This window comes from Halichoerus grypus, chromosome 10 (genome assembly GCF_964656455.1).
Source record: "Halichoerus grypus chromosome 10, mHalGry1.hap1.1, whole genome shotgun sequence".
Taxonomy (NCBI): domain Eukaryota; kingdom Metazoa; phylum Chordata; class Mammalia; order Carnivora; family Phocidae; genus Halichoerus; species Halichoerus grypus.
Window position 1 is genome coordinate 880,236 of NC_135721.1, and position 69,915 is coordinate 950,150.

At 59.7% G+C, this 69,915-nt stretch overlaps 1 protein-coding gene across 1 annotated transcript; it reads left to right on the top strand.

The window, feature by feature from the left end:
- Positions 1–5,274: 5,274 nt before the first annotated feature.
- On the top strand, positions 5,275–45,895 carry TPO (thyroid peroxidase). Its single transcript, XM_036081591.2, has 14 exons — positions 5,275–5,792; positions 10,081–10,250; positions 12,709–12,841; positions 18,432–18,561; positions 20,234–20,440; positions 25,655–25,913; positions 27,016–27,186; positions 27,843–28,080; positions 28,654–28,862; positions 30,321–30,491; positions 34,911–35,042; positions 37,671–37,770; positions 42,389–42,521; positions 43,309–45,895. The coding sequence occupies exons 1-14, from the start codon at positions 5,569–5,571 to the stop codon at positions 43,345–43,347; spliced, it is 2,316 nt and encodes a 771-aa protein (XP_035937484.1). The 5' UTR covers positions 5,275–5,568; the 3' UTR covers positions 43,348–45,895.
- The last annotated feature ends 24,020 nt before the right edge of the window (positions 45,896–69,915 follow it).

Consider the following 69,915-nt stretch of genomic DNA (forward strand, 5'->3'; position numbering starts at 1 on the left):
GAGGGTTTATAGGGCGGCAGCTACAGCCCAGCGCTGCTGGACTCTCCGTCCGGGAGGCAAGTCAGAGTCTTCCAGGCTTCAGACCCAAGCTGGTGGGACGCCGTCGGCGGTGCTGAGACTTAGTGAAGAGCCAGATGACAGTGTCCAGCTAACAAGTTCCCGGAAAAGCAGCTCCGCGGACGTTGCCCTGATGGCCCGCATGTTCTTGGCCGGTTCCGCCGTTAGAATGAGAGCGCTCGTGGTCCTGGGCGTCACGCTGGTGGCGGCCTGCACACACAGCTTCTTCCCCTTCCTCCTGAGAGGCAAGGACCTCCTGTGGGGTGAGTGACAAATAAATATCATCTTTGACCTCATGAAGCCACAGTCCACAGCCACCGAAACAGAGAGCAGCGAGGCGGCTCCTGAGAGTCAGGGGAGACCCGATCCTTCCATGTTTCCTCCCGCATGTCTGAGAAGGGAGCAGGGATTCTGGAGGGTGGAAGGATCGAAACACAATCCTGTCTGAAGAACAACTCATGTCCTCTGACTATTAATGAGACTCTCCATTTTACCTGCTTGAATATTTGGGGAAAAAATGTCTTTGGGAGAAATTGCTTATTCCTTTGCTGTAAAGTCATTTTCTGTGAGTGATGTGTGTGCTGGAACCAGAGTGCTACAGTGTCAGTGGGGTTGAGAAAGGGTTGGGGTGGTTAAAAGGATCACAGCTCAAACTCTGCTTTTGTTTGGCTAAAAAAGAAAAAGAAAAGGCACCAAACACCTTGAAGGGCTTTGACTGGAGCAGAATGTCGGAGGTGCGTCTGGCTGCCAGCCCCGGGGACGCAGACGGCCCCCAGCAGGCTCCTGCCTGCCCGCAGCCTGGCGGGGCTTCTGCGGACCCGGGCGCCTCACTCCTTCCTCGGGAGTGGGAGGACCCTCGTGCTGACAGCCCCTGCCCCACCTTGACTTTGCACAGAGGACACACATGTGGAGTCCCACTTTCCCCAATCCCACTGAAGTCGGGGCTCCGTGACCACATGTCCTTCACAGACGCCTGTGCCCCTAAGAAAGCACCCAGCCCATCCCAGGTGGCAGGAAGCTGGAGGCAAGCGCGGGGCTCAGAGAACGCGGGTCTGCCCGCGCCCCTTCCCTCGCACACCTACCGCACGTAGGAAACCGGGAAATCATCCGTCACGGGGACCCCCTGACGTGCTGCACTGTGTAGGCGCGCTGCGTCTGGAGGACACCAGGACACAAATCAGACGCACGTTTCAGCCCGCCGCGGGGAAGGCGATCTCCTCTCGCCCACGTGAGCCAGTCGTCCCAAGGCCCCGCACGCCACGGTGTTCACAAGTGGCTTGTGAATTAATTGATTTGCCCTTTTATGTCATACTTATTAAGGCCCTAGAGCCACAAAACCACGATAACAAAAGTTGGGAGTCCTGTGGCTGATGGTGAGCAAGTTGTGCATCAGCCGACCTCCAGAGCAGCAGGCCTACCGGCAGCACACTGTTAGCTCTGACGTCTGATACCTGCAGCTTTCATACAGACGTTTATTATTGCCCGTCTCGGAGAGTTTGATTTTCTTTTTGCTGTAGCTTGGACGAAGTATATAAATCACATACAGTGCAACATCGATCAGAATGCTGCACATCGGGGGTATTTAATTGTTAATTGGAGTATTTTGAGGCTGGCTTATTAATCGTTTACTTTACAAATTACTTATTTAGAAAATATTTCTCTGATCGTGTTCGATTTTACATTCATTAATAGAAGAGACTTTTTCCCAGTTGACAACGAGCTAACGGCAGCTTTCACTGGTGAACCTTCTTTGAAAGATCATTGTTATTGCGCACATTTCACTGTCGCCAATTTAACTCCTGATACTGCTGTGCGTTTTCGTGGGTTTGCGTTCTTATCACAGGACTGGGGTCTTCGTGGAGCCGGCAGCCTGGAGGTGAAGCTGCCTGTGGGCTCGCTTCTGGGCACCTCTCCCCTGCGCGTCCAGTCTACTCACAGCCCCAGAGGGCCCCAGAGGCCCGAGGTACTGCTGTGTCCAAGCTCCCTGTCCTTCCGGGTCCTTCCGTGAAGCCCCACACCCAGGACTGGAGACTGGCTGATACATGGTCAAGGACACACGTAGGTCCTGGACATGCACACCTGAGGGTCAGGCTGTGGTCTGTAGCCATCTGGGGGACAGGAGCGAGGCCAGGGCACCCTTGCACGTACATGCCGCTCGAGTCTAGCTCAGGAAAAGCCCCAGAGTGGGATTCCAGGAGGGCTCAGCTCAGAAATGCATGCATGGCCCTGTGGGTCTAAGAAAGAAAGGGTGGGTCCCTTCTGCAGAGCCCGAGGATGTCCTCACGGAAGTCAGGTGTTGGTCAACACAGAGGGGGATGCGTGTCCTCTGTGCAAAGTCGAGATTGATGCACAAGCATCCTTACGGCAGACGTTCCCCCAGGTTACAGCTGCTACGGAAAATAAGGTGCACACGGACCGCGGGAAGCAGAGGCCCCTCCTGCAGATCGGGGAACTTAGGAACCAGCCTAATGAGGGGACGCACTTAACAAGGAAAGTTGGCAAACTTTATTCCAGTTGCTTGGGGTTCAGCAAACAGGGATTAGTTACGTCAGGATCCAAACGCAGATCTCTGAGCAAAACCAGCTCCTCAGAGTCAGTCAGCGGTGAGACTTGGGGGCCTGCACCGTTTACGGCTTCAGACGAGGAAGATTTCGGCGTTCTTGTCTTTAACTGTTTTTAACAAGCACTCTTTGGAAACAGTTGACTTGCTGCTTCTTGCTGAAGTATGACGTTCACTTGCGTAACAGCTTCCCAGACTCCAGGCCTCCGACATGTGAAAGGATTATGTCCCAAGGAGAACTTTCTTTGGGGGGGACCAGGACCGTCTTCAGAAGGCAGGTGTCTTCAGATGGGACAAGTCATGGAACTCTCTAGAAGTCAGTGTTCAGAGCTGGAAAGAAGGGGGCCGGCTCAGGTCGCGAGGTCCACGATGCTGACTGCCGCTGTGAGAGGCTGACCAGCCCTGGAGGAAGGAGCTGAGGTGGAGGAGGGGCTGCAGGGTCTGTGAAGGAAGGGCAAGCCCGCCGTCCCGGGCAGGACCGAACTGAGCCGTCACCGTCCACGCTGTGGGGATTTATAGGAACACACTGAGTCCTCTGGACACCAGAATGGATTTCTCCCCCTTTCTTGCTCACAGGTCCCTAAACACTAGCCCCCCTCCCCCCATGGCTGGTATAAAGATGCATTTGTTATGTTAATAAGGAGACTTTGGAAAGCCCTCAGGTCACCCAAGGATGGAGACTTGTGGCCAAGAGCACCAACCCTGTGATCAGGGGGTTGGAATTTTCCGGGCCCCCAGCCCCGCCTCTGGGCAAGGGGAGGGGCTGGAGGGTGAATCAGGGCCAGTGCCCAGGGACTTGTCTACTGTGTCTCCGAAATGAAGCCTCCATAAAAACTCAGAAGCACTGGGTTCGGAGAGCTGCTGGGTTGGGGACCCCGAACGTTCCCACATGCCACCGAGCTGGCCCCACATGTCCCAGGGAGAGATGCTTGTTTGCTGTGGGCCTGACCCTGCACATCTCTCCTTCGGGCTGTTGATTTGCATCCTGAGTAAACTGATCAATGGAAGTGTTTCCCTGGGCTCCGTGAGCCACTCTCGCAAATTAAGGGAGAGGAGGAGGAGGTCCTTGGAACCTCCCTGGTGTAGCCTTTGGCCGAAAGCACAGGTGCCGGCCTGAGGCTGGGGACCAGCGTCCTGTGGGCCTGAGCCCACATCCCGAACCCCGTGGCAGGGCTGGCCGTCTGGAGGAGGGAGAGCAGAGGGCCATTCGCGGCGGCCGAGAGCACTGGGGATGAGAGCAGAAGAGCGGCCTCCTGCAAACGCTTGGGTTTGTGGGGCCCTCTGCCAAGAGCTTCACAAATCACCTGTTTCACCCTCAAAATAACCCTCAGGGTGATCAGAAGTGAGACACTGGGCCTGGGGGCCAGTTTCAGACCAGGCTCCAAGGCGGCCTGGCTCCAGAGCCCCTGCATGTCACCACCGGGCACAGGGTCAATGAGCAGGGCGACTGTTACATCCGGGAAGTGAGGGGCCATGCTGGCTTTGGGGATGAAAACACGAGCCATGAGGGCTGTGCAGTGGGTTTGGAATCACAGATGCACGGTACCCCTGCTTTTGTGGGTTCTCCCCTGTCCCTGCAGGTCTGAGAGAGACTCCGCAAGCCCAGCTTGGTCCTTGGAGCCCCTGCCTGTTCTGGGGGTTTCTGCCTCCTTGGGCCCACCTGCTGGCCCCTTGTTCACATTCCACAGCGAGCCCCCCTGAGCTCGCAGGCCTGGGCCCTGGCAGTGGCCCCTGCCCCACGGTGTGCTCCCCAGACCCTTGCGGACGGAGGGTCACCCAGCACTTGGTGGCTAATCACTTCTCCCAGAATCCCAGGGACAATCCACATGGAATTGTGTCTTTCTTACAACACACTCGGAGTAGACTGGGGAGGACAGGAGGGGCAGTGGAGAGGGTGCATGCAGGTGCCTGTGCTGGGTGCTGCCCCGGTGGACCCCCGAGTCTGCTGGGGTCTCTGCCCTCGGCACCTGCTGTCTCAGGATCTGCAGATGCTCCTCACAGTTCAGAGGCTCTTACTTCTTCCTGCAACAAAATCATTAGTGAAGTTTTAGGACAAGGACACCTGCCAAGTGTACTCACTACTTTAACAGATTTTCTGGGATATGCTGTGCCCACTTCATCCTAAATATAGACATTTACCATTCTAAAAACAGTTTAGGTCCTATAAAGGTGTATATGCTCGAAAACATTCTGATAATCTATTTATTTTTACAAATAAATGCATTTCCTTTGATAAAGTACTGATTATGCAAAAGATATATTCGTAACAGAAGCTACTTGTGTGTGTCACTTGAAGAACTTGTCTACTTTACGTTATTCATGTGGAACCTCACATTTCAACCCAGAAATGGAATCTCACATTATTTTTTTAGTCTGGGTTGCTATAACAAGCTACCACCAACTGGGTGGCGTATAAACAGGAGACATGCATTCCTCACGCTCCAGAGGCTGTAGGTCCCAGATCGAGGAGCTGGCACATTTGGGGTCTGGTGAGGCTGCGGGGACATGCATCCGGCTGCATCCCCGCTGGCTGGGGCTCTCGGCCGTGTCTTACTGATCCCACCGCAGGGGCTCCACTTGTGACTGTCCTCACATTGTCACGCGGGGGGTGAGGCTTCAATATACGCATTTTGAGGGGCCATGAACGTTTAGAGCATAGGACTTGTTAAACTTTTCAAGCACGAAGTAAAAGAAAATGCTAGTCTTGTCACTGCAAAGTGCTGGCATGTTTAAGTAATTTATCTTTTGTCCGGTGCGCAACTTAAAATAGGGAAATATTATGAACTTCCTGCGCCTCTTTGTTAGGGAACAAAGTACTCAGGGTTCTCTGGACTAACCAGAGGTGGTCTGGCAAGCGGGAAGCAAGAGTGGCCGACGACGCTTGGAGGCGGTGCGAGCGTGAGGGTCCGTGTGCTCCTCGCACTCCAGGGGCAACTCTGCAGGGGGAGCTCATGCCCACTGTGAGGTGGGGACCTGGCCAGGAGCCATGGGCTCGTGGCTGCCTCATGCTGGACGCGGTGGAGGACACTGAATGTGGCAGAGGGTGGCTGTGCATGAACCTGCGTCATTGTGCCGTACGTTGTTCCACAGGACGGAACAGAGACTCTGCTGTCATCAGCATCGTGGAAGCGAGCAGGCGCATGGTGGACGGCGCCATCTACCACACCATGAAGAGGTAGGCTTTCCGCGGGGGGACGGGGGGCAGGCCACTGGGGGACGGGGCTGCCCCGTGTACTTTTCACCAGTGGTCCAAAATCTCCACTTGACCTCATGTGCGTTCATTCTCTTTCCTGGCTTCGTGGGCAAGATCCTGAAAGAACCGATGTTCAGTCTCAAATTCTGTCTAGCAAACCCCAGAGCAAAGCACGGTGATCTCACCGGGACTCAGTACTGCAGTCCCGGTGGCAGGCGGGGGTCCTGGCAGCACACGGGGGTCCTGGCAGCAGGCAGGGGTCCTGGCATCGGGCAGGGGTCCTGGCGGCAGGCGGGGGTCCTGGTGGCGGGCGGGGGTCCCGGGGGCACATGGGGGTCCTGGCGGCACGTGGGGGTCTTGGCATCAGGCAGGGGTCCCGGTAGCACGCGGGGGTCCCGGCGGCAGGGGACTCCTCGCCGGGGGGCAGTAGGGAGGAGCTGAGACCAGAGAGGGGGGCTGGGCTGAAGGACACCGTGTCACATGGGGCCCTCCGTGCAGGATTAAGTCTACCCATCATTCAGGTTTAAGTCATTAAGAAACGCCTTGATTTTATGTATATAATTGACATCAGTATTGAGCACATTGTGGTCTCACATGAGATATTTGTAAAGCAAACAAAACAAACAGTAAAGAGCAGGTTTTATCCTCCAAGCTTATTTCGTTGGCGGCTGGCTAATACTTCTATAAGCTCTCGCTAGGGACGGTGGTGTCCCCCACACGGTCATCGAAGCCGGAGCTGCTGCGTCTGTGCGCCCGAGACCGGGTCCGCAGAGCAGTGCACGCCCTTCCCCAGACGCCGGGTCGCCCCGCGGGCGTCACCCGACCCTGTGCTCATGGACCCACACTTCGTGTTCACAACCGACACATCCTTTACTCACTTGCCTGGGAGCCTTCCTACGGGCGTACAACGCTGGGCGTGGCGGGCTGTGCGTGGGGCCCTCCGGCCGCCGGGGGTTCGTTCTCTTCTGGGATCGAGGTGGGTGCGTCACACGCACCCTTGCTCTCAGCTCCTTCTCTCACAATCCTTTCTGACTTCCAACTGCAAGTCCTCCTACTCCAGTGTCTCTGATCTTCTAAAGCTCCCGCCCCTTCCCAGACTCGCCACTGGGCACACTGGCCATGGGGTGCGGAACCCACACCTCCATAGGGGAGGGTCCGCGTGCCCGCCTTCTGCCCTGGAGAGGGTGGTGTCGTGTTATATGGGCCGTAGGGCTGTTTTGCGGAGGAAGACACCACCTCTGCCTTCCAACGCTGCCCCCCTTTTTCAGTAGCATCCACGCCCAGTGTGGGGCTTGAACTCAGGACCCCGAGACCAAGAGCGGGTGCGCCGCCGACTGAGCCCGCCAGGCACCTCTCAGAGCTGCCCGTTTTCTGAGCATCCTGGTAAAGGTGGACGAAAACAAAGACAGTGCCCTTGGCCTCACAAAGTGTCGAGAAATAACCCAGAGCTAGGGAGACTGTCCCCCAACAATATCCGACCCCCGTGTATACCACCCTGGCATCTTGCAAACTTTTTCGAGGGGACCCTTTCACCCTCCAGTGACCGCTCCGGTGGATCTGACCGGCAGGGCTGGGACCACATCCGTTTATCCCACATCCCGTTCCCTGGGTTCAGCGGCTGCCCCCAGCACTCCGGGCTGCAGGGGGAGGCAGACAGGCCCTGCTTGCGGCGTCCTCCCAGCTGCACGAACCAGATCCTTTGGGGTCTACCTCAGGAGGCCAAGGGCTTCACCCTGGGTTCTGAACTGACCTCTGCCCTCGGCCAAGGGGAAGGAGTCCACCATCTCAGGGCCCCGATCCGGCTGTCTCGTCCACGGGTCTGCCAGCGAGCTGAGGCTGGCCTGAGTCTCCTGCCATTGAACTCTGAGGACAAAGAAATGGGGTAATTAGGGCAAAATAAGGAGGTGGGAGCGTGGCCACTGCAGACTCCCAAGGGGGTCTGGCTGCCCGTGCGGGCTCCGTCCTGAAGAGAAGAACTGGCCTAGGCCCTTCCCTGAAATGGCCTTTCTAAGTCCGCCTGTGCCCATGGGGACGTGGCCCCTCACGTGGCCGTGTTCACGAGGTCTGTGGCCGTGGGCTTTGTCTCAGTGCTTCATGCTGGGACATCAGCGCCCCGGTCTGTGGCCTGGGGACCGGGCTGCAGTGGGTCTGGGCCCCTAGAAGGTTCTGCTCACCGGCTCACTGGTTTGCTTGGAAACACGGCGAGAAGGTCACCGCCTGCCTTTCCAGGGACATTTGCCAAGCGGGTAGCCTTGGAAGATAGGGCGCCTCCCTGCACAAAGGGGAAAGTTTGCTCCCTGTCGATGTAACAGCGGGGGGCGCCTGGGGTGCAGGTCAGGTCTGCGGCCTGTGTGCTACAGGGGTCCCCCGGCCGAGGCTCCGAGGCCGCCGCACGTGGCCCAGGGCCTCCATGAGGAGAGGGGCACTGGCCTCCGAGGGCTGCTGGAGCACGTTGTCCCAAACCCAGCAGCTTAATCCAGCACGCGTGGACGGTCACACCATCCTGTGGGTCCCAGTCCATCATGGACCTCCATGGGCCAGAGTCCAGGAGTCTGTGGGACGCCAGTCCTTCTGAGACCCGGGAAACCTCCCTTTCCTCACCTTCCTGGCTCTAGAGGCTCCCATGTTCCCCAGCTGGGCCCTTCCTCTGTCTTTGGGGGGCGACGGAATCTCTGACCACTTCTCCTCCCCGCCCCCCGTCTTCCTCCTCCCCTCGTAAGGACCTGGTGGTTGTGTGGCCTTCTGGATAACCCAGGGGAAGAGCCCCATTTATCCTCAGCTGATTAGCAATCCCAATTCTATCCACAACATAATCCCCTTTGCTAAGCAGCCAGGCCTGTTCACGGGCTCTGAGGGGTCCAACTTGGACATCTTTGGGGGGCTGTCCTATCTCCCCCAGAGTCTCAGGGAGCCTCAGAAAGGCCAGAACTGGCACTGCGGTGGCTGGGGTCTCATGTCTGAGGCCAGGGTCCTATGAATGGGGCTGGCGTCCTGTGTCTGGGGCCGGGGTCTTGTGTCTGGGGCCAGGGTCCCGTGAATGGGGTTGGGGCCCCTTGTGTGGGGCCGGTGTCCCATGTCTGGGGCCGGGGTCCCGTGAATGGGGCTGGCGTCCTGTGTCTGGGGCCGGGGTCCTGTGTCTGGGGCCGGGGTCTTGTGTCTGGGGCCGGGTCCCGTGTCTGGGGCCAGGGTCCCGTGAATGGGGCCGGAGTCTCATGTCTGGGGCCAGGGTCCCATGAAGCTCTGCAGGCTGGTGTTCATGACGACATGGTGTTATAAACACACAGGCAGGCCTCACATACTGTGTTTTTATAGATCATGCGTGGTTATAGATCATGCACATTCATAGGGACGTCAGGTTTTCTCTAAAGTATCTGCCGTGGACGCTCGCAGTTCTTGTGTTTCAGTGTTGCCTCTGTCACTGGCCGTCCACCTGACGCCAGCTACCTGACTCTCAATGAGCGAGATTTGTAAAATGGGCCTAATTACGCCATTCACCACCCGAGGTTTTCAGAAGTAATAGCCTGAGGTATGAGTTGTGCTCGGCACAGCACCTGCCACCCTGGTTTGCTCGGGGAGCCTGCACGCTTGGGCTTATCACTAACACACGGAAAGCTTCGGCGGCCCGCTGGCTCACAGCCGGTGGGACCACGGGAAGCGGAGCTCGGCTGCTTCTGCAGCGTGAGGAGCCGCAGATCCCAGGGCAGCTGGAGGGGCTTCCCTCCAGCCGCTGGCTCTTCCTGGGGCCGCGGGGCTCCACTCTGCAGGTGCCGCCCAGGTAGAGGCCGGCTCGGGCCCCCTGCCCCCTGGGTCGCTGTGGGCAGGGGGCTGGACAGATCCCCCGGGGCTGGAGCTGTTGGAATGTGAGAGGCCAGGGACGCAGGGCGCTGGGGACAGGGCACGGTGCTTCCTGTCCCCCCACAAATGGTTCTGTTGCCCTGTTCCGCCCTGTGGGGGTTGATTCTCTGACTGGAGGGGACGGGCCGGCCTGCAAGCACTTGCTGGCCCCAGGAGCCCAACAGGGTTGCACGCACTCAGGGCCCCTCTCTCACTGGCTGGAACACAGCGAAGGCGTCTAACTGGATTTTGATGAGAAGGTTTATCTGCCCCAAGTCCTGTCCCTCTACGGCGGTCCTGGTGAACGGCCTCCGGATACGCCCACCCGAACCCGCACGGTGCTGGTCCCTGGCACGTGCTCTGCTGAAGTGAGTAGTGATTACTTTGAAAGCAGCCATAAACCAATAACCCGCTTTGTGTCTCCTCTTTGCCGCAGGGACCTCAGCAAAAGAGAGATCTCTCGTCCATCACAGCTTCTGTCTTTTTCCAAACTCCCTGAGCCAACCAGCCGAGCCATCGCCCGAGCGGCCGAGATCATGGAAGCTTCCGTGCAGGCCCTGAAGACAAGCGTCTCCGGGAAGCTCGGGCGATCTCGGCCTCCCACCGGTGAGCCCCCCGAGGTGCCCCCACCTGAGCAGCGGCCCCCGAGGGGCAGACTGCAGGGCTGGGTGGGGACTGCACGGGGCGCTTCTCACTCGGCTCCACGCTCGGACACGGCGGATCCTTAACCGCTGCTCGAACAGGCATGAGATTGTGTCTGGGCTCCCTGGGAGGTACCTGTCCCTGTGATGTGGGGCGGCGGCAGTGTGGCGTCCAAGCGGCGGTTTCCGGGGACCGGTCGGAAGGCTGGGAGCTGCTTGCAGGGCTGTTCCAGGAGGCGCGTTCTCCTGGGAGCTGCCCGGGGCAGAGCCCCTCCCCGCTGCGTGGCCGTGGCCTCCATGACTTCCTCCGAGGCTTTGAGAGCCAGTCCGCCCGACCCTGACCCTGACGTGGGGACAACACGGGCTACAGGCAGAGGAGCTGCCTCAGAGGAAGGCAGCCTGTGGGCCAAGGTCGGGCGCTGCCGGCCGGACCAGGCGGTCTGTGCATCCTGGGATGGGGCCTGGAAGATGGGCTTTGGGACAATCAGACGTATCCAGGCTTCTTCAGTGTGGAGTCACGGCCCGCTTGCTCTCTGAGTGCTCCCTCCGAAAAGGGCCGAGACACTTAATGCTGACTTAGCCTTTGTTTCTTTTACTTTATTTTTTATTTTTTTAAATCTGTTTATTCCAAGTTTTTATTTAAATTCTAGTTAGTTAACACATAGGGTAAAATGGGTTTCAGGAGTGGAATTTAGTGATTCCTCACTTACCTACAACACCCAGGGCTCATCCCGACAGGTGCCCTCCCATCCCCCAGCCAGCCCATCCCCCCACCTCCCTCCAATAGCCCTCCCTCTGTTCTCTAGTGTTAAGAGTCTCTTACGCTTTGTTTCCCTCTCTCTTCTTCCCTTCCCCGATGTTCATCTGTTTTGTTTCTTAAATTCCACACATGAGTGAGATCATATGGTGTTTGTCTTCCTGTGACTGACTTATTTCACTCAGCATAATACCCTCTAGCTCCATCCACGTCGTTGGGAAAGGCAAGATCTCATTATTTTTGATGGCTGAGTAATATTCCACCGTGTATAGATATGTCGCTTCCTAGTTAGCCTTTCGAATAAGACAGGCTTAGCCAAGTCAGGACTCACCAGAATTCTCAGATACCACACTTAGCAGGTTCAGTTGACTTCATAGCAACCAACGGTTCATCAGACATGGTTTTGTTTCAAACTGTGGGGCTGAGCAAGGGCTCTAAGGCCGGCCGTGCGTGCGCGGACCCCCAGCCCTGGGTACCTGCTCCAGGGTCAGTGCCCTTGCTCAGCTCTGGGGAGGCAGGTGCCTGGGGAGACGAGGCTGGGGGTTTGGTCCAGCCCAACATGCAGAACCGAAGAACCGGCTGATTTATGCAGTTTCCTGAGGTTTCCGTTGTCAACAACGTGGGCAGGAGTGGACAACGTGCAGTGTGAGAAAAGCAATCCTGGCAGTACACGTGGCCCTGTGACCTCGTCAGCGCGAAGCGTCTACAGCCGCGTGCGGGCACCCAGTTTCCGGGCTCCTTCCTGGCCCTGCTTCTGTTCATTGCGTAGCTGTGACAGTATATGGCTCCGTGCAGGGGACCCGGTTTCCTCCCACGGGTGCCTGAGCGCATCCTGTCAGGAGGGAGCTGTGCTCAGCCTCATGAGGAGTGCGTGCTCATCCGTGGGCAGAACGGGAAGCCCGGCCCCAGGGTCATTCTGCTGTTCGCACAGAGCCACCGGCAGACACGGCTCCCTGCATCACCGAGAGCCCAGTCTGGTTTCTCTCCGACTTAGAACGGAATATGCGTTCTTTCCAGAGCTCCTCTAGCGAGTCTGAACCTCACCGGTATCTGGCTGTTGTCTCTATGGCATTCTCTGGAGGATTTGTACAAACCATCTTGGAGAGTGACCAATGATTCCGTCTAGGAACACACAAGAAAGCAGGCCTTGCTCTGATTTGCTGAATAAACAGCAACAGCATTGGGGAAATAAATAGAGATAAGCCTGCTTTCTGGGGCCTAACCTGGAAAGAGTGGCAAGGAGGGAACCAGAAGCCAGTGCTCGGAGAGAAGGCAGGCTGCCCGCACAGCTGACCGGGCGGGCTTGGGGGAGGGTAAGGACCGAGCTTTGCTGGACGCACGGCCTCGCTGCCAGGGTGCGGAGACGCGTCGGGGATGCGGCCCCACAGGTGGGGTCAGGGTTACTCCACTGACTTGCTTTTCTGAAAGGTCACAAAGCAGACATAGGTTTTAAAAGCCCAAATCCTCGCAGTGAGGGAGCGCGCGGGGATTACAGAGAGTGACTGGTTTGAAGGAGAAGGAGCCCTCGCCCCAGAGGAGACGCGGCTGGTGTGGGGGTCCCCCGTGCGGAGGCTGGGGCCCCGTCTGAGACCTCCTTACCGCGTGTACGGCCGCAGGTAGGCTCGTCATTGCAAACGGTGGTCAATGTGCTGTTGTTTCTACCCAGACGTCCTGCCGGAAGATGTGCTGAACACAATTGCGAACGTGTCTGGATGCCTGCCCTACATGCTACCCCCCAAATGTCCAAACACCTGCCTGGCCAGCAAGTACAGGCTCATCACGGGCGCTTGCAACAACAGGTAGGCATTTCCGTCGGACTGGCTCTGTCTTCTGGTGGCAGCTGGGCCCCAGCAGGGTTAGAGGCCATCCCGAGGGGGGCTGCAGACCACTCGGGTCTTCTCCCGCCTCTGAGTGCCCAGGACCACCCCACCTGCCCCACCCCATCTGCGGGTGCCCCCCACATGACCGCATCCACCAGTGTCCCCTGGACGCTGCCCCACCCTGTCTGCAGGTGTCCCTTAGACACCTGTCCACTCCATCCGCGGGTGTCCCGACGCTGCCCCACCCTTTCCACAAAGTGTCCCCTAGAGTTGGGTTCTGGGAAGGCCCAGGAACCCTGGGCTCGACTGAGATCAGAACCCTGAGAAGGATGAGGAGGCCCAGACGTCCTTTGGGTGGAGGACGGCCACGGGGCCCAGGACACAAGTCTGCACCAGACCAGAGCCACCCAGGTACTGGAGGGCAGCACGACGATGGCCCTGTCCCCGGGGAGGGAGCTGGGAAAAAGATGGCTGTCCTCCCTCCCTCCCTTCCTATATTTATTCTAACACTCTGAGCGCCCTGAGCCAGGCCCTGTGACACCTGCTGGGGAATACAACAGACCTGTCCTCACAGAGCTGAGGAATGGGACCACGGGCCCCAGTGGGTCCAGCATAAACAGGACTAGCTCCCATTTTTATTACAGAGAGCTTCGCAGTTGGAAGGCTAGGTCCTATGATGACTGTACTCCTGGACTAACCAGAAACGCAGAAGGAATCTCAGAATGAAACAAAACGGTGGCGCCCACGTGGCTGGTCATGGGGCTCACGGGGACTACTGCCAACAGACGGGCACGTGGTCCAGTCCACGGTTCAGGACAGAGGGTGGTGCTTGAGTGGACCAAATCATCCAGGACACGTGGGATTTCCCAGATGATCAAGGTGCCCTCCTGCACTCTGCTAAAGCCACTCCACACCAGCGAGGGCGTCCCCTCTCCGGCCCCCTCCCCGGGAGGGCCTGGTTCCTCAGCTCAGCCTCCCAGGTCCCTTCACAGGGGCAGGACGTCAGGCCCAGCCCTGGGGAAGCCCCCCCCAACCGGGTGGGCCTGTCTCCTCCGTCAGCCGCCCGCTCCCTGACGGCACGGGGTCTGCCTGGGGCGCAGGCTGCGGAGGGTGGGAGTCCTCCGTGCGCACGGACGCCCCACTCGGGGCTGCTCCCACGTGCGTGTCCGTGCTGCACATGCCACGTGCACGCGTGCTCTTGCAGCCCGGGTCCAGCCCGCTGCGCAGGTTCTGTGCCCCGGGCATGTCTAACCCCGGTTTGTTCAGATAGAGGGACAGGACGGATATTTCTTTCTGGCACGTATTTTTCACCTGAGAAAGTGCATTTTCCTTCTGGATAGTTCTGGTTATTAAGCTGAGTTTCTAGAGCATCCAGGTTAGAGTGTGATCTTTTATTTCCGTTTTGAAGGCACGTTTGTGACCAGCAGGAAGCTAGGACTGCTATTCGTTTAAGGCTCACCAGTGGTCAGACTTCTTTACAAGGTTTCCAAGAATTCAGTCTCCGATATATTGGTCTTTACCACCATGTTATGCTGCCTATTTTTTACTAAAATTTCACCAATATTTCTTTTTGATTTGGGGGGGGGGTTGTTTCCTTGTTACTTCCTTTTTTCTAGACTAACATGGACGCGCCGTGGGCTGTTCTCCGCTTTCTTTTTCTTCCTTAACGGCGTCACTTCTTACCCGGTTGCTGCTGCCGGGCGGTGAACCACGGGGTCTGGCTCTGCGTATTGACTGTTGTTGGCCGTCATTCTATCTTTAAGCCAAATGTGACTTGGAATTTAACTGTATAACTTCTGAATTTCCAAATGGTGGATTGAAAAGACGCCTCCATTTCTGCTAGTTTTCCTGCAGTGTGGGGTGATGGGTGGGCGTCCCAGGTGTGGGATGTGGCTTCTCATGTTCGTTTTCCCTTTACTGAGAATATGCCAAGTGCTGGGATCACCCCGCACCATCAGTTAACGGAAGTGGGAAAGAAGGATTTCTACAATCTACAATCTTCCTCGTTTGTTGGATGTGATTGGCGCTGCAAGGGCGTTGCGTGCATGGAAGCAAGTGCAGTGCATGTTTGCGGGGGCCCTACTCTGATCTCGGGAGCGTTGCCCGGTGGCTGCTCAGGTCCCCACATCGGCCCGGGTTTTCCGGGCCTGAGTGTGTGGGCACGCGTGCGGCTCTCATCCGTTACGGTGAACTCAGATCTCTGCTGGGGCTGCTGGATGTGACAGTGACCACTTGATGGCTCTCACCGGCATTCTGGGCCCTGTTTCTGCCTCGTGAACAGGAAGGATGCTTACCTGGCAGAGCGGTTTCTGGTTTTTGAGAGAGAGAATGTCTAAAGGTCCTTGCATGCAGTCTGCAATCCTGATACTGTAAGTGTTGCCATGATTTTCCCCACGAATGACCAGACGGTATCTCACCTCTTGGATCCTGGCCCGAGGCATTAGCCACGGAGGACCATAAATGTAATTCCATGTGCCTTTTCCTGCGAGCAAGGCTCCCACCATCAGGCAGCTGTGATGTATTCATCTGTGGCGATGGCTGAATCTCAAAATTACAGCAGAATTTTCCCGGCTCAGGCTTAACGTCAAATTAACGATGACTGCTCACAAGCCTGGCCCTCACCGCCTCTAACCCGCCCACCAGACGGATGGAGATTGCAGATGACGTTTCTATCCACACGGTGACAGAGACACCGACTGTCACTGGACTCACCTGCTTCATGCCCAGGCCTGCCAAACGGACATCCTGCGTGGACACAGAGACGGACTGGGAACAGCCTTCCGGGCTGCAGGACGGGACCCATCTCTGTTACGTGGTGATTCTGTGTGGAGCCTCATCCTGGGAGAATTTCTGACCTCAGAACCCATGAGCGCCTAGAGGAAGTGATATATTCTGAAGGCAAAATCTGATTCATGCATTTGAGTTATAGGCCGAACCCTGACCTACCTGGGTTTAGTGTTTAATTTGGTGTGTAGAAAATTCTCTGCATTAATTTGTTGAAACAATTGTCAAAACCCAAACTAAATGTGGGATCGGTCTTCCAAACATGCGTGAACAGGCATTATGTCCACCGGCACCTGCAGACTCACCCACCGGCTCCCTTTTCCATCAGGACACCTGCCACAGGGTCATATCCACACTCACTGCTTCTTCTCTTTTGTGGTTTGACGTAGCTCGTGAAACCATCTGGCAGAGGTGACGGCTTGTGGATCTTACTGGAGTGGACGTCCTTCACATGGTGGTCTCTCGTAGGGAGGCCTGTGTTTAACCTGCTTCAAACTGTAGCCACCAGACAACAGAGCTCAAGCGACACTAAGGTCGTTTACAATACGGATGCTTGAACTGAAACAAAACAGCACCCCTGACCGGTGCATGCGGCCCCTGAGGCCCCAGGACGCTCGTAGAAAAGTAGATGTTGCTGGTGTGGGTTTCATGCCTGACATACGTGGCCCATAACATGGGTACAAATGATGCCAGACTAGAGAAGTTTCCAGAGTTCTTGGAGCATATCGAGTCCATGCCCATGATGGAAAAGCACCGCATCGATCAACCACGCACTCGCGAGTCTGCACCACCTACAATCAGGGAGCTCCAGCCCAAGGCCCGCGCACCATGGGCTGAGTTTTCTTACGCTTCAGGCTGACGGACAGCGCATCGGGCACGGTAGGAGCCACTCTAGGTCCTGGGGCCACGTGGGGACTGTCTGGGTTTGCGTGTCCCGTCCCCTGCCCTGCTGCCCACGTGTGCACCACTCGCAGATGAGGGTGTGGAAAGGTTTCGTTGCCACAGAGGTCAAAGCTCCATCGCGGTTCCCCAAGCATGAGACACTTGGTGACACTGCATCTCCTCAAGCAGACACCACACAGTTCCGGTGCTCCCACGTCTGTGGCCGGGAGGACACCCACCGGCGCCTCCCAGCATCCACTGTGGACTTCCATCCACGCTCTGGTCAGGCTGGTAGTTGGACCTGCCTCTCTCTTTAGAACCCGGGGTGTCACGGCATCCAGGGTGCCGGAGCTCGGAGAGGGGCGCTAGCACTTCCAAACATCACAGCACAGACAGCTGTGACCTTGTAACCTCTCCTCCGGAAATGCTCCCACCTGCTCACTCCATCAGCTTATGACCCTTTCCCTCCCGCGGCCCAGAACCCAACACTAATAAGCAAGTGATTTGGAGCTAAAGGTCGACCCCATGGCGGCAGAGATTCTTCTGACACAGGAGCGACGCCGGATGCGTCGTGGGGAGGCCGTGAGAAGGTCTCCGGATGGCACCGAACACCGCCCCCGGCACAGGCCGCGCTCTGTCCTGGGCTCCCGCTGGGCAGGCTGAGGCTCTGGCTGGGAAGGTCAAGTGCACACCCTTGCCGAGTGTCCATAAGACAGGCGAGGGCCACAGGCTCTCATGACAGCCTACAAGCTACTGAAATATAAAGTCAATCAGCAAAAAAATCATGGCCTAAGCAGTTAAAAGAATATTTCATTATTTTTAATGGAGTGAAATTATACCTCCCCCCAAGCAGTGGAATTTCAATAAAGAGAAACCAACTGTAACGAATCTGACACTAGAGCGCACACCAATCTCCCCACGCTGACTTACTGCCGCTAATTAAATGCATTGCTGTCCCATGTCATTCTACAAATTGAGCCACGATGGTGCGCTGGAGATCAGTGAAGGATGGATAGATTATAGGATTCTCCCCCACGCACCGCCCCTGCAGACGCACGGAAGTCCCCATCCCGCCTCCTGCAAGCAAGGCCCTCAGGAGGGCTCCTCGAGGGGCAGTGGCAACATGAGTGACGCAGCAGTGAAGTCCTTTTCCCTACGCCCGGGGCCGTGTGGCGCCATTAGGAGAAGCGTGGTCTGTTCAGTCTGTCACGGGGGCCAAAACTGCGTCTCGCCTCCAGATGTGCGGACTCTTGGTTGTCCAGACTAGCGGCCTCCCTGGGTAGCTCACGGTTCCTTTCACCGTCAAGCAGAGCTTCTAAATCAGTCACGTTTATGGAAGAATGATCCACGTATGTAACCTCCTTAATCGTGATCATAACGTGTCAAAACAAAGCAACGGATTTTTAAATATTGATATTTCTCAACACTCCAAAAACTTTACAAAATCATTCAGCTTGTCATGAATCTCTTAGACTTCACATCTTAGATGTTCCAAGTGTCTACACATCGGATGCATGAGACACTTGTTAAGAAGTCTAGATCCCGATCTTCTCCAACCCTAACCCTTTGGCCGCGTGGCCTCCCGAGCCCAGACACTTGTCGACCGCACGCCTCCAAACTGGCCTCGCGCACACTTCTTTGCAAAGACCCTGCAACGGCCATCAAGCGCCCCCGCTGGGTGCTCCCACGTGATTTGTTTGACAAATGCCAAGGGGACCTGAACACTGTAATGATTTTATGTCCAAATTATCCTTTAAAACACACACACACACAAATTTTTCTCTAACAGAAAATTCCCATTTCATTTGGCTCTTTGAACTGATATTTCCATTCTCACTCAGCTATCATCTTTTTCCAAATGTAGGCTATCTCGGGGTTGCAAGTCTCACGTTTGTCTCCACAGAGACCACCCCAGGTGGGGAGCCTCCAACACAGCCCTGGCGCGATGGCTGCCGCCTGCCTACGAAGACGGGGTCAGTGAGCCCAGAGGCTGGAACCCCCACTTGCGGTACAACGGCTTCCCACTGCCCCCGGTAGGTGCCTCCACACACTGTGCCAACCGCGCTGGAACCCGGTCCCCGTGGCGCTGCCAGACACCGCCGTCTTGGAGGACGCCAGCCTGCTGCCGAGACCGGGCTCAGGGCAGAGTGCCCAGCGGCGTGCTCACAGAGCCTGGTCCTCTCCACCCTCCCAGATCCTGTGCTCGCCAGCTTGGGAGCTGAGGCGCGGAGAGATGCAAGTCACCAGCCAGTGACTGGGACGATGCAGATTTAGATTAAGGCTCGTCCAACTCTCTGCTCTTCACAATCATTTCGGTATTTTGGGTTTTTTTTAAGATTTATTTATTTGGTTGCAGAGGAAGAGCAGAGGGAGAGAATCCCAAGCAGACTCCCTGCTGGTCCCGGAGCCCGATGTGGGGTTTGATATCATGACCCTGAGATCACGACCTGAGCCGAAACTAAGAGTCAGTTGCTTAATCGACTGAGCCACCCAGGTGCCCCTCATTTTGGCATTTTGAAATAAATTCCTTTACCCATAGGCAGAAGATGATGTGTGTTCAAAGATACTTACCAGTTAAGTAATTCACTCATTTATGCAAAATGATGGTTGCCGCTTTACTCCCAGAGGCAAATTATTTGCTAAGCAAACTCATATCCAATCCACTGATGAATTTGGTTAAAAAGTGGATATTTTGCCCTCAATTTGACTACTTACTTCCATCAATAAACCAGTCTGCCTGGTCTTGTACTACGTGAGACAATGGAATTCTCCAGAAATATGACCGTGATGCTCTGTTCAGCATGAGCAGTCAGGATCTGATCACACCAGCTTGGGGCCGGTACCCCGTCCACAGGTTCTCTACGGATCAGCGTCCTGAGCTGTTCTTCCAGACCGTGGCTGAGCAGGACAGGTGCTCCTCGCAGCTGGGAGCAGCGTGGGAGCTGGTGGCTGGGCCCGGTGGGGCGGCACGGGCCCCTCCAGCTGCGCTCGTCCCCCGTACATTTCTGCAGGTCACTCTCAGCCTCCACTCGATTGTCCCTAAATGAGTTAGGAATACCTTTTCCATCCTGCTAGATGCCTGTTCAAGCCCCGGGGCTCTCTGAACTCTCGGAGTTAAGGGACCAGGATTCTGTAAACCGTATTTGCCAGAATTACACGGCTACTTAGAGCAATCGAAGCTCAGAAGTCTTTCACGCAGGCTGTTAGGTTTCTGCTCCTGCTGAAACTACTCAATGTTCCCACCCTCCAGTTCTGGAGGTGAGGAGTGTGACGTGGGTCTCACGGGGCTACGACCAGGTGTGGGCGGGGCTGCAGCAGAGCCTCTTCCCGGCCCCCCAAAGCCACATCCCCTCTGACCACAGGCAGGAGAGGCTCTCAGATTCTAAGAACCTGCGATTGCATTGGATCCACTTGGAACCCCAGAACTTGGAACCCCAGAACTTAGAACCCCTGAAGAGCCCCTGTCTCAGGGTCCTTACAGTAATCACACCTGCAAACATGTCCAGGCCTGGAACAGCCCTCCTGGCCCCCGGGGCCCACCCTCTGAGTCATGGCCATTATCACACGGATGGCTCCCAGTCCCGAGTGAGTGCCCTGGCCTGTGGGCTCCCCGCCCCCTGAGCAAGTGTCCCCGACCTTCAGGATCCCTCAGTGTCTTTCTCTGCAGATGTCCATCCTGCATGACAGGCTGGTCTCTCTCATCAGGTCCGGGAGGTGACAAGACAAGTCATTCAAGTTCCCAACGAGGCCGTCACAGAGGATGACCAATATTCTGATCTCCTGATGGTGTGGGGGCAATATATTGATCACGACATTGCGTTCACGCCTCAGAGCACCAGCAAAGCTGCATTTGGGGGAGGAGCTGATTGCCAGCTGACCTGTGAAAACCAAAACCCATGTTTCCCCATACAGGTAGAATTTTAAACTTTTATTATTTATTATGAAAATAACAGATGTCATTTAAAAAATCAAACAGAACTATAAATGAAAGGTCAAAGCCCCCATTTGTCCTGTACTGGGAGCGGGGAGGTAACAGCTGTTGGGAAGACCCTGTGCATTGTCCCTGCATATGTGTGCATAGCATGTGCATGCGTGTGCGTGCTCGGCACCTGGTGTGGGTCACTTAGCTGTAGTTAGTACACTTCTCCCCATATCATTAAGTGGACAGAAATTTGATTAAGACTTCTTAAAGTCTTAAAGTATGCATTATAACTTATTAACCCACTTGCTTGTTCATGAGCATTTAAGTTCCGAGCTTTGCTGTTTTCACGCAGTCACAAATAACGAAGTAGGGCACATCTGTGGACGTGAGCCGTGTGCCCGTGCAGCCCTAAGGGGCAAGCTGCCGGGCACCACACGGCAGCGCCAGAGGGCGGTGCACAGGACGATCGCCACGGATATTGCCAAATTGGTCTCCATAAATACCGTTCTCCTTCCCCTCTTACCAGTGAGGAAAGACACCACACAGGTGGGGGTGTTCATCGCTTCTCTGTAGAAAACATCTTGGAGGCTGGCGGGGGCACTTCCTACCCAAGAGCAGACAGTCGGGGTCGCCTCCTCACCGGCACCTGCCCCCTGCACCTTCGCCAAGCAGCCACTCTGTCCAGGCTGTTCCAGGCTGTGCTGTGTGGCTGGAAGGGGGACCCGACCTGGAAGGGCTTTCTGGTGGGCGGGCCAGATAAGAAAACCAGCAGTTAGGACGCTTTGGGCATCTGCAGAGGAGGCCCCAGCAGGCCGGGCATCTAAACAAAATACACCAAAGGGAAAAATTGGGAGAAGGGGTACAAGAGCACAGCATAGGGGCTGCATTGATCACAGCTACCTTAACTCCAGTCCCCTCTCGGCACGCTGACCCTGGCGTGGGCGGGGGGCCCCCCTCTCGGCACGCTGACCCCGGCGGGGGCGGGGGCGGGGGTCCCTCTCTCGGCACGCTGACCCCAGTGGGGGCGGGGGACCCCTCTCGGCACACTGACCCCGGCGGGGGTGGGGGCGGGGGGTCCCCCTCTCGGCACGCTGACCCTGGTGGGGGCGGGGGACCCCTCTCGGCACGCTGACCCCAGCAGGAGCCCGTGGCAGGCTGGAACTGAGGGCAACAGGCAGGAGTGGACCCGCAGAGAGCGCTGCCCGGCGGCCCAGGGCCGCGGCCAGCCTGAGCTTCCGGTGTCCGCAGAGGCTGGGTGACCCCATGTGCCCTCTCCCGCAGCTGCCCAGCAACGCCTCGGGGACTGCAGGTGGCGCCTGTTTGCCGTTTTACCGCTCCTCTGCCGCCTGTGGCTCCGGGATCCAAGGCACCTTCTTTGGCAACCTGACCTCGGCCAACCCGCGACAGCAGATGAACGGGCTGACCTCGTTCCTGGACGCGTCCACGGTGTACGGCAGCTCCCCGGCCTCGGAGAAGCAGCTGCGCAACTGGACCAGCACCGAGGGGCTGCTCCGGGTCAACACGCGCTACTGGGACACGGGCCGCGCCTACCTGCCCTTCACGCGGCCGCCCACGCCCACGGCCTGTGCGCCTGAGCCCGGCCCTCGTGGGACGGCCGGAGCGCCCTGCTTCCTGGCGGGGGACGGCCGTGCCAGCGAGGTCCCCGGTCTGACAGCCATGCACACGCTGTGGCTGCGCGAGCACAACCGCCTGGCGTCCGCGCTCAAGGCTCTCAACGCGCACTGGAGCGCCGACACCACCTACCAGGAGGCGCGCAAAGTGGTGGGCGCCCTGCACCAGGTGCGCAAGGTCCTGCGGCGCCCCGCGTGCTCGTGGGGGCGCAGGGGGCGTGTGGGTGCGGGGCTCAGAGTAGAAAGTGGGATCCTGGCCCGTAAGCCGAGGGCCCGAGGCTTCCGTTACACATGCAGCTCGGTCTGGACAAGGTCACCTGTGAATTATGAGAACACGCATAGTTAGTGACATAAAAGTGGGAGCCATATAGGATCTGTGAGCGGGGTTTAGGCAGATCTGGAGGACAGCGTACAGTGCGACCTGGAAACCTGTCACTGTTTCAAATAGCTTGTCGGACATGATCTGACCTTGAACAAAGTGGTGTCCAAGTCAGGCTCAGGGGAGTGGTTCCCGGGCTCCCGCTGGGGTGTCTTGCCCCCGCCTCTGCCGCGGGGAGTCCTCCCGGCTGTGTCCCCGACAGCGGCGTGCTTGGTTGTGTGTGCCCGTGCCCCTTCCCGAACACGAGCTCCGTGGGCACGCGCTGTCCGCCGCTGGACCGGGCTGTGCACAAAGTGGGCGCTCGGGAGTGCGTGCGGGAAGCCCAGCTCCCAGCGTCATGCCCCGACATGTCCACATTTCTCGGCTTCACCGTTCACTTTCAGATTCCCTAGTGTGTTTTTCTCAGTCAATAGCTTCTCTTCGGTGTTTTTGGCAAATACCTCGGAAACCCTAAAATAACAAGAGGTTGCGTTTGCGTTGATAAAACCCTTCCCGAGATGAGGCCTGCGTCCCGCGGGTTCTCGCAAGGCTGTCCCTCTTTGCTGCTTCCGTGGTCTGGATCTCTCCCCTCCTGAAAAGCAATATGTCGTTAAGAAGAATGTCTGCAAATCAGAAGAGAGAGAGCACGCCCAGCCCCATGGCTGCCGCCCAGATCTGAGCAGCTAGGCCCAGGGACGCGTGGCCGGCCTTGGCCCCCGCCCCCGCCCCCGAAGCAGCGGCGCCCCGACTGCGTCCTGCACCTGCACAGCCTCTCGCCAGCCCCGCCCTGTCCGCCAGAGCCCCGCCCTGTCCGCCAGAGCCCCGCCCTGTCCGCCAGAGCCCCGCCCTGTCCGCCAGAGCTCCGCCCTGTCCGCCAGCCCCGCCCTGTCCGCCAGAGCTCCGCCCTGTCCGCCAGCCCCGCCCTGTCCGCCAGAGCCCCGCCCTGTCCGCCAGAGCCCCGCGCTGCTCCCCACTGAGGCCTTTGCCCCGACTTCTTCTGCAGCTCGTTCCAGGGTCCCCTCTGCCCCAGGACAGACAGCCCTGTGCAGGCGTGTCCCCGGGCTCTCCCTCCCCGCTCGTGCCTCTGCACGTCGGGACAATGCGCCCTGTGCCCACTGGGACCCAAGTCTAACTTCAGAGAAAGGGAAGCAGACGTCATTAGAATCTTTTCCACTGCAATTTAAAGCTGTCTAGTGTCCCTGGCGGGGAAGAGGAAGGCCGTTTCCCTTGTGCTGTGGGGACAAGAAGCAGAAGTGGGGCAGCAAGAGCCACACCGACCTCCTGTGTGGAGCAGCCCGAGGACAAGCTGTGGCACCAACCTGGGCCGAGGGCCACGCTGTGCACGGCTAAGTCGTCACTACTCTGCGTGCTGGTCAGTGACCCGGGTGCTCCTCACTCGTCGCTGAACCGGCTCAGGGATGACCCATCTGGCGAGGAGCCCTGGACCAGCCTCCATTCGGCATTCCAGGCCCCAGAGGTGAAAGCACGCACTGCGGCACCTTCGGCCAGTGGGCGGCTGCCTGCCAGCACCTGCCACTCCCGCCGCACTCCTGCAAGGTACAGATCGTGCAGTCAGAAACCACATCTTGTTTGGAAGGGACCTATCATACGGACGCAGATGGTGGCTGTTTCTGCCAACAGTCGGAGAACGTGAACAGCTTGTCTGCTGAACTGGTGAGCTACAACCGAAGACCTTCGTGTTCTGGGACGGTCTTTCCCATTGGCTTATACCTCATTGGATGCCATTTATTGACCAAAATCTTTTTAAATACTGAAAGAATTTGACACTGATTTTTACAGCAAAGAGAATTACTGTGAACTCTACAAGCAGAGCCCTTATACCTGATCCTCTGGGGAGCACGCACCAAACAGAAACCACCGGACTATGGCCGCCTTGTGACCGCTGACGGGGCTCCTCACAGCACGGGCGCTGGAATCAGAGACCGGGGCTGATGCTCTGCGGAGGGGAGGGTGCTCCCCCGCAGTGAATCCACAGTCGTAGACCTGTGCTGCCCACGGCCATGCCCGCTTGGGCCTCAGACCTGAGCTTCCCCGCCGCCACAGCCCCACCACCGTCCCACGAAGGTGCCTGCAGCCGGCTCGCAGAACTCCTGAGTACCAGAACAAACAAATAAACACCCTTCTGAGAACTCACTTTGAGGCCTTAGTGCAGGGCAGGACGAGCGGAGAGAGACCCGGTCCAGTCAGCAGACGGCGTGGTCCCGGGATCACAAAAGGCACCTGCCGAGGCTCGAGGGCCAGGTCTGTCCTGTCCCTTTAGATAACGCGGTGCATCTTCCAGGCGGAGACCAAAATAGAACGAGGCCTCATTTACAAAACACACGCATGGTTTTGGCTCCTGTGGAGACCCCTGCCAGCGCCTTTTCTTCGTGTTTCCATTACAAAGAACTTACAAGCTGACAGACACAACTCAGGGGGAAAAGAAGGAATAACACAGGGGTCCCAGCATAACTTTTAATCTGCCAGAGCCATTCAGATCACAAGTAAACTTCAGGCGGTGTGTCATTTCCTTACAGCTCCTGGGGAGGGGGTCCTCCAACACGCACTGACCCACTCTGGGCAACAAATGTATCTGCCATGTGGAGACCACACAACAGACCCAACACAGAAAGCCATGCATGTTTCCTACTCTCACAAAAACTCCATGAAAAAGGCTTTTCCAGAAAAGGAAGCCAGGTCAGAGAGGCCACCCAGCACCCCACCCCCCAGACTCGCATAGCTAAGAAGTAGGAGGTGGGATTTGAGCTCACGGGTCTGAATCCTGAGCCTCTGCTTCTCAGGTTCCTTGAGACACCTAGATCTCTGACTTCTCTTCTGAGCTCAGCGTTGATGGAGTGCCCACGGTGAAGGGGGCGAAGAGGTTGGGGGAGGAGTGCAGTGTGGCAGCCAGTCTCTGCGTGGTGCACCCCCAAGCTTTACGTGGCCTGCCCTGCCCTGAGGGGTGTTTGGGGGTGTCACTGACATGCCCCCCAGCTCCGTAAGTGTAAGAGCTGTGAGGATGCTCTTTGGATCCATTCACCTGTTCACCTGTTCCCTTACCTGGACGGCATGTTCCTCCCGGGACAACTCTGCCTCCCAGGGCATGCTCAGGAGGAAGTCCTTCCCTGATGCTGGGTGTGGCCCAAGTCTGGCACCGTGGGCCCTGCTGCCGGTAGCCCCTGCTCAGAAGCTCTCCTGTCTTCCTCTCTCCGTAGATCATTACCATGCGGGACTATGTTCCCAAAGTCCTGGGCCCCGAGGCCTTCCAGCAGCACGTGGGCCCCTATGAGGGCTATGACCCGGCTGTGGACCCCACCGTGTCCAATGTGTTTTCCACGGCCGCCTTCCGCTTCGGCCATGCCACGGTGCACCCGCTGGTGAGGCGGCTGGACGCCCGCTTCCAGGAGCACCCCGGCCTTCCCCCTCTGCGGCTGCAGGACGCCTTCTTCAGCCCCTGGAGGCTCCTCAAGGAAGGTGCGCTTCCCCTCCTGCTGGAGGTTGGCCTCCCTCACGCCGGCTCCCCGAAAGTGCCCACCACCCCACAGCAAGGGCCTGCTTTCACCTTGCATCATGCAGGGCTACATAATATCAGTGTTTATAGGGGAAATAGATGCATTCAAAGCCTTTTAAAGGCTAACCTGCTCATCCAGACATCTCCCCTAGGGTTTCTGACGTTCTTCAGAGCTCTCAGGGCAACCACCCCAGGTGCAAGTACCTCTGACCTATTATTTCAGAGCTACTGAAGTAGAGACCCATGTGCACCTGTTCAGTGTAAATAACAGCGTCTTCCCCATTAAACATGCAGCCTGCTCCTGCCTCGTCCCCCCCCACAGAGCACAGGAGCATGAACGTCTGCACAACAGGGCCTGGGAAGGGTTGTTTGTACCCCTTGTCCTCCCAACGCCCTCCTTCTAGAAGCTTCTGGCCTGTTGCAAAGGGTGTCTGGCACCCAGTGGACGCAGCAGGGGGAGGGGAGGGGAAGCAGTCACCACACGCGATCTTTGCTCCCACGTGAATGTGTGCGGAGCGTGAGGGAGAGAGGCCAGGGTCAGCCAGGTCACCAGGACCCCGTACATCGATGGCACCCAGGCTACCCCCCACAGGCCAGAGCGCGTGCACTTTCTGGGTTGTGCTTTGGAGCTCCAGGAGGCTAGGCAGGCGTGATAAAGGACCCATGCGATCGGGGTGGGAGGGAGCCCAGAGGTGGGCTTTTCCATAAGGGGTCCTGTGGAGAGGGCTGGCACTTGGAGGTGAGGGGAGCAGGTGCCCCGATTGACCCACCTCTGTTCAGCCACCTTCTGCCACGGGAAACAACACGAAAACTTCAGGACTGCTGGGCTCCTTCTCTGGGTCCCCTTCAGACGTGAGGCCTGCCCCTGCACCTGCTGGTCAGTCCCTGGGGATCCACATGGCAGAACCCAAGCAGTACTTGGAAATTCTCAGGATCGCTTAAAGTGAACTCGTGACCTTGAATTCGTGACCTTGTTAAGAACAAGCAGAGTTTGCTATGTGAGGTATTATTACTGTTTCTCCAGGACTCAGGAGATGACCTCGCCTCTTCCATGATGTTTTCCAGGTGGTTTGGACCCCCTGGTGAGGGGCCTTCTCGCGAGACCAGCCAAGCTGCAGGTGCAGGACCAGCTGATGAACGAGGAGCTGACGGAGAGGCTGTTCGTGCTGGGGAGCTCGGGCAGGCTGGACCTGGCGTCCATCAACCTGCAGCGCGGCCGGGACCACGGCCTGCCAGGTTTGCCCGCCCCCAGCTCCTCCCTGGGCTCCCCTCCTGCCTGAGCCGTGGCGGCAGCCACCTCAGAGCTGTTCTATTGGAAGCAGTGTCTCCAGTCTCCGGCCAACTTGCAGCGCTCTGGTTCCTCCACCGGGAGCCCATTCAGTGTTGCTTTGAGGACAGAGGCCCACAGGGTGCCCAGGGCCTCCCAGTGGGGCGGAAGCAGTCCCCAAACAGGGAGAGGGAGGTGGTCTGGCCTGGCGCTTTTTGGGAAGTCAGAGGGCCGCTGTCCTGCCCGCCCCTCCCTCTCACCTCCCCTGGGGCCAGCACACATCCTCAGCTGCCTCCAGGGTGGTCACTCACCAGCGGTCCCATCCCCTGGCCACTCTGTGGATGGGGACCCTCTTCTCGGGCCGGCCCCCAGCTCCCCACTCCCACTTGCTGTGCCCACTCCAACCCTATCGCCCTCACCTGTCCCAACCCTCCCCACCCCTCCCTGAGGCTGGCCCTGACACCCTGCCCACCGTGGCCTTTCCTCCTGGGGCCCCTGTAGTTCAGCTCTCTGGTCAACCCTGCTTGCTGCAACTGCAGATCCGGGTGGAGCCCAGCTCTGGTGAGGCAGGTGGGGCGGGCACGTGGATGGAGGGCAAGAACACCCGCAACCCCCGTCCCTGCAGGCTACAACGCGTGGAGGGAGTTCTGCGGCCTGCCCAGACTGGAGACGCGGGCCGACCTGCGCACCGCCATGGCCAACGCAAGCATCGCCGGCCGGATAATGGACCTGTACGGGCACCCCGACAACATCGACGTCTGGCTGGGCGGCCTGGCCGAGCCCTTCCTCCCCCAGGCCCGCACGGGTCCGCTGTTCGCGTGCCTCGTTGGGAAACAGATGAAGGCCCTGAGGGACGGGGACCGGTGGGTACTGCCGCCGGGCTCTTCTGTGGCCCCCATTCTGCACAGGTCCCAGCACAGCTGTGTCGTGGGCACTCACGCAGCCCGGCCGTCTCTGTGGGGCCGTGAACCCGGGTCATCACAGAAACGCAGCATAGGCAGCATGAGCACGCTGAGCACTAGAACCGAGAGCTGCTGTTGATGCGTCCGAAGGACCCGGTCTCACGTGTGAGCGGACATCATGTGGAGAGCACAGGTGTTCTGACACCCAGAAACCCACCTTTGGGTGTCCTCTCACACGGCTGCCGATTTGGGCAGGTGGGCGCTGACCAAGGCGTGAGACGCAGGCCCAGGACGGCATCCGAGCACGGGGTGGGTTTGCTGCCCCTCTGTCGGCTCGGCCTGGGCCCCCGCCCCTTGAAGGTCCCTGAGGGAGTCAGCCAAGCCAGCCCCTAATCCCGGGCCCAGTTTGTCAAGAGTGAGGAGTCTGGGAACACGCGACGCAGATGACCGCACAGGACACCCGTCTGCCCTGATGGGAGGCACCCTCAGTCGCGGGCCCCCCTGCAGCATGCTCGGCTCTCTCCTCCTCTGCAGGTTCTGGTGGGAGAGCAGCGGGGTGTTCACCGAGGCCCAACGGCGCGAGCTGGCGAGGCATTCCCTGTCCCGGGTCATCTGTGACAACACGGGCCTCCCCAGCGTGCCCACTGACGCCTTCCAAATCGGGAGATTCCCACGGGACTTTGAGTCATGCGAGAACATTCCGGGTCTGAACCTGGACATGTGGAGGGAGGCCCTTCCTCAAGGTGACGTGAAGCCCATTTTAAATTATGTTGTGGCATGTGGATTGTTTTCAAGAATGTCGTGTGCCAAAGGGGGAGGTGAGCACCCCGAGTCTGAGCTGTGCACGTGACCCCCGAGTGGGAGTGGGCAGGTGGGTGGATGAGCGCATGGGGCTTGGGGCACAAGGCGTCCACTGGGCCTCTGTGGCATGTCCACAGAGATGCACCCCGTGTCAAGAAGCCGTGTGCCCCACTAAGCTGTGGTAGAGGCGGCTCCAGCTGGGAGGTGGGAATTCGGCAAGGCAAGAAAGTGGGGGAGATGAGGGAAGTGAGGGAGGTGGGGAGGTGAGAGGAGAGGAAGTGAGGGGTTGAGGGGGTGAGGGAGGTGAAGAGATGAGGAGGTGAGGGGATGAGGATGTGAGGGTGTGAGGAGGTAAGGGGATGAGGGGGTGGGGAGGTGAGGAGGTGGGAGAGATGGGGGAGCTGAAGAGGTAAGGGGTTGAGGGGTTGGGAAAGGTGAAGGGGTGAGGAGGTTAGAGGGTGAGGAGATGGGGTAGGTGAGGGAGATGAAGGGAGGATGGGGGAAGTGAGGGAGGTGAGATGAGGTGAGAAGGTGAGGGAGGTGAGGAGATGGGGGAGCTGAAGAGGTGAGGGGTTGAGGAGTTGGGAGAGATGAGGGGGCAAGGAGGTGAGGGGTTGAGAGGTTGGGAGAGGGGAGGGGGTGAGGGAGGTGAAGGGGTGAGGAGGTGAGAGGGTGAGGGAGTGGGGGAGGTGAGGGCGTGATGGAGGTGGGGAGGTGAGGGAGTGAGGAGATGGAGGTGAAGTGAGGGAGGTGAGGAGGTGAGGTGAGAAGGTTAGGGAGGTGAGGGGATAGGGGAGGTGAGAGGGTAAGCGAGTGGTCAGGTGAGGGAGATGAGGGCATGGGGAGGTGAGGGGTTGAGGAGGTGGTGAGGTTAGGGGGGAGGGGGAGGTGAGAGGATGAGGGGGTGGTGAGGTGAGGGAGAGGAGGGGATGGGGGAGGTGAGGGAGATGAGGGGATGGGGGAGGTGAGAGGGTGAGGGAGTGGTGAGGTGAGGGAGGTGAGGGGATGGGGGAGGTGAGAGGGTGAGGGAGTGGTGAGGTGAGGGAGGTGAGGGGATGGGGAGGTGAGAGGGTGAGGGAGGTGAGGAGATGGGGGAGCTGAGGCGCCTGAGGGGGCCCCCAGGCAGGAGTGCAGGAGAGGCGCCCAGAGAGGGCCCCAGGCAGCAGGAAGGCGCGTGGCGCCGTGGTGACCGCCAGCCCTGGGCGTGGTGAGCAGGAGCGGCGTGTTGGGTGGGGACACGGCCTGGAGGGGTTGGCTCAGAGCAGCGACCTGAGGCGCGTGGGGCTCGTTCCTAATCGCCGCTGCCCCCCGTCGTGCGCGGCCTGGACGGAACCGTGGGACGTGGGGCCCACGCGGGCGGGCCGGGCAGTGAGCGGCGTCTGTCTTCTGTCCCGGCGCAGGTGACGCGTGCAGCCTCCCGGACGGCGTGGACAACGGGGGCTTCGCGCTCTGCGGCGAGTCTGGGCGGCGCGTGCTCGTGTTCTCCTGCCGCCACGGGTTCCAGCTGCAAGGCCAGGAGCAGGTGGCCTGCTCCCCCCGCGGCGCGGACCCCCAGCCCCCCGTCTGCAGAGGTCAGTGCTCCAAGCACAGGCTTCACCGACTTTACCCCCAAATCTGCAGTTTTCAAACAGGAAGTAAGGATAAGTGTCGTTCACAGAAAGGCACGCCTGGCTGGCATCATCTTCCCCGGCATCGCGTTGGCACCGAATATGGCGTTCCCGCCTGGGCTGGCACGTGCCCCAGCGGGCCCCTTTCTAGATAACGAAACATCGAGACCGTCACGGTGACGCAGGCAGGGAAGGGGGCACGTTAGTGACTTACAGGAGGAGCTTCTAGAGCCAGTTCCTCAGATGAAACCAAAGAGAAACGCTTCCACTCCAAACAGCCCACAACAGACTTGTCACCCGGCCGCGTCCTCACCCTGTGTGCGCTGGGCCCCGTGCGCCTGGGTGCGGACTTGCAGCCAGAACGCGAGTGCAGGTGGGAGCCTCCGGGGTCTGCCCCCGGTGCCCCGAGCCACCTCGCGCTCGGCTGCTTGGAACAGTGTCGGGGGCAGGGTGCAGAGCTCAGGTGACGGGCCTGGGTCCCCAAGTCGCTCCTGCAGAGAAGCGGGCAGCAGGGACGTCCCCGGGGGCCCTCTGTGCATCGGACCCCGAGGCCGGGGATTCCTGGTGACTCCTTCAGAAACGACCCACACCTGAATTCGCGACCCTGTCGGCGGGCACGAGGTGGTGGCCGGGGAAGCGATGCTGGCAGCTGGAAGCACGCACAGCGGACTCGCGGGCCCACGGACCGCAGCCACGGCCAGCTGTGACAGGAGCCTGGTGTCGGGCGTGGAGCTGCGTGGAGCTGCGTGCAGCTCGGCACAGGGAAGAGAGAGGAGAACTCGTGTAAGATGATGAAAACTCTGGGGACGGGTGGTCGTGATAGTTGCACATGAATGCCTCCAAAGTGCACAGTTAAAAATGGTTCAGATGGTCAATGTTTTCCTCAGTAACAAAAATCCCCGATTCAGTTTTGGATGTCAGGACTGCCCTGTCCTGGGAGGGCAGCAGTGCTCCGGCTTCTGGCTCTAAATCCTATAGGAAGACTGAGCGAGACCATGGGCACCCGGACCCATGACGCCGCAGTCCCATGCACCTGCCAGGCTCACGGCAGGGTCTCACGGAGAGCCAGGTCGCCGGCTGCAGAACCAGGTCCAGGGAGTGCCCCTGAGGGACAGCCCATGGCACAGAAACAGCCAGGTCAGAGCCTGCCGGGGCCGGGGACTTTGGTGCCAAACTCATGACCGCACTGGGAACCTTTGCACCCAGATTTGCACAAGCAGGCCGTGAGCGGCTGGGCTGGCGGATACCCCGTGCCTCACCAGGGCGTGATCGAGGGCAGGGAGACCTCCCAGAGAGCTCCGTCAGGGATTCGCCTTCCAGAAAGTTCGCCTTACGGGAACGCACTGCTGTGTGCCTCACACCCTTTCACCTAAATGCCTGGACATGTGATGTGTTGATTCTGGCTGTTTTCGGTATTCGTGACCCCCAATCTCTATTCTTGACGTCCCTTCCCAGCCCACCCATCATGCCTTTCTTCTTCCGTAATCCCTCAACCAACAATTCCTCTCCCCCTGAAGTGGGCAGTGCACGCCCAGCTGTGCCCGGCTCGTACTGACCGCTAGCCGTGAGCCTCGGCTCGGTTCTGAGCCTGACGGGTGCTCCTGGGGGTGACGGGGTGAACCTGGAGGGCTGCTGGGGGCACGGCCCAGGTGTTGTGGCAGCAGAGGCAGCCGCTCCAGGGCTCCCAGCATCCCTGAGTCGGGACCTGCACGGTTACCGAGACCCCGGCTGGGCAGGGCGGGTCTGGGAAGGCTGGTAACCTGCTCTAACTGGACCCTGCTCCCCACTGGCCCTGACCTGGTCCGCGCCCCACGCGCCTGGGCTGGCCACCTCAGTGGCTCCTCGGTCTGCCTCCCAAACCCACAGCCTCTGTGACTCCGCGTCTGCAAATGTGAACTGGGGATGGTCATCGGTTCCCCTCACGGCTTCTCAGTTCCTGAGTCAAATGCACAGCGGAAGCACGGGGCACGGAGCCAGCATCATGAACACCGTGCGTCAGGAGCGGCTGGCTTGGATTTCGGTGCATCCACACCGTGAACCCATGCTGAAAACATCAGCAGTATGTCCACTGACGTGCGGTGCTGTCCATGAAACATCACTGAGTAAAAACGCACAGTGATGGGCGTAACAGGAACCTGCTGAGACTTTTTAAAAAACAATGGAGGCTGTTTATTTGTAAAATATTTGTAAATGTCTCCCTGAAGACGACGGCTCGTTCATCTTGGTTTCAAACTCGGCACAGTGAGACGGAATGAGGAAGGAGAGGGTATTGACTCTTTACTTACACAATGCTGTGTTTTGTCCTAATGCATAATAATTAAGATAGAATATCTTTAAACAAAGTCCAGAAACCAATGAGGAGCAGTGGATGGTATAAATGTACTATTAACATACACAAACGTTTCCCACCTGATCTGTGCCCACGCCAGGAGTTTCTAGATCGAGAATCACAAGGGGGAACAGACTCGTGAACAGTGCAGTTTCATGTGGCGAAACTAAGAGCCTCCGCGGGTCCTCGGTGCACACGGCCATGGCTGCGGGCAGGAAAGCCGGGCTCACGGCAGGATGAACGCGCAGATCCGATGAGATGCACACTCTTCTCTTCACTCAAACCCTACTCATCTGCTTACCCACCCACAAGAAAGGGATGGAGAGAGAAATCTGCCCAATTAACTGTAATGAGTCTCTTTTGAGGGCTTTGAAGTCGGAAATTCAAAGTGGACAAAAAGTGGGGTGTCTGTGGCCCTTTGCCCCTCGTAGCCAAGAGGGTGTGTGATAGATGAACAAAGCCATGCTCCTGTGTCCACCAACAGTGAGGCCCCGGCCAGCACCCTGTGCTCAGGGGACGGGAAACAATGCTGGGCGGGTAGGTGAGCCTGGCCTCACGCGCATCGACCCGGGAATCTGGGGACTCAGCGGGCCTGAGACCCGTGTGGGTCTGTCCCACCTGCCCTGCAGCTTCCCCGGGCAGGGAGACCAGAAAGTATGGGGTCACTGACTTGGGCGAAGCGTGTCCCCAAAAAGCACGCTGCAGTCCTGACGCCGGCTCCTTGAAGGTACATAATTATGCCCATTTACATGTGGGAGAAGTCTGTCTTGGGGCACAGCCCTCACCCTCGGCCTCCGCGTCAGGAGCAACCCCGCCCTGCAGCCCCACGTGCACTTGCCCCGTGGACAACACCCACGGCTTACGTTTGTCCTCAGCTCTGGTCAGGCTCCAAGTTCCCCACCTGCGTCCTGGGAGGCGAGCGTCACTCTGTGGCCAGACGCCGGCCTAGGCAGGGGTCCAGCCTCCACCAGGCAAGTCCCCGTGCGCCCTGTCCCCATGTCACCCAGGAGTGTTGGTGGCACAGGGTCCGGGATGAAGGCAAAGGGGCAGAGCCTGGCTCGGCTAGCGGTAAAGGCCGAGCTGGTGTTCACGTCATTCCCCAAACACAGGACGGCCTGACAGGGTGTGATGGTCTTATTTATTCAGCACGTGCTCAGGGATCTGTAACATACGTTGTCTGTTGACACTAAGACCACCTGTGTTTCCTGGAATTGGCCAGAAAAGAAACGTTACTTGAAGAAAAATGGACACAGCAGGTCAGGTGGAAACAGGCCTTGGGAATCCGGCAAGGGTTCCAGGTTTCCGGCAGAAGAAGACGTGAGGGCGGAACCCCTTCCTCAGTGACGGTGGCCCGCCCAAACACACCAGCTCGCCGGGCCTGGGAGTGCAGGCTCCGACTCAGGGCTGGGAAGCCAGTGCTCCCCCCGTGGTCAGGGCCAAGGGTCGTGGGGTCTCGCAAGCTCTCTGAGGGTGAGCCGTCTGGTGGGAAAACAGTCCGAGCGGACGCACAGACCCAGCCCTGCCCTGGCCACCCCCAGCCCCCACGCTCCCGTCCCCCACCAGGCCAGGTGCCACTCGGTGTGGAAGGTGCCAGATCCTCCACCCCCATCTGACCCCACGTCTGATGAGGCACAGCTGCCCAGCGTGCCGTGAGCTCCCAGTGACCGCACGGCACACCCCGGCCATGCTGGCTCACCTCATGCTCAGGCACGAGCACTTGGCACAAAGTTTGAATGGAAGCGAGCCATCAGCCCGGGAGGGACCGATCAGCATCAGTGTGGGCGGGGTCTCCTGCACAGCGTCATGGTCACGCCGTGCGGCGTGGTCACAAAGTGGCCGACTGTCGGGCTGACCTCAGAGGACACCCCCTGGCAAGGAGAAAGCGGGTGCTCAGGGAGAGGCCTGGCACAAGGGGGCACGGCTGACAGGGTACTGGGGGTTCTCGGATTCTCTTGCCCACGGTTCGGAGAGAGTGCAGGTGCCTCCGGGGTGAGGGCCGGAGCGGGGGACGGGGAGGACGGGGACATTGCCTGACCTCCGTGTGGTCTGTGCAGATATCAACGAGTGTGAAGATGTGACACACCCTCCCTGCCATCCGTCGGCCCGGTGCAGGAACACCAAGGGCAGCTTCAGGTGTGAGTGCACGGATCCCTACGTGCTGGGGGAGGACGGAAGGACATGTGTAGGTGAGTGCACTCCTCCGCGTCCTGAGCGGGCGGTATGCCCTACGGATGGCGGCAGGGTCGTCCTCCCGGCTGCACTGCGCCCGTGAACATGTGTGTCCCACCGTCATGCGTGGGTGAGAGTGACGGGGCCATGTGTGTCCCGCCGCCGTCGTGCATGGACGAGAGTGACGGGGCCACGTGTGTCCCGCCACCGTCATGCGTGGGTGAGAGTGACAGGGCCACGTGTGTCCCGCCGCCGTCACGCGTGGACGCAAGTGACGGGGCCGCACCATCAGGTGATTGTTGGTGGCCTACCGCGTGTGCCCCTGGCCGTGGGCTGCACCCCGTGTCCTCCTCACATGCTTTCCCTCTGCCCCTCTCCACGGTGCCTCCTCCTGGGGAAGCCTCTAGCTTTACTCACAGTTCTCTGTTTGAACATTATTCTCCATGTATCTGCAGCTAGACCACTTTTGGTCACAAAAAACTAGAAAGCAGCAGCTCTTGCATTCAGGGTTTTCAGGAAAATATCTAAAATGGCCGTCCGAAGGCCGCCCAGCGAGGCAGTCTGGTGCCCATGCCGCACACACGCACAGGAAGGGGGTCAGGGCAGTTCCAGGCCTGGGAGAGCGGATCCGGAGCCTGCAGGCTGAGCCGAGGGCCCGGGTCAGCAGTCCCGAGTCTCCCCGGGAAGACTCTGTGCTTCTGTAACGTCTGCTCCAGCAAGTGAAGGGCGCCCCCTCCACGCCCTCCGCAGGGATGTTTGCTCCAGACCCCGTCCCCGCCTCTCTGAATGACGCTGGCCCCAGAAAAGTGGGATTTCGTGCCGAGTGTGCCCTGAGGGTGCACGTGTTGAGAAATAGTGACTCTTATTTGGGTCCTTGCACGTGGTCACCCCGTCCTGGGTGGGTCGGGGCGCAGTCGTCTGCTGGAGCCGTTGTCAGCTCGCGTCCCCATCGCCCTGCTCCCCGCTCCCCGCGTCGACGACCACTGGCGTCCACGACGTACCACAGGCTGAGTTTATGAGCCTCCAGGTAATTCCGGGAAAGCTGCACCACTGTGCAAGCTCGTGTAGGTGTGTTTTTGCACAGCTGTTCTCGGTCAAACACGCGTGTGGGCTTCCCCCATCGGGTGAGGATAAAGGAGACCCCACGGCAGCCAGGAAGGCCCTGGGAACCGTGTCCGGAGACGAATCAGGGCTCAGCTGGCTCCGGTTTGGTTTGGTTTTGAGTCTTGGGACCACAGCTGTGCGTTCTCTTGCTCGGCTGCTGTAACAGCCCGGCTGGACCACACGGCAGGTGTGCTGTCCCAGTCCTGGGGCTGCAGTCTGAGGTCCAGGCGTGGGCAGGGCTGTTCGTCGCGAGGCCTCTCTCCCGTGTCCTCACCGGGTCGTCCTTTCTCACAGGACACCAGTCACTGGGATGGGGGCCCAGCCTCATGACCTCGTTTGACCCCAGTTACCTCTTTAGACCCACCTCCATACAGCCATGCAGGTGGGCATCTGGCAGGTGGGGCGGAGCCAGGGGAGAGTCGTTCCAGGCACCAGACGGGCGCAGGCTGAGCCGGCTGGGGTGCTGTGTAATCCGCCGAGGGGTCCCCGCTCCCACTCTGTCTGCCCTCCGAGGCCAGGGGCAGCTCTCTGAGCAGTGCACACCTGCCGCCTGGGAGCTAGCTCGATGCCGTGACAGGCCACAGAGGGCGGTGGGCTTGTCTGTGGAGCCCGCTCGTTATCGTCTTGGAAAAATCAGTGCCCGCACTCTGGACGATGCCTGGGCGGGCCGTGCTCACCGCGGGGCCTCCCCTGTGCCGGCAGACAGTATTTTACATTTATTTGAAAGTGGATGTCCCGACCTCCTGTATTTCGACTTGGCCAGCAGGGAGCTGGCAGCTTTGGAGCGGGTGCGTGTGCGGGTACGGGACTTGCACCCACACAGAACAGCCGGCGATGCATGGGGATCCCAAAGCCCCCCTTGCCCGGCAGGCACGTCCTCGGCAGGTGGTGGGACCCGGAACAGGATAGGGCTGGAGAAGCCTCCTATTCTACCCCCACTTTCTGGGTGTGGCTCAGACGCTTCCCCAGTCCCCTCCCTGAGACCCGGCATGTCCAGGCCACTCCCGGCAGCCTCCTTCCCCGTCCATGGCCGCTTCTGGTCTGTAGCTGCCAACCCTGCTCATTTCTTCCAGTCGAGCCTATAGCTGGGACACCCGCTGTGTTTGGCCCCCCACGGCTTCCCCACAGGGCTCTGACCACCGCCCGGACAGTGCCCCAAAGTTTACCCTCTACCCACTTCTGCAAAAAGCAGGGCTGCCAAGGGCGCGAGCTCAATTGCGCCTCCAACCACCTGCTCGTTTGGCCCCTCTCTGAGCCCAGTGGAGGCAGGCCAGGTCCCCAGCCCCTCTGCATGGGGCTCGCTCATCTCTCCTGGCCAGCCCTCGAGGGAGGGCCTGTGGCCTGAGAAAGGGCAGGCACCCCTGTGCCCTCCACCAGCTCTCCCCACACCTCACGTTCAGGAGAGCCCATCTGTTGAAATGGCAGCTTTGGGCAGTCGCAAGTGGAGGTGAGCCCCTCAGGACCAGGGTGGGCTGGGCTCACGGGGCACACTGGCTGCAGCCCTCGGCAGGTGGGCTCGCTAACCCGCTCCTTCTCCCCAGACTCCGGGAGGCTCCCGAAGGCTTCCCTGGTCTCCATCGTGTTGGGCGCCCTGTTGGTCGGCGGCCTGGCAGGCCTCACCTGGACGGCGGTTTGCCGGTGGTAAGTCCTCCCACTGAAGCTGGCATGAGGCCGTTTCCTCCCCCGTGGGCAAGGCTGGTCTGTTTGAGGCCAGTGTAGATGCTCAGCGCCCCGAACCCCTCCAGCCCCAGAGCTATTTTGTACAAAGCCTTAGACTTCTGGTTCTTTATTATGCTTTAAGTAATGAAGGTGGAACAGTGACCCGCACACCTCGGGGTGTCAGGTGCCTGTGGAGGGAGATTCTGGGATGGGGATGCTTGGCAACGTCACCTGGTTGCATGAGATGCTCTCGTTAGGAGCAGAGAGTCTCACACAGATTTGTCGGAGAATAAAGGTCATCCCTGGATAAAAACCAATTCTTCAGCTGTACCCCCCCCCACGGGGCAGACTCCTGGAAATTGGGAACTTGAAAGTTGGACTTTTATGTTAAAAATGGCCGCGCGGTGGGGCCTTCAGAGGGGGATCTGAGTGTCTCTGTGGGAAACGGGTCTGCACCCCTGCTGCCCCTTCCTGACCAGCGGCTCTGAGGAATCAAGCTCAGAGTCTAGCTGAACTTTCTCGTGGGCATAAACTAGAAGAAGCCATGGCTGGTCCCGTCTGGCCGGGCCCCACCCCCACCCCGCCGCGGAGCGTCTGCCGTGAGACGTCTGGGCTGCCCCGCGGAGCGTCTGCCGCGGTGCCCTTGCCCACTGCCGCGCCTGCTCCCCGGCCGCCTCCCGTGGTCCCGTCCCCCCGCCCCTCTGCCACAGTGGCGCTGCTGCGAGCCAACCCCAGAGCCCGAGTGGTCGGGGGTCACCACCAGGAGGTCACCGTCACGTTCCACTGCCAGCCGCAGCCTGGCTCTGATCCGAGCACCTGGGGGGTAACGCCCCAGGACCCATGATGGCTCTGCTCTGCCTGCCAGCACCCATCTCCTTTAAACCCCAAGACCCCCTCTGCCTCCACGTCTTTACCTGACACGTGACTTTACCATCTGTCTGGTAAATGTATTTAAATGACACACTTTCTAGCAGGTTCGTAACTTCTGGCAGGGCTAATGGATGCCACTGTTCAGATGACACAGTGAGGAATTCCTTCAGCTTACCAGCTAATGCAAACCCCCAGCAGCTGTGGGTCTCACTGGCTAGGTGAATCTAGCCATTATGTCGTTAAACTCTGCTATCGATCATGTGAGGTCTTTGTTACTGGCTGAAATGCACTCCCCAAATTCAATGTTGAAGACCTGATCTCTGGTACCTTGGCATGTGACCATATTTGGAAGCAGTGTCATTGGGGATGTAATGAGTTGAGATGGGGTCGTGTTGGAGTAGGTGTCCCCAATCTAACAGGTCTGCTGTCCTCATAGGAAGGGGGAATAGGGTCAGGGACGCACACAGAGTGAAGGCCGGTGAAGATCAGGGCAGAGATTGGGGAATGCGTCTGCAGGGTCACCAGCAAACCCCCAGAAGCTGAGCTCCTCATGGCCTCAGAAGGAGCCAGCTGTCCCGCCATTATGACCCCACACGTCCACACTGCAGAAGGGGGAGAGAACAGATTTCCATGGCCAAGCCCATGGGGCCGTGGCCCGGTGTTACTGAAGCCCCAGGAACCCAATACAGCAGTGCTGGGGTGTCTGTTTGCAGAATGTGTTGCTCGCGCACGCTGGTAACAGCTGGAGTAGCTTCTGAGACCCAAGTTCTGCCCAGGTCTGGGGTCCTGGCCGTGGGCACCGCACCCCCCCACCTCCTCCCAGTTTGCTTTGGCACCAAGTGTGATCACACCATCAGGACCGTCACCATCAGGACCGTCACCGTCAGGACCGTCACCATGAGGACCGTCACCATCAGGGCCGTCACTGTCAGGGCTGTCACCGTCAGGACCGTCACCATCAGGGCCGTCACCATGAGGACCGTCACCATGAGGACCGTCACCGTGAGGACCATCACCGTCAGGGCCATCACCGTCAGGACTGTCACCATGAGGACCATCACCATCAGGGCCATCACTGTCAGGGCTGTCACTGTCAGGACCGTCACCATGAGGACCGTCACCGTGAGGACCGTGACCATCAGGACTGTCACCATCAGGGCCATCACCATGAGGACCGTCACCATGAAGACTCACCATGAGGACCATCAACGTCAGGGCCATCACCATCAGGACCGTCACCGTGAGTACCGTCACCATCAGGACCATCACTGTGAGGACCGTCACCGTGAAGACCGTCACTGTGAGGACCGTCACCATCAGGGCCGTCACCTTCAGGGCCGTCACCGTGAGAACTGTCACTGCCAGGACCATCACCATCAGGGCCATCACTGTCAGGGCCGTCACCATGAAGACCACCACCATGAGGACCATCACCGTCAGGGCCGTTACCGTGAGGACCGTCACCATCGGGACCGTCACTGTGAAGACTGTCACCGTGAGGACCATCACCGTCAGGGCTGTCACCGTGAGTACCGTCACCGTCAGGGCCGTCACTGTCAGGCCGTCACCGTGAAGACCGTCACCGTTTGGGCTGTCCCCATCAGAGCCATCAGGGCCGAAACTGTCAGGCTGTCATTCTGATGAACACTGACCGGTCATCACCTACATCCTCTTCAAGGCACCACTGCTGACCTGTTGGAGAGATTATGTCAACTAACGTTTAAACAGCGTCTCTGGTTTTAGGTGGGGCTGGTGGCAGGAAATAGTCCTAAGGATCACCTGGTCTTAGAAGCTTAGACATTGGCAGTAATTAAAACCCATAGCCGGTCACCAAATGAACAAAGCGGTAGAAACGAGACAGGCCGTGGGCACACACCCCCGGACGGGCTGGTGGCTGCGATCCCGTGGACTGAATGTCCACACCGTGAAGAACTGATGGTACCACGACTTAGTATTCACGTGGTTGTAAATGTCTCCATTAGACATCGGTCCCCTTATCGTTATGCAAAAGTGCGTCCAGACGCCACACAAGGAAAACAGATTTAAGATTGACAGCCATCCGTCAAATGATACATTTCCAGGAAATTTGGGAGGAAAGTGTCCACCGCACTGGATTCTTGACTCTGGAGCCTTAATACACGCCACCAAGCACCGCTTTGTTTGCTGGTCAGGACGTGGCGAGCAGACCGTTGGGCCGCAGAGACGCTCAGAGCCGCATGAACAGGCAGGTATTGACTCGCAAAGGGCTGGGGGCCCGCGGCCTCTGTGGGGACCAGACAGACAGCACCTAAGCCCCCGGAGAGCGCAGCCCTGCCGCCACGCCCAGAAGTGCCCTCTCCACGAGCCCTGACCCTGGGATCTGCTCCCCTCCCCACAACAAAAGGCCTTTCCTCTTGTCTTTGAAACTGCTTTGGTTGAGAGCTTGAAACTTCCTGGTGTTTGGTCCTCCTGGGGAGAGAGGGAAGCTTGGAAAGGGGGGTTTGTCCTCTGGGATTGGGAGGGCACAGGGTGCCGTCGGAGGGGGCTTTGCCCCTTGTGGGCCGACCCGAGGAACTGCCCTCTGCGGTGGCTCTCACGGGACAGCCCATTAGTGGGTGCTCACCCGGGTCACCCTCCCTGCTGTGTCCACACCGGCGACTCCGCGTCCACGGCCCACAAACGCCCTGGCACCTGGGCACCTGCTTCCCACCCAGCCCTTTGCCGCGGGGCCGCGTGGCTTCATCCAAAGCACCTCCAGCCTGTTGTGCTTCTGGGAGGATAGTGGCCACGTGCCCGGCGCCGCTGTCCTGGATCAGTGGCGGACGTGCCCACTCCCACTCCCATGGGCCACTGACCCCCAGAAGAGCTCGGTGTCACCCGCTCATGGCCACGGGCAGGGGCGGAGGTGGGGGTGAGGCGGGAGGTTGAACCGCGCCCGAGACGTCTCTGCTCTGGTCTCCCCGTGCTTCCTTCTGCAGCTCTGGCTGGTCCTTTCTGCCGCTCCGCCGGCTGCAGTTACCTGGCTTACCCGAGGTCTGTCTTCTTCTCCACATAGACACATACTGCTGGATCGTCCCCACTGCGTGCGGTGTTCTCTGTGCCCGTGGGTCCCAGTGCATCCTGTCCACGTCCATTCCTCCCGTGACATTCCCTAATTTCCCTGTGACTCCCCTGGGCCTGCTGGTCGTCCGGGAGGGTGCTATTCACACCCTGGGGACCCCCAGCATTGTGAGGGTCTGACGAGGAGGAGATGCAACCAGGACCGGCCCCAGCAGGACAGGAGCACGTGCTTCTGAGATGTTCGTGGATCAGGAAACCTACGTCCAGATGCAAAGTGTCTGCAGTGAGCCTGGAAAACAACAGAGAAAAAGGGAGTGGGGAGCCTGCCCACAGTTCAGTCTCTCTCCTGGGATTGTGATTTTCCGAATGCATTTCTGCAGGAATCAGAAGTGGATCAGATGAGTTTGGCAGGACTGGGGCTAGGGGCGGTCTCTGGGCAGGGCGTTCGCGGCCTGGGGCGGGGGTTCCTGGTGCTGGACCGGCTCCGCAGAACAGTGCAGGCCACGCTGCACCTTAACGCTCTCTTCTCTTCGCGGTAACCGCGGCCCCGGGCTCCTCGCCTGATGGATCAGGGAGGCACGGCGTTCCGGCCCCCCTCCAATCACAGTGGCAACATGACATTGTGTGTGATGGGCTCTGGGGGGTTCTCCTGAGTCGTGACCACCCTAACCAGATGTGTGCTTGTCCACAGGACGCTCACGGGCCGTAAAGCCTCACTGCCCATCGCAGAGACAGATGGAAGAGGGACCTGCCAGCCGGGCCGTGGAGCACGCCGGGACACGAGTGTGCGGCAGCCTGGTGCCCCCACTCCGGGCGCAGGGCAGGTGGGTGCACGCCTGGGTGAACGCAGGGTTGCCACACGTCACAGTCCCATTCAGACCAGGAGGCCATCACGGAGACCCTGGTCCTGTCCCCCGTGTGGCGACCCCCCGCCGGTCCTGTCCCGCTGTGCACGGGCCTGCTGTGTGTTTACTGCTCGTGCAAACTGGGTTTATACAAGAGGATGATCTGTGAAAATTTTAACCTACCTTTTAAAAAGTGTAGACAAATCAGAACGAGTAAGCCAGAGCGAGATCATGACAGTGCTTGCCGTTGGTACAAACCGGTTTCAAAACTGACAGCCGAGGGCAGGCATTCGCCTCAGTGTTACCCCAAGTCTCGGCCGAAGAAGACAGCCAGAGGCTGAAAGTGTTCACTTCTAGAATGCACTTTTTAAAAAAAATGGAATCATCACAAGTAGTGTGGAGACAACCAGTCTAGACTTGCGTGTTACTACTTTTACTTTGTCTGCATGACCACCGAGATGGGGCACTAAAGTCAGTGCGTGCCCGCGCCCATCCGAGACGTAGGCGGTCACCGGGACGCGCAGAGCTGGCTGGCCCTGTCCCCCGAGGTGTCCCACCACAGCAGGATCTGCGTTCGCACCCACGTGGGAACCCAGGATCCGCGTTCGCACCCACGCGGGAACCCCTGTCGGAATGCACACGCGAGGCCCCTTCCAGCCACCCTGAGATCCACGTGTCCCCGGGCACCTGAGTAGCCGACTGAGACCCAGGGGCCCCGGCGGGTGTCCCGTCTGTCCGCGTGCTCAGAGTCACTTCTCTCCCACAGGACCCAGCCTGTGGATCCCAAATCCTTCTCTGCCAGTAGGAACCACAGTGGTGTGCTTGGAGGCCGGGCGTGAGCAGGTGCAGCTGTGGGCTGATTCCTGGGAGCGGACGGTCGGTCTCGGGACCGGAACTCCCTGCACAACGAGGGGGGAGATGTTCACTCTGGAAACACCGATCCCGGCATTTCCATCCGGAATAAAGTGTGTGCTGCTCCCCAAGCAAGAGTCACGTGTCCTTCGCATTCGCTTTCACGGGACGGTGACGGGGTGGACGCCGATCAGGACGCACTGGCCCAGCGTTCAGGGCTTAACAACAGTTCCTGTTTCCAAAATCACCGCTGAGGCTGTTTTCAAGTCGAGGCCAATCTAGCATGTGCTCTAGTTCCGATCCAGCACAGGCGAATAAATCGCACCCTCACCGCCGTCTGGCGCTCTGTGTGAACCGCCTGACCCACGCCTCCTGGGGCTGCCTCCACACCCATCTACATGCTTACGAGCCTCTCCGTCCCGCCCGACAAATGGGGACACTGCTCTGCACTCGCGTCCGTCTTCCCTGGTGTCGGCCTGCCCCTTCTCTTCCTTCCGCGCCGTTTCCTGCCGGCCAACCTGCTTTTCGGCGTCCCACGTCTCAGTGACCTCTGAGCCATGAATGCTCGGCGCCTGCGTCCCCTCCCGGCTGCGTCACCTCCCACGGGCCCTCCCTGCAGGCGGCAGCAGGGGAAGGAGGATGGCTCTTGGGATTGTTGTTGCCCCCAAGGGGACTGTGGCAAAATCCCTTAGAGCCAGGCCCGCTCTGGGCAGCTGCAGCTCACCCCCAGCTCCCCCCAACACGGGTCTCCCTTCTGAGGGTCCCTGGCCTTAGTGGCGTCAGGGAGCTGAGATCCCCACAGAGCACTGATTGCCATGACCCTAGTTTTCTGCACGAAGTGACCAAGTGGCAGGCCGCGTCCCCTGCCCAGGTGGCCGGTCCCTCCCAGCCCCCCGGGAGATGGGAAGCCTTCCCTCCCAGCAGAACCGCACGTAGATGCACCTGCCCTGGAACATGGAGCATAGCTGGTGACAGAGAGACCAGGTTAGTCCGAGCAGCTCTTCCTGACACACAGGAGGGAGGACCTGGCGAGGAAATTGGTGAATGTTTGAGAAACAGGTCTTCCTGCTCATAACCTACAAATACTCTGTGTTCCTCACGGGGGCGGGTCCCAGATTCTTATTACTGTTCAGTTTAACATTAAGGACAATGATTAAACTGCCATCAGAGGCACCCTGGGGAGAGCTCACCGTGCGGAGCCCACGTCCCCCTTGGACGTTAGGGGCGATAGTGAGCCCGCAAACACCGTGCAGCCTGTGCTCGTGGGCCTGGGACAGCCTGGGACTCCACAGGATTTCCGTAAGAAGTCGGGAGTGGGGACGCACTGAAGGTCAGTCTTCCTCCAGGGCCCCTCAGGCTCCTGCTGGCATCCGTGGCCAGGACATGGCCCCCGGCTAGGGGTTCCTGTGCTGAGTCTGCTCTGGGGTCCTGTCTTTAGTGTCGTGGTTCCCGTGTGCTTGGTGTTTGCCCCATAAGCAGTATGATGAACAGCTACTTAGCCCGAAGGAGTAGTCCCGAGATAATTAAGTATCCACGGGTCACGAGCCCAATGACCCTCAGCTGGGCCTTAATGTGCTCACACCGTCTTGTCACTTGTAGGGAATCCTTACTCTCCATGAAATAAGATTGCTTTGGGGTATCGGTTACTTGGCGAGCATAACTCTGGACTGGCGATAGTTTGGTGGTGGTCTAAGCACTTGGACCAAGTATCCAGGGGTCCATCAGCTCCCTTTCCAGGCCCCCCTGTGTCCGCTGTGCCCGGCTTGCTTCCCTTCCTTCCCTGGGGCTGTTCCCAGGAGGATGACCATGAAAACTGACGGCGTCCTTGGATAATGAGCCTCACGGATGTTAGCCCTGGACGTCCCCCCCCAAGGTCACTTCGTGTAGCCCCTTCATTTTGCAGCGGGGCAGCTGACTCCTGGGTGCGGGCAGGGACCTGCTCTGCGTCACATGGCAAATTAAATTCAAGGAGGGGTGGAAACGCCGTCCCCGTGGCTCCTCGCGGATCCACCTGCCACTACCATGGAACCAACTGCCAGCATCTCCACCCCAAACCTGGACTCCCAACTGTGCGGTAGCTGTTTGGGAGCATCTGACCGCTTCCCACGGGGGGAGCCGGGCCCCATCCTCGCTGGGCATGTCCATCGCCCGTGAGCCTCACCCCTGAGCGCCCCGACGGGAGCCCGGGCCTCGGTGGGGCTGGACACCTGCCCAGGCCTCTTCTGGGCGCTTTTCCGGGGAATGCGCCGTTTTCCTGGGCCGACAGCACCACCTGCTGGGTGCGACGGGGAACACAACCCGTCCCAGCTGCTTTTCTCTGACCGGCACCAGGCGCTTCAACGGCTGGCTTGGAAGAATTCCTCTTTGGCTCCAGCGTGAGGAACCGGTGCCGAGTACAAGGCAGCCGCTTATTGTACCTGCTTTATTTGGGAGTTAAACGCCTGGGGAGGGACGGGATGTGGCAAACCTCGCCCCTGAAGGCGACCGCGGGGAAGGATGGCAAAAACTGTCAGAAATAGAAATAAAAGACTTATCAAAACATTGTGTAGGGGCACCTGGATGGCTCAGTTGGTTAAGCGTCTGCCTTCGGCTCAGGTCATGGTCCCAGGGTCCTGGGATCGAGCCCCGCATCAGGCTCCCTGCTCGGCGGGAGGCCTGCTTCTCCCTCTCCCACTCCCCCTGCTTGTTCCCTCTCTCGCTGCGTCTCTGTCAAAAAAAAAAAAATGTGTAATGTGTTTTTTCACAACAAATTACCTCTGTCCTTTTTTATTTAAAGTTCACCTTGTAGTGACTTCTGGCCGAGGCGGTGTGCACTCGGCAGTGCGGTCCAGCCGCCCTGAGGACAGCGTCTGCCCGGGGCCTGGGTTAGCCCCACGGAGATCACGTGCTGTGCAGCGTGAAGGGCGAATCAGAATACGATTTAGTCTATCCAGTGGGGCAAGCATGTAAGACTAAGCACTGGCACCGATTTCTTTACAAAATGTGATTCCAGGGAAATTTTGCTATATTTGTTTTTATTAATGTAGATTTTTTTAAAAATTGGAGAAAAGAAATCACGTCATATTATAGACCTATTTCCAAAAATCCAGGCAGAATGAAGGGTTCGGTTTCCAGTGATGACAGGCTGGGGGTTTTGTTGCAGCTGCTTTTGGTGCAAAAACAAAAGATAGTTAATCTACACGGCAGCCCCCCCGCCCCCCGGAGCAGAAAGGCTGGTGGGTGCTGCAACCTCTCAGATTCTGGAAGACCAAAGACCAGGGCAGCAGGTGCATCTGCTCAACCTCCCCATGCCCTCCCCAAACTGAGATACTCTCTCTAGCAACAGCTAGCTGGAGCTTGGGAAGGAGCCTGCTCCCTCCGTCCTTGTAGACGCACCTGCCCCCTGGCTGACCTCGGGACCAGCCCGGGTCTCTGTAAGGTGCAGAGTGCGTTTCTGTGGTTCAGCAGCAAGCCTGCGTGACAGAGACCCACCCCAAGGAAGGTCCTCACCCGCACTACACCCGGAAGCCTGGGTGGTTAAGGAAGGAGCCACCGAGCCCACGGCCCACGAGAGAGGGTTCCACACCACCCAGCACGCTTGGAGCTGGGCTTTCAGGACTGAGCAGGACGTCTCTCAGGTGGGCAGCCTCCAACCACCGATCTCGGTAATTAACTGAATCTTGAGGCAGAGTCCAGAGATGGGCATGCTTGCTCTTCTCGAGCAAAGCCTGGTTCGGACGTTGCTTCCGAAAACAACTCACACTGAACAGGAGCGCGAGGGAAATGCAGGTTGATCACACCTGGTCTCCATGCAAGGAATCAATGCCACCCACTTCTCTAAACCGTCCGTGTCCGCCGGGAAATGGAGACAGATTTGTCCCTAGACGTCCTTAGTGCGGTAATGGAATAACCTTTGGTCTGACTCAGGGCTCTAGCCCGAGGCCTGGGGTTACCCGCAGGGTGTGGGTCAAGACACCAGGCACAGCGCCGGGGCCCCGTGTTTGAAGGGCGGGCGGCTCCCATCGGCGCCGGGCTGGGGGAGGCCACACCGGAGGGAGGGGGGAGGGGGGAGGTGGATCCCCAGCCCCCAGCAGTAAGATTTTTGGCCGGATTCACTTCCTTGTGGGGGTAGGACCGAGAGCAGTTTCAGGTTCCAGAGAAAAAGGGTTGACTTTCTGGAGTTTTGGTGTGTGTTCATTGGTTCTGTGGGATTTTTTGTCTGGGTTGGTTTGATCTGTGCTTGTTTCGGTGGCCAGCCAGAGCATGCCGACGGCTAGGCGAGTCCCGCTCCTGAGGCGGGTCACAGCCGGGCTGTGCTGACAAGGGGAGTGACAGCGCGTCTGCAGACCGGTGTCCGTGGGGCCGCGCGGTCACGGGGCCCTCCCTGCACCGTATGTCACTGAGTAGAAGCCGGTCACAGGTCCCCCCACGCTCGAGGTGGGGACCAGAAGGTGGGCGTCGGGGCCGTCCTGCCTGCCCCCCACCCCAGGGCCTTCCAGTTAGAGTTTGTGATGCTGGAGGGTGAGAGCCAAGCTGCAAGCCCAGATTTGCTGGGGACAAGTCCCCAAACTGCCCACCACTGTCCTCGTGAACCAGCCTCTCCCCAGTGAGAGAAGGAGAAATGACGGGTTCTGGCTCCACTGTGGACGAGTCGCCCAGGCCTGTGAGCAGGGACATCGCGCACCTTCATTTGGGCCAAGGACTCAGGGCAAAGCCAGCAGATGTCTGCACGGGCCTGTCCTCTACGACATCTGCCCCGCTGTGCACAGATCCAACAGGTGAGGCCGCCCCCGTCCTGACCGCGGGGTGCCCAGCTTCCTGTTGGTGGCTTGGGGCTGGCGTGGGGGTATTTCATCGGGAGGGTACTGACAGCCGGGGAGGCGTCTGTAGGAGCAGGTGGAGTTGGCAAGAGCTGAGTGGATCCGCATGGACTCTGGGATGGGCAGCCTGGCTTGTACAACCAGAGAGGTTGGCCCTCAGAGCGTCGGACTCATCCCTGCACCGAGTGTCGCTGCCTGGACCACAGGGTGTGAGCGTTGGATGAGGTAGCGAATGAATGCAGTCGGGACCGTGGCGGGGCTGGGGGCAGGCTGTCTTTCCAGTGGGTTCCATAAAGAAGCGCTAGAACAGCTTCTCTCAGGAGAAGGCCCCCACAGTGGGCACGTGGGAATTCGGCAGGCCTGAATCACACGAGCACCGGGACAGAGCTGGCGGCGGCGGGCCTGTCCCGGCTGCTCCAGGCTCAGGTCGCCCTGCCGGATCCCAGCTCCAGGATGCAGTTCATCCAAAACACAGCAGAATTTTCTGCACAAATTGAATTGCTCGGAGCTTCAGGGTCGCGCTCAGTATGCACATCAGGACGCTGTTTCTCCAGAACGTCTTCATCCTCTTTTCCAGGGAGCGCTAGACCGCTCAAAACTCTGCTCAAAGCTTTTGGGCCATGTATCCCAGACGTTCGTGCCCGGGGGGACGGCGTTTGCTGGGGTTCTGTGTACTTTTATAACATACTTGTTTTTCCCTCATTTCAAGAGGGGAAATATACATAACAGAGCATCCACAATATTCAGTTGATTTTGTTTTACTTATTTTCAGCCTTAATTACTTCATTAGCAAATACTCGAACTGCAGTAGTCTCGTGGGTGGTTGGGGACAATCTTCCTCATGTTAAATTACATACTACATAATTTTCTTTATATCACACTGGGACGCTGTGCTGATTTTTCAGTTGCATGTGTGGATAAGCTCTTTGATCGGTCAGATTTGTCTGAGGACAGCAAAGAAGCACCAGGACAAGGCACCTGCCGTCACAAGGGGAGGGCGCATGCTCGAGGCTGGACGTCCGAGTCCTGACTCTCGCTAATGTAGAAATGACTGCCGAGACGCCTCAGAGCAAGCTGTCACAGGGGAAACGGCACAGAGGGCAGGGGGAGTTTGGGGTCCCAGCACCACACTGGCCAAGGGCCGCCACTTCCCCAGAGCCCCGAGGAGTAAGCCGGCCCCCTGGACAGCATCCTGTCTTCCCAAAGCTTTCGGTCTGGAACATGAGGAAAACGTTTTCCCGAAAAGCCCTTGGGAAGGGAAATTCCCATGAAGCAGGACACAGTGAGCACATCCGGACTCCCCACGTGGAGGTTCTGTTTTGGAGCCAAGGAAGCGGCTCGCTCCAGGGGGAGATGCTTTTTCAGAAGAATGTGGGCGGCAGCGTCACGTCCATCATCAACGCCGCGGCCGGCGAGGCCCCATCACCTTTCTGGCCTTCGAGAGCCACGGTGCTCGGAAACCACGTGGGTGAGGGCGGAGGACGCCGGGCCTGAAGCTGGAGGTCAGAACAAGGACGTCCAGGAGCTGGGACGCGGGGTCCGGTGAACAGAGGGCCCCGCGCTGCCCCCCACCCCCCCGAAGCCTCGGTTCCCAACAACACCCCCCAGGGGCAGAAGAAACGCACGCGGCCTTGCTGCTTGACCCAGGGACTCATTACGAAACGTATTTTTAAAAGTAGCAAATCTTTCTGAGAATTTTATACAGGCTCCGACCTCCCCCACACACGCCCAAAGTAAGATGTAATTTAGAAAATAGGCAAAGTTTTGAACCCATTTCATTGCATTACATTCAAAATTGATGTCCGTGATGTAGACAGAATACAAAAACCACCTGGACAAAGACGCCCCCGTTTTCCCTCATGGACATTCAACCATCACAGAAATAAGTTTAAATAAACTCTAAGATGGACGGATAGGACAGAAGGTAAATGTTTTCTCGAGATGGACGTTTAAGGAGACGCTGTATTCCCTGCACACGGGCGGCTGGAGCAGTGTTGGTGCCCGTGACGGCCGCCCACGGGCCGCCCGACCTGGAAGCGGGTTCCCAGGCCTCCCGCGTCACCGCGTCCGCTGGGAACAACGTGCTCGCGGCCAAACAGGCCCAGTCAGACGTTCTCCGTCGAGGGCCACGCTGTAAACGTCTTGGGCTTAGCGGATGCCGTGGTCTTTGCAAGTGGCCGTGCCCAAGTGAGTGAGATGAAATTTCATCTCAAGTAGGCAGCATGCGGGTTTGGGGGGACTGGCCCCTGCTGTGGAGCCCTCCGGGCCCGCAGCTCACAGTGTGGACTTGCTCCGTGGCTGGGGCTTGTGGGGCTTCGCCCTCGGGCCCCAAGCCCAGGGAGGGGGCTTGCAGCCCGCCCGTGACACGCCGGGAGCCCCGTGTCCGCCAGCCGTCCTGCAGGGACAAGGCCCTCCCCCGGGAAGCAGGTGGTGAGCGGCAGAGCTGCTTAGTGAAACCCGGCCGGCCCTGCTCAGCGGCCAGGACCCGAGGAGGGAGGCGCCCCTGGACACGACTGCCCCTGACGGGAGCCACAGGGGCGCTGGCGGCCGGGCTGTGGCTGGGGCTGAGTCGGTGCTCGGATCCGGGATGGCCTGTCCATCCCAGGCCGGAAGCCCACGTCCACAGTGAGGCCCCATTAGCAGGGGACAGGCCCAGCTCGCCCATGGGAAGAGGACAGGACTCTGGGGGCAGGCGGCCTTCAGCCAGCCCTGGGGACAGTGACCCTTTGCAGAGGGGAGAGGGCGGAGCGTCACCCTGGGCCTCGTCCCGCCCTGCTGGCCTCCACCCCTCCCACAGCCTCCTCTCTGCACGCCCTGCCCTCGCCCTGGCCTCAAGGCTCAGAGCCCCGCTCCCACGTCTCCTGCTCACCTGTCACCCAAGTCCCCCGCCAGTGACCAAACGGACGTGACCGTGTCAGAGGTGCCCACAGCCCCTCAGCCTCCTCTCAGGGTGTCCCCAGAACTGCCACAGGGGGAGCTGTCCTTCCCCTCCTGCCCCACCCAGCCCTGCCCCCAGGAGCCGTGGCCACACGAGACTGAGTCCCCGGCCGGCACGGAAGGACACGGTTCCAGTAGACACATGATGTTTTCTCATGGGACGTTCTCGTGGAGTCTGAGCACCTACTTTACCACAAACATCATCAGAGTTGTTTTCATCAGGAGCCCGAGGGGAGGTGGGAGGGGCAGGCGAGGCCCTCAGGACGGGCTGGGTCGCCAGGGCCCAGGTGCCCCCACTGAAGGGCCTTCCGAGAACGCATCGTCTTCCTCCCACCAGGAGAGCCCCTCACACGTGGAGAGGTGCTTGTCCCTCTCCAGAGGGTGAGGTCTGTCTGCAGAGCCCCTGAGGCAGAGCGAGAGGCCATGCTCCCAGCACGGGGCCGCCACACGGTGCGTGGCCCACGACCCAGGCCTCCCCGGGCTCCCCCGCCTCCGCCCGGGCAGGACGCCAGGGGTTCGCAGCCTCCCTTGGCCATTTCCGCTCAGGGCGGGGGAGGCCAGAGGGGAGGGCGTGTGGCTGGCTCCTCCAGCCACAGACCTGGCAAAGCAGCCGGAAACACTCCCATCTGCTCCCAGGCGGGGGCTTCGTGCTGGAACCCGGGGCCTCTGCCGCTCGCGGCCCTCGGGAGGGACAGTGGAAGGAAGGTGCCAAGGCGGGTGAGGAGAGCATCCCGGGCTTTCCGGCTGCACGGGGGGTGATTCGATGCTTGGGGCCCTCACGCTCCCACGGGGTCTTTAATGTGAGCGGGCAGGCGGGGATGGGGGGCACGACGCCCGGTGCTCGCCCTGGTCCTGCCCGCCCCGCGCCCTGTGCTCACTCACGCATGACAGCGACGGCGGGAGTGCGCAGGTGAGCGGGCCGCGTGCTCTCCGCCGCCGTGCTTGCGTTCAGTGATTCGCTCTTAGGACAGCAAACGCACACAGAGGCAGGAACGGCTTCATCCCGGTTCGCACAAGAGGAAACCGAGGCACAGGAAGATGCACGACTTTCCCAAACCCACAGAGATGAAAGTGGTGAGGTCAGTCCAGGCCCTGCTCTCAACACCTCCCCTTCCCTTCTGGAAGGTTCTGCAATCAATGTTGAGGCCTGCCCACTCCGGGGAGTATATGGGTCAACACCGAGTGGACCTTGAATTCACTTTTGCTGCGACGGGATGCGTGTGTTGTCCCCAAGGCTGGCCCCGCGGAGGAGACGGCTTTCCTGCGGGAGGAAGAGCCCCAAGCCCTGTCAGCGGCTGCTCTGGGCCCTCGCCCGCCAATACTGGATGGCGTTGCCCGGGCGTGGCCCTCGCTGTGGCTCCTGAGCCATTCCCACCTGGGGGCCCGTCACCCCGGCCAGCATGCACCGCTGCTCGGAGGAAAAGAGCGGCCTGGTCGAGGGCGGGAGCGCGCACACTGAGGAGCTGCGGACCCCACGGGACGGAGCGCCTCTCACGGTCAGGACACCAGGGATTTTTCTCAGGACCCCTCTGTCCCGAGTGGCCTCCTTCCCTTCGTTCCCTGGATGGCCTGTAAGGGTCAGGTCACGCCTTTTCTCGTATGAATCTCCCACCCAGCTGCTTCTCTCTTTCCTACAGATGCTGTGTCTCCCTGAGGCACCAGGTCTCTGCACGCCTGCCTCCCCTGCTGTCCAGATGGTCAGTCCTCCAGCGCGGGGGTCACCAAGCGGCACCTTGGAGTCCGTGTCCGGAACGTGGCTGCGGTGGGTGCTCAGATTCGCTGAAGACACAGAGCAGAGAGCGCCGGGGCCTGGAAAGGGCTCCACCGGTTTCCAGTGTTGGCGAGGTTTCTCCTTTGGGACAGCCCTGTTCGGTGCTGCTCTGGGCTTTGGATGGAGGGTGGGGTACCGACTACGGGCTCCTTCCCTCCCTCTCCCGCCCCCTCCCACCCTCTCCCAGCCGCCAGGCCCACTTAGCGCTGGCAAGCCAGAGTGGCCGGAACGGGGCCCACACCCTGTCCCCGGGAGACACGACGCCCACCCTGGGTTCTGTGTCTGTGGCCCCGATTACCCAACGCCAGCGGGTGCAGAACATGCACCTGCGTGCCCATGAGGTCTTTGGGTTAAAGTGGCCGGGGCAGGGGCTTGCATCTGCGCCCGCCTGGGCCTCAGCTGGGAGCCCCCAGGGCTGTGCCCGGGACGGCAGAGGGCTGTGCCCGGGCTGGGCTTCCACCCGGCAGGGGCGCTGAGGCTGGCTCGCCCCACTCCTGCTTTTCCAGATCTGTGAGCTGCTTGGTGTCAGAGTGAAATCGGAAACTGCCGCAAATCAGGACCCCCCCATCTGAGAGCTGGTTGTGAGCACTGACCAGCACGCCATTCCGTGGGGCTGCTGCGTCCTGGCTTTGCGCCTTGGGCAGGAGGCTTTGCTTTTCTGAGTGTGGTTTGCTCATCAGCAAATTTCAGATGAAGAGCCGCAGTGCAGGGGTGTGTGGGGCCGAGGACGGTGCCGGCACAGCATCCTCTGGGCTTGGTGTGCGAGCTCCAGCAAGCATCCGCTGGGGGCCCCGAGGCGCCTCCTCACGGCACCACGCTGGCCTGCAGACGCCGGCCCAAAACCTGGCCCTGCTGAAAATGAAAACATACGCTGGAAAAGCTATTTTCTTAGAGGGTGGAGAAGGCTCCACGAGATTTTCCACAGACCTACGGAATCGCTCTTCCAGCCTCTGGAGCTCGCTCCGGTCACGCCCGGAAGCCTGCGGCTCTCATCGGAGCGGCTCCCGCTCCCTGGGAATGTGGTTGTGCCGGCAGCCAGGTGGCCCCAGGGCGCTGGGCGTGCGGTGGGGACCAGGGCGGCTCTGTCCTCTGCAGAAGCGTCTCCGCCGGCCCGGGCCAGAGGTGAGCGCTCCGCTCGGTCCCAGCGTGCCCAACGCGGTCGGAGAGGAAGGGGCTCTGCTACGTGAGACCGGGCTGCCTACACTCCAGCTGAGGAGAGAGCGCGCGTGTCCCTCACCGGGAGCAGGAGGCTCCGAGGAAGAGGTCTGAGGAGGTCCTCGTCTTGGTGCTTTTCCTCGGGTCGCCTGCCCACCCACATCACGTTTCCAGCTCTCCCGGCCCTGCTGTAGGCCCCGCCTCCCGCCACCTGGGCGCACCACACCTGCACGGACCAGCCCCACGTCCACGGTGACGCCCCCGACCTCACGAGGCTTCGCCGGCTCAGCATCGCCTGTGGGGCACAGGCATTTGGGTATCTAATTGTTAGGGGAAAAGGCTATTTTTTGATGAAAAAATATTCCTTAAAAATCATCATCTGCTAGCAGGGACCACAGAAATGGAGGGACAGTCCGGAGCTACGGCAATGCGGGTTTGCAGCCGGAAAACAAAGGGTTTGGATGGACAGGAGGGTGAAATGCCAGGTTTGTAAACACCTGTGTCACTTCCTAGACCCATCAGGGTCTGAATGGGTGTGTGTCACTGAATTTATGAGGAAACCACATGCCACGTGGGAGGTGAGCATCGGCAGCCGGCCTCCCGCGACAGGCCTGCTAGGCCCCGTGTGCCCCCGCTCGGTCCTGGGAGAGGCGGGAGGGCCCGGCCACAGCAGGTAAAGCTCTGGGGATGTTAAACCTGATGAAAGAAGACAATTCGGGTGAACAAAACACTTTATTTTGCTTCAGGAGGCAGACGGTCTCCTGGAGAACCACAGAACGGGGCAGAGGTCGGGAGGCGAGCGCGGTAAAGGGCAGACCGGGTAGCCACACAGGAGGCATGTGGTGCCGGGGCGCACCCGGCCTTGTGTGGGGCGCAGCCCTGTGGTGCGCTCTCAGGGACACGCTTCCCTTTGTGCTCCATCCTCGGCCTAGAGACTTATTGCAACGGGGACAGCTTCATCCCGATCGGTTCAGAAACCTCTGGAAGTTTCCAAGGAGGACCTACGCCTGCTGCGAGCAGGTGGGCCTGCAGGAGGGTCTGGAGCCAGGATGCGGGGCCCACGTGGAGCTGAGCTTGCTCCCAGAACGCGCTAGAAGGCGCACACACGGGCGGCCATCGCTCAGCTGTGCCGTCACTGCGGGAAAGTTCAGGCAGGTGCGCCCCGAGCCCCCAGGGGACCTGGGGCCATTTGGGTCGTCCTGCAGGGGCCGCAGACACGGCTCCTCCAGATTCAGCGTGGGGCCATGACCCCGGCCACGGCGACAGCACCACGTGCTCGAGCCACTCCACCGCGTGTGCGAGGCTCTGGGCGCCGGCGGGCTGGTGTGCTTCCTCACTCGTCCGCGTTCCCGGAGCCTCGGACACTGAACAGACCCCGTCAAACCCGCCCACCCTGGGCCCTGGGCCCTAGAACTCCTTCCTGAGAAAACAGAGTTGTCTCAACTGCCACGTGCTTTCTGTTGCAGCACAGAAATCCACTTGCCCCAGCCCCTCACTGGAAAACATTCCCTTGAAAATGCTCTGGACGACATGGTTAGTGAGCAATCTCTCTTACGGTTTGTGGTTTCACCGAGGGGAGAGCTTCCAACGGCCGCGAGCCGGGCTCTCTTCCAGCCAAAGTGTGTGCACACGGCGCTCCAACTGTGTCCGCGCTCGGGGTCCCCGGGCATCCAGGCCTCTCTGCTGAGACCAGCTCCTGGACCGGGGTCCCTCGGCGGTGCCGGCTGCATCGGGTCGGCCCACCGACGCCAGCCACACCCCGTGTGAGGTGCCCCGTCTGCCAATGCGCCAGGCCGGCCGGGAGTCCGCCAAGGGTGAGCAGAGCTTCCTGAGACCCCGAGCGCACAGACCCCGAGCGCACAGACGCTCTTCCCCTCACAGCAACACACACAGGCTGTTCCTGAGTCTGAGAGGAGACGTGTCCCAGGCCCGTCCAGCCGCACGCTCCCCATGACCGTCCCCGACCTTCCTCCTCCTGCTCATTGCTGAAGTTTGTGACCCCACATCACTACGCCCACCGTCGCAGAGCACGCACAGAGCCGCGGGGAGCGCTGGCGGCCCGTGCGTGCGTCCCGGCTGAGGGGACAAGGCCACGCTCTGCCTTTGGGTTTCAGCTCCTCCTGCAAACAAGGGCCTCTTCCACAGTCCACTTAGTGCCGTGGTTTTTGTGGGTTGTTTTTTTTTGCAATTTTGTGCTTGTTGGTGGTGATTTCTCGGGTTAAAATGGCCCCCAAGCCCAGTGGTGAGGTGCGGTCTGGTGGTTCTGGGTGCGGAAGGCTGTGTTGTGCCTCAGGAGAAACCCACGTGTTAGACGCGCTTCCTCCAGGCGAGAGCGCCGTTGGCCGTGAGTTCCACGTTAACGAATCAGTGATCTGTACTAAATACGGAGCCTTTAAACAGAAACACACATCAAGCGGGTACTGTGTTAACCTGTGGATGAGTGTGGCCAGAGGCTGGCGGGCCTTCCTCCCCCGGGCGCGGCTGACCTGTGTTCGCGGACGTTCTAGAACACGGGCACTCGGTGCGCCCACTGTGAAGCTGGGGGTGACGCGGCCTTGCGGCCTGGAGTCTGTTCGCTGATCAGCACGCAAGCGTCCCTTCCAGCAGCAGGACCGAGGCGAGGCCCCACGTACAAACCCACGGGCTGCAGCCCTTCTGCAGGAAAGCGCCCTGGCGTCGCCCGCCACACACCGTGGGGTGCGGCCTTGATGTACAAACCCCAAGCAGAGATCAGGAAAGTGGGGTCCTGGGGACAAGGACACCGTGACCCTGGTAACCAAAGGAAGGGGAAATCTCCAGTTTCTTCACTCGGTCTGCACGAGCGAGCCAGGGCCTGGGGTGGCGTCCTCCTCGGCAGCGTGACCCCGTACTATCCCCACAAGAGGTTCCCCGCGATCATAGGAACAACACGCTTCCGAAGCTCTCTTCGTTGCTCACTCCTATGGGCTTCGCTTACAAGACCCAGAGCGGGCTTGATTTAATTTTATGAACTTTGTATGGAATTAATACTGAGAAATGAGCAATTGGCACAGGTTTTTGGAAATTCTGAGAAACAGAACATATATAATCACAGCCAGCTTGCAACAGAGACATGGCCCTAGAAGGGCAGGAAGGCGGACGCAGGACGGGCATGGACTACATGGGATCCAGAATGTTAGAAAGGGAAGGGCGTGCTGGACATCAGGGAGGTGAGCCTGTCCCGTGGGAGGCCGATTCGCGAAGCTCACCGGAGGCAGGACGGAGGGAGGGGCAGGTCAGGGGGCTGTGACCCCGCCCCACGTGCTTCTCTCACAACAAGTGAACGGCATCACCCGGCGCCCCCAGCGCCCCAACGGGGATCCTCGCTGGTGCTCGCTCGGACACACAGGCTGTGGGCACCTGTGTGAGCACGAAGCAGCCTCCCACGGCGCGAGGGGTCACTGAGGTCACGCGCCATGGAGAGACCGCCGGGACCTGGGGACGACGGACACTGCCCCCATGTGCGGTGAGCTCCAGGCTCAGGACTACACCTGTGCACCCCTAAGAACCTGGGACATTGCATGACACAATTTAAATAAAGGGGTTTAATGGAATAGTGAGCGACACCTTAGAGATGCTTCATAGGTCCAGAGTTTTCTTTAAGACAGAAGGTGAGGAGGAGAGTTGGACGACCGTGCACAGTGGTCACCAGGTGGTGGTGGTCACTCCGGTGGACCAAGTGTGCAGACAACAACTGGCCTCAGTGCATGAGAGTCAGAAGGGGTGCGGTCCACGTGCCACACCGAGCCGCTTCCCCAGGAGAATCCGGCCACAGCCCAGCGGCTTCCAGCCCCGTCCACTTGCCGCCCCGGAATCAAACGTTAACCCCACGAATGCTGGAGCCTCACTCCTGAATTCTGTGTGGGCAGCGGGTCACAGAAAGGTAGCCCTGTGGCTGGGGAGGGACGCTGTCCGTGGCTGGGCTCTCCGGGGGGTGGCATGTGCGGCTGGACCTGAGCTCAGGGGAGGGGCCTGGGCTGGAGAAACGCCTGGGGGGCCATCCGAGTGGCTGTGCCTGTATTCCCGCCTCCGCTCCCCACAGGGAAACGGGGTTTTGGCCGGCGCCACACGGAGCCGAGGCCCCGCTGGCTGGTCAGTGAGGGAGCCTCAGGACGTGCGGACACTGCGCACGGTCGATAAGAAACCGGCCTGGCCTGCTTGTGTGAGGGCGGCCATGGCACGAGACGGCAGCAACCTCTCATCTGGTCCCCAGAAATTCCTGCTGCGTCCCGACGGATGGGGCCTCAGGCCTGGGAGAGCAATAGCGACTGGAGACACATCTGGGGAGGGAGGGAGACGCCCCCGATGCGGGCAGAAGCACCTAGAAACTGGCGCAAACAGCCCATGTGGGTGGTTTCAGGATTAATTTTAAGCCCAAATTGCTCCAGATGTCACCAAACAAACACTTCCCAGGACGCAACTGCAAGGCTTCCTAACAGCAGCGGTGCCTTGGCTGGAAGGGCCTAGAACCTGATGGGAACGGAGACATCGACTCCTGGTTTATGGACAGTTCAGATCACTGAGGAATACTTAGTAATAATTCCAGGAAATCAGATTTCCAGGCAGGAAACTCCGGGCAAATCTGGAGGAAACACCTTTCAGTTGGGTCAGAGTCACTGGAGATGGACCACAGGGCAGATGTCACGTTAAAGGCAGCAAAAGATGAAAACGAAAAAGGTTCAGGGTAAAATAACGTAACAAATGTGTGAAGTCCACGTGGCCAGCAGTGACCCTGGTGCTTCACAAACATCGTACGTTGTTCCTGTAGCTTTCCTGCAAGTCGCATGCGATGTGGCTAAATGCGTGGGATTTATAGACGCCACGACCCTTGAGACGCAGCCGTGGTGGGACCAGGCCGGCCCCCCTGCACGTCCCCCGGGGCCCCAGCTCGCCGAGCCTGACCAGCCCCTGGCAGCCTCTCGCGCTGTGAGAAACGGGCCTCCTCTGGCTCCAGGCGTGGGTTTGCTAACACCTGCTATATTCCTAGAGACCCCAAAGGTGACTGACCCCACCCAGCCAGCGGCCACTTTCCCTGGGGACTGTCCACAGGGCCTGCACCTGGGGCCGCTGGGCTCTTCGCGGGTGGAGCAGGTGACGCGCCCCGGACGCCCACCAGGAGTCATGTTCCAGTGGAGCCGGAGAGGCTAAGCCAGTGGAGAGGGAAGCCGAGGTCGGAGCCCTGACGCCACGGGCTGTGTCCCCACCGTCCATTGCCCAACTGCAAGCCAAGGGGCGAACCAACACCTAATGCTGTCTCGCTTAATGAGGAAGGTACTATCTTCCCCCATTTCACATGAGGAGAAAGTGAACCCAAATAGATGCCCTGCTGAAAGTCGTGCAAGCTGCTCTTGGAAGGAAACTCAACGCAAATGTCGGGTTTCCTCTACGGGGTGCTGGCCGTTTCAGTGAGGAAGGAGAAAAGGAAGTCTCTTGAGTTGGTGCCTCAGAAATGCTTGCAGAAAGTGCTGGAAATACCCGAGGATCCGAGGAGCCAGGTGCCCAGGCTGGACCAGAGCCCGAGGTCCAGGACGGAAGACACTGGGGTGAGGGTAGATTTGGTAGATTTACTTTGCGCCAAGTGGTTAGCTTTGTGTTGTCACCATTTTTTTTTTTTTTTTTAAGCAGGCTGCATGCCCAGTGAGGAGCCCGATGTGGGGCTCAAACTCACGACCCTGAGATCAAGACCTGAGCTGAGATCAAGAGTCGATGTTCAACTGACCGAGCCACCCAGGTGCCCCAAGTTGTCAACATTTTATTGAGAAACAATAAAAAACTTACCAACAACCATATATTAAAATTATTATTTTACTACAGAGAAAACATTAAAACTTAAACAGAACTTAAAAACTGCGACCATTTTTGGATCTTAGAAACAAAACTGACCGGTCCCCATGTGTCACAGTCTCTGAAAGCCAACCCGGCCCACAGAGAGAAGTCAGTGTGTCCAGAGCCTCGGGGTGATCAGCATAGAAACTCCCTGTCTCCACTTTGTCACGCAGAGACCCTCAGGGACAACTGGGGGACCCCAGCTGCTTCCTGGGAAGACGGGAGGGACACCAGTGACGAAGGCAGGCGGTGGGCGGGCTGGACCGTTCAGGGACACCGAGGCACGAGGGGTACAGACCACCAGAACGTGGGCTGGAGCTCTGGGTCTGTGTCTTCTTGCCTTTGATATGTGAAATCACTTCTCCTTTTTACAACCTGTATTGTTTCCCACGGCTGCTACAGCAGATGATCACAAACTAGGTGGCTTTAAACAAAAGGAACTTATCCTCTCGCGCTCTGGAAGCTGGAAGTCCAAAATCAAGGTGTGGGCAGGGCAGGGCAGGGCCACGTCCGTCCTTCCTGGGCTTGTGGTCGCGTCCTCTGCCTGCATGTGGCCTCCTCCCTGCGTCTCTGTCTGTCCTCTTCTGCCTCATAAGGATGCTGTCAGATTTAGGGCCATCCCAATGTAGTAGAACTGCATCCTATCCTTCCCTTAATTACATCTGCAAAGACCCTTTTTGCTAATGAAGTCACTAATAAGGTCCAGGGGGACGTGGATTTGGGAGGCACCATTCAGCCCACCGCGCCTCCTTAGTAGCCCCCTCTGCTCTGAAGAGTCTGAGACCCTTGGCACGGCATCCAAGGGCCTGCATGCTCTGCCGGCCCCCAGGCCTGTCCCGGGCCCTGTCTCAGGTCAGACCCGGGGGCCTGCTGGCCCTTCCTCCCACGTGCCACGCTGGTCCCGCTGCAGGACCGTCCTCCTGTTCCCGCCACTCCACTGTCTCATGAACCCTTTCCTTCCGATCCGCTGATTCGTATTACTATGTTAGTGGTGCCGTCTTCCCAGGATCGTGAGTCCATGAGGACAGGAGGCTGGCCCCGCGCCCACCCTTGGTCTGCAGCGTATCCGTGGGGCGGGTGCAGAGCGCGAGCTCACTGTCCTGTCCACGCACAGCTCGGGCAGACCACACCTTCGGAAGGTCCTGCTCTACGGCTAACAGCCCCTGCTTACTCGTGCTCCGTCCTCAACTAAACGTGAACCAGAAACGCTTTGTGGGGCCCGTGCTCGGCGGCCAGCACAAACACCGACTGAACTGCCTCGCTGCCTTACTAACCGGGCTCCTGCCCAGCACGTGGACCCCCTCAGGTCATTGCTACCAGGACGAATGCCCCACCATGTGCTTCTACATAAACCCCCGATGGCAGCTTTATGTCACGTGCTTTGTCTTTCCTCAAAAAAAACCAGGGGTTGAAGTAAAAAAATCAGTCCTACTGACGGTGCCGTGAGTTGCGGGGGGACGGGGCTCTCCCCGCGTTCCCAGACCATCCCTGCTGCCCGGTGAGCCGTGTGGTCAGTCTGGGGGGGACTGAGGGCCACCCCATGGACAGACCCCACAGCCCCTTGATGGGGAGCTGACGCCAATGGGAAGGGGCTCAGTGGCTGGGGAGGCCACAGACCTGCCCCTCCCACCGCCCTCGTTGCCTCAACCCTAACGGGGGTTCTTCTAGGCCAGCCTCACCCCCACGCCCAGCCGGCCCCTCTTCTGCGCCCCCCTCCCCGGAAGCTCCGTTCCCGGCCCCGCCCCCAGCAGGCCCCTCTCCCCGGCCTCAGCCCAGCCCCCGCTCCAGGGAGCTGGTACAGCCCCTCCCCCAGGGGAGACCCTTGTCCCCAGGCCCCTGGGCACCAGCTCACTGCCCGCGGGGTCTGTGCTCATCGGTGGGGAGGGACAGTGCCCTTCGGCGCCAGGGCCTCGCGGGGCTCGGGAGCGAAGAGCACACAAGTGAACACCGCACCGTAAGGCTCTGCTCCGACCCGCACGGACCAGCCAAACACGAGCACGAAAAACCAGTGTTGGCGTCTGCTCTTCACACAGGCACACGTGCTCCCCCGGAATTCCCAGACCCGGCCCCCCGTCGGGGCTGCGAGGCATCCTGCCCAGGGGGGGCCGGGGGCCTTGGGCTCAGGCAGCGACGGGCGGGGCTTGCATGCGGCCCCCGCTGCAGGAGGAGGATGAGGGGCCGCGCCGAGGAGCTGGATGGTGTCCAGTCCCTGTGCTCACACTGCAGAGACAGGCCGTTCCCAGGAAGATGGAAACTATGCAACGAGGAAAGCAGACCGTCTCTATTTACAGCCCAGGGGCAGGAGGCGCTGGACAGCTGGGGGCACTCCGAGTCCACTGGGGGGGCGGTCCCTCGGTCGGGGGGGGGTCCCGCGCAGAATCTGAGCGAGGTGTCCTAGGTGCCCCGTGCAAGGCGTTCCCTGGTCTGGTCACCTCTCCGGGCCCCATACTACCGAGGAGGGCCGGCGCAGCTCGGGGACCTCAGGGGGCACTGAGCCAAATGGAAAGTGAAGATACCTCAAAGCTGCCGTCTGAAGTCGGACGCATCACTGGACTTCCCTCCACCTGCTGCCCAGCTGGGGAGCCTTCGGGGGCCGCGTGCCGGGGACTCTGCAGCCTCCCCTTCCTGCCGTGGGGTAACGGCCTGGCTCGACGGGCTCATGGCCCCTTGGGTTTGGGGAATCCCAGCGAACGACGCCGTGACATTGTCACCTACAGACAGCACTGTGTGCACGGGCGGCTGTGCTGGGCACAAAACTTACCAGGACAGACACCAGGAGGGGCCCCGGGACGCCCGAGCCCCCACCCTCCCCCAGACCCAGTGTCTCTGCAAAGAGATGAACTGACTTCAACATGCAGATCGCGGTCATTGGGAAGAGTCTGCAGCCGTGCAAATTAGCAGGATGGGTGCGTAAAAAGCAAAATTCTGTCTATAAACCTGTCTGACAGAAGGATTTTATACAGAACCTCCAGCCCGCACGCCCCAACCAGGGATGGACACGCTCGTCCTTCCGACAGTCTGGGGACCAACCCCATGTCCACTGCACTGAACACGCCTTCTCTTCCACCCGTTACCACGGACACGATGCCCACTGTCGTTATGAAGAAAAATAACCCCCAACTACATGACAATACAAATTTCTCACGCAGGTTTATCTGTTTGGTTTGATCCTGAAAATTCAAGAAGTGATCCAATACTCATATGTCGGCTGCATAGAAGCAGCCTGTGGGTGAGGACCCGCGGCCACAAAGACGGCGACGCCACACAAAGGGGCCCTCGGTGTCTCTGCAGGCCCCTCATCCGTGACTTCGCTCCGTCGGCACAGAGCGTCTCGCGCGAGCAGAGTGGATTATCCCACAACTTGGACGCGGCTCTGCCGGAGGCAAGGTGAGTAGCTGGGGCCCCGGGCCTGGGAGTTTGTCACCGGGCTGGGAGACATCGAGGGCCAGGCCATGAAAGCTCTTCGTCAGGACACAGAACCGGGGAAGCCCCAAGAGAAAGTGGGGATCTGGGGCCCAAGGACGGGGTTGTGTGGCAGGGCGTGCGGGACAGTGGGGCGGCCAGCTGCATGTGGCGCCCTCCCCTGCTGGGGCTGCACTCCTCCACCAGCTGCCTTCCTGCCCACGGACGCCGGGGAGGCCTGGTCGGCCCGCAGCCCGCACGGGAGCTGCTGGCCCTCGGACCGGCGGCCGGCGCGCAGCATCCGACCGGGGCCCTGGCCCCATCACGTCCACCCAGGCGTTGCCCTGGAGGCTGCCGAGCCCGCGGTGCGGGAGTGCAGCCGGCCGGGTGTCAGGCCGTGCCGCGTGGAAGACCGGCTGCTCCGTATCCACGAGGGCCACGTCCCCGCCTGGGGCAGGGAGGGCTCTAGAGCCCAGACTCCCTGCGGAGGGTCCGTCGGCAGGACGGCCCTGCAGGGCTCAGCCAACCCGGCGTGCAAACAATTCGGAAGGACCGGTCAAATTCACTCACAAAGCAAGTAATCAACTAGAATGAGCATTTCCACTAATCCTCAAGGTCACTGGCTGGTTTTCTGAAGGTCGGGGTTCAGGCGGCTGCATACACAGCCCGGGGCCCACAAGCTTGCAACCTGCCGCCCCCATGTCGGCCCCCTTGTGCTCTAAGACCTTCTAAAGAGAAGCCAGGCATTGGGGTTTCCGTGTGGGGCGTCCTTCAGTGCAGTCCACGTGCCACACCAAGCCGCTTCCCCAGGACAATCCGGCCACAGCCCAGCGGCTTCCAGACGAGAGCATTTCCCCCGAAACCCTGCAGCTCCCGGGCTTACAGGCTGGCGGTCATTCAGCCCGGGGAGTTTACCTTCTCTGCACACCTGAAGTGGTACCTGTAAACGAGCTGTGAGATCTGTCGTTCCCCTGCTCCAGCACTTTTGTTTAATGTTGTGGATAAAACCGAGGGTGGGCTCCTGGGTCACACTTCTAGACACGTGCCGACACATTCACGCGTGATCAGGGAGCCCCGAGCAGCCGCCTTCCTACCGTGTCCGAGCCACGGGCGTGAACGGAGGCCTGGATCTGCACCCACTGAAGACAACTAGCCAGGCCTGGGCGGACCGCTTGGGAGGAATCCCGGGAGGGTCCAGACCAGATCCTCCCTGGGTGTGTCTGCCTTCGACCACAAACCCGCCGACCCCGACAATCCCCCGGGACCCACATCTGCAGGTGATGTCGCCCCGTTGTTTTCTGGAACCCCGGGGCCGTCGGGCGGGGTACAGCCAGAGCTGACACTGAAGCTGGTGGCCCCGACCCTCCTCCACTGGTCTTAGAATTAACTGTTGGCCCCACATGAGACCCAAAGGTGTGACATGCGGAGCTTGGTCATTTGTTTACGGGGGTCCAATCATGCTGGGGGGTAAACGGCCCAGAAATACAAACAAGATGCCCCTGCTCCCTTCACACAAATGTTCCCTCTGCTCTCTGTGCTACTTCTTCTTGGGGAACCCCCCACCTGCCCACTAGCGGCCCCTCCCCGTCAGGACACCCCCCACCTGCCCACTAGCGGCCCCTCCCCGTCAGGACACCCCCCACCTGCCCACTAGCGGCCCCTCCCCGTCAGGACACCCCCCACCTGCCCACTTGCGGCCCCGCCTCCAGCACACCGTCCTCCTGGAATGACCCCAGGACTCTACAGAAGCAAAAGCTCATATGTAGGAACGTCCACTGCAGGTTGACGCCCACCTACAAACAGTACTGAGTGACCTACCTGCGTGAACACAGCTATGTACATATGTACTTAAGTACCAGGCGAGTACAGGTCCAAGGCTTTCAGCCCAAAGAACAGCAGACAGAGGCCCTGAGCGCCCTTCCTTTCTCCGGGAACACGGCGCTAGAATGACAGGGGCCGGCCCAGCGCCCTTACAGAGGGGGGTTGTGGGCCCCGTTTGGGAGCCGGAATGCGCCAGGCATTCCTCGAGGAACATAACCCTGAAAGGTCCCCGGGACCTAAAAATTAGTGTTCCTCGTTTCACTCAAGATAGGAGCCAAGTTCAGGGAGGAAGAGTGGGAACTTGGTGGCTCCGCCCCGGGGGGTGACTGTTGTTCTCCACCATCGGCCTGTCCCTCTGGTTCCCCAGCCATGCCCTGAGGGCACGCGGCGCTCCCGCTCCTCCTCCCCGCATCCTGGGGCACTGCTGTCTCCAGGTGACCTCAGGACAGGCCCACCTCCACCTCGACTCCCCCCAAACCCAGCACGAGAAATGGAAACACAAGGAATGTGTTGACAATTAGAGCAAGATCTTGAGGAAGAACGTCTTCTCCCGCAAACGCCACCGCCCGCCAAGCTCTCCCGAGGCACGAGCCTAGCCTTCCTTCCACATGGCCTCTGCCTAACAAACTGCTGAGTTTCAGAGCGTTCCAGAAAGCAGACGTGGGCTGCATCTCTCGGGACTTTGCATTACGACGCCTCACAACTTACAAAGGAGAACGTGCACTCCAGCGGGTCTGTAAGACGCACGGCCTTGGCGACAGCTCCCTGGCCGTCACTGGACATTCCGCCACATCCGAAGGGTGGCACGTGGTGCGAGACGCGGGCGTGGGCTCCAGGGAGGGAGCACCTCGCAGGCAGCCGCTGATCCGGCTGCTCGCCCTCCTGTTCCTTCCGTGCCATCTAAGAGAACCACGTTTGTCCACGTGCGTCTCTCTCCGTGGTCTAAACTGGCCCCATACCCATTAATCCAGGCTCCTTATGGAGAACATGTACTTGTTCAGGAAGGACGCGGTTACAACCAGATTGGGCGACGCACAACGGCTGTCTCCAGATGGCACGACAGCGGCTTCCTTGCAGCCGGATCTCACGGAGACGGAACCCGCGCCAGGAAGGAGCTCTGACAACGGGCCTGGGAGGCCCCTTCAGGACTGTCCCCGCAGACCGGGCTCCAAAGGCAAGGGACTCCTCTGGGGGTTGCGGGGGGCCTCGCGCGCCGGGACAGGCAGAACCGGCCACTGTGCGCCAGGGAGCACTGGGCGAGCGCGTCAACGCTGGTGCCTTGTCCATCACGCACTTCTCTAGACCAGACAGGCTGTGGACAGACACACAGACACATGGACAGAAGAACAGGCCACACACTTTGCTTGAGTCCTGGGCCAGCTCCCTAAGGCCTGATTTGGAGACTTGACTCGGGAAGAAAACGACAGTCACTCGAATTCTACGACCGTCCAGCGGAGAAGCATCCAGCGTGCCCGTCCGGGGGGCTCCTGCAGGAAGGGGAGTGGCCGTGGGGCAGACGAGGGACGAGCATCTACTTCGTTTGCTCCCTTTGCCCCCAGCTTCGGGCTCAGCGGGCTGCGTACGTGAAGGGGACCCTGCGCAGGTGTCAGGTGGAAGGACGGTGCTTCAGGGGCACGTGGGCGGGCCAGGTCTGTCCGCGTCGGCCGCGGGGAGATGGCATGCGGCACGCGCAGCTGGCGACAGCGAGGACAGGCCTCCTGTGGTTTCGGTAAATGACCGGGACGCGCTGCCGAGGGGAGCTGCCCGTGCATGGGGCGCTGAGAGCGAGCACTGCGGGGCGAGTCCAGCCTCGCTGACCGGCAGCACGGACGCTGGGCCACCGCAGAAATCACCTCCCCAGCTCTGCAGCCTGTCTCCTCAGGAAACTGACCCAGAAGAGGAAGCAACTTGCTTAAAAATACCTTTAAACAGGCAAAATCACACCACGTGGACCACACACTGGAAAACAGCACCTCCTTCTACGTGACACCGGACACACGAACATACTTCTGTGTGTTGTCAAGAGGCGCAGACGCCTAGTACCGGCCGCCCCCACCCCCCACCACCCGGGGTCCGGCCGCGGGCTCCCCACCCCCACCACCCGGGGTCCGGCCGCGGGCTCCCCAACCCCCACCGCCCGGGGTCCGGCCGCGGGCTCCCCACCCCCACCCCCCACCGCCCGGGGTCCGGCCGCGGGCTCCCCACCCCCACCACCTGGGGTCCGGCCGCGGGCTCCCCACCCCCACCACCTGGGGTCTGGCTGTGGGATGCCCACCCCACACCCCCATCCCACACTCAGTGTGTGGGCGCTGAGAACGCCAGCAGCGCGCCCCTCGAGTGGCCACGGGCATTTCAGGACCAGGCCCCCCGGGCAGTCTGTCCCACAGGAACAGCCTCCCAGCAGCAGGGACTGAGATGCACGTTTCCTTCCAGCGGCTGCTTGTGGGGAAACCGAGGAACGAGCTCCGATCCGGCCTGTGGCCCTGCTTGGTGTCACCAGACGTGCCGTGCGGCCGTGAGTGTCTCTTCGTTGGCGACACGGCAATGGTGCGTCTGCCCTCCCGCCTCGGAGGGGGCTCTGGGAAGCGAAGGGCACCACCCGTCAGGTCCTGCTTGCGTCCGTCACATGGCTGACGCTGTGTGTGACCGTCGTCCTGGGCGAGGAGCTGGCTGTGCGGCTGTCCGCGAAGAAGTCACACCACACACAGTCGAGGGCACACAGGCCTCGCTGACTGTCGTTCCTGGCCCTCTGTCCCCACCCTCTGTCCACGCACAGCCACCTGAACCCCTAGCGCGTCCTCACATCTGCACCCCACAGGGCCGGCGACCGGCGGGCGCTCGGTCAGCAGCTGGACAAGCAGGGGACGGAAGGTGGCCAGCAGGGTGTCCAGAGCCGGGGCGCGCTGACGGCCCTGTCACCAGACCGGGGTCAGTGTTGTGTCCACTCGAGCCGAGCAGAGCCCGGCTGACAGCACACGAGGATGAGCGCCCGCGGTTTCCCCAGGAACCTCACAGGTAACACGCCGCACGGCCACGGACCCGAGGGGCTCGGAGCCCGCTCTCTCTGCAGGACGGCCGCCTGCGGTGTAGACGCAGCTGCTCTGCTGGGCGCGCCGCGCTCCGGCAGCCCACACGCGTCTGTCTTTGTTCCCACTGACCTTTCTGTGTTCACCTCAAAGAAACTCCAAACAGCTAGATCATTTTAGAGCCTGAAGGGCTGTGTAACCTGCGAGCAACAGAGGTGACTAGCGGGGCGGAAGCTCACCCAGATCTCGAGTCTTCAGGTAAGTTACTTGCAAAAATTCAGAGATTCTGTTATCCTCAGCCTACAAGTTAAGATCCTCGCCCTGAAAAGTCAGGGAGCCCCTGCCAATGAGGAGGAGCAGGATCAGCAGGGATTCCCAAAATACCCGAGACTCCATGGCGGTAAAGGTAAGAAGGGTGTGGGACGGAGCCGTAAGCTGGCTGGGGACCTAGGGGCCGTGCTGGGACACAGGCCACGGAGGCTGGTGGTGAGCAGCATAGCACAGTGCTGCCCCTGTGACCTGTCCGGGGGCGGGCCACCGCGGACCAACGTGGCAGGCGGCGCAGGGACAGGAGGACTAGTCACAGAACAGGGACGACCAGCAGGGCAGACACAGACTCGGGAACGGTGTTTGGAGACCACGGAAGGAGGATCGTTCTGGGGAGCACCTTCCGGCCCCTGCGGGACGGGGTACCCCAGTCAGTCTCCCGTGTCCAGATGTTCCGGGTCAAGTGGGGGAGCTTCTCAGCAACACTTTGTGGCAGCAAGTGAAGCAAGGATGGAGCTCCAGCGTTTATGCCCTTTCCGGTTTGTATGAAAACATCACGGACCACGGGGGAGCAGTCTCCAAGCAGGACTGCCCAGGAAGGAGGCTGTGCTCCCGTGGCCAGGAAAAAAGATTCAGCTCACACGCTGTGCCTGCTTGGGCGTGAGCACGCCGGTGCGCTGCGCTCGCGGGGGAGGCATGCTACGAGGCGGGCACAAGCACGCGGGGAAGGAAGTCCAGTCAACACCGCTGGCCCACACAAATGAGAAGTCCTACTTCACGCACCCAGTTTCCCGAAGTTCCAGAACTCCGTCCTTCCCATGCAAGCCGCGTTCAGAAAACACAGTCCCGTCAACGCGTGGGCAGAGCGCGGAATGCAGGCTTGAATGAAGTGTCGGTGTTCGCTTTCTCTGGGTTTGATGACATGAAGGGAGTACTGGCCGCAGGGCCAGAACTGGGGCTGGCCCTGGGGTCCAGCATTTCCGGATTTCAGGGCGCCGAGCCCACTCCGGGCGGTCCACACGCTCACGGCACACACGGTCTTCGAGCTGAGCCCACTCCCTGCAGAGCACGACGACGACAAGCTCTCTGAGTTAACTTCTGGGGCAAGCATTTTTTAAAGAGCACAAACACGGACGTTCTCCAGGGAGCTCCTTGGAGAACAGCAGCACACAAGCCATTTGGCAAAGGCTCCGTGTGTCTGTCCTGATTTGTTTTGCTTACGGAAGACAAAACAATACGAAAATCTGTTTGCACGCTGGAAGGATGTGGATAACTTGAAAAGCATCTAACAATGCCATCATGCGGCTCCGTAATTCAGGGCTTATAGCCGAGGCTCAGGAACCGTCTGAGAGGGAATCGGTTTTGGTAAACACTTTGAGAGTAATGTTTTCCATGCAGCTCATGATGATCAATGTTGGAAAAGGACAAAGAATAATGGAAATCAGATTCTGGTTCTTTCCGTTGCCCAAAGCTCTGAGAGAAAAGGCACCGCAAGGAAC

Bases quoted from the DNA above. Each gene is read 5' to 3' on its own strand.
- TPO (XM_036081591.2), top strand. From the start codon at position 5,569: ATGCCCACTGTGAGGTGGGGACCTGGCCAGGAGCCATGGGCTCGTGGC. The intron at 5,793-10,080 runs GTAGGCTTTCCG...TCTTTGCCGCAG, and splicing joins ATCTACCACACCATGAAGAG to GGACCTCAGCAAAAGAGAGA. The intron at 20,441-25,654 runs GTAGAATTTTAA...CTCTCTCCGTAG, and splicing joins ACCCATGTTTCCCCATACAG to ATCATTACCATGCGGGACTA.